At 38.1% G+C, this 72,089-nt stretch overlaps 3 protein-coding genes across 8 annotated transcripts in view; 2 read left to right on the forward strand and 1 right to left on the reverse strand.

Annotated features, from left to right (window-relative positions):
* Positions 1–13,291: 13,291 nt before the first annotated feature.
* LOC130012370 (uncharacterized) lies at positions 13,292–26,571 on the forward strand. The gene is made up of 3 exons (XM_056100177.1): positions 13,292–13,616; positions 13,962–14,045; positions 26,561–26,571. Exons 1-3 carry the CDS (start codon positions 13,292–13,294, stop codon positions 26,569–26,571), a joined length of 420 nt encoding a protein of 139 aa, XP_055956152.1.
* Positions 26,572–30,094: 3,523 nt separating this feature from the next.
* Positions 30,095–40,824, reverse strand: LOC126819119 (GLIPR1-like protein 1). The gene is made up of 6 exons (XM_050546998.2): positions 40,609–40,824; positions 34,214–34,349; positions 33,246–33,461; positions 32,437–32,552; positions 31,386–31,738; positions 30,095–30,810 (listed from the first exon to the last, which is right to left on the reverse strand). The coding sequence occupies exons 1-6, from the start codon at positions 40,632–40,634 to the stop codon at positions 30,686–30,688; spliced, it is 972 nt and encodes a 323-aa protein (XP_050402955.1). The 5' UTR covers positions 40,635–40,824; the 3' UTR covers positions 30,095–30,685.
* A 22,265-nt stretch (positions 40,825–63,089) lies between these two features.
* Positions 63,090–72,089, forward strand: part of LOC126819077 (microtubule-associated serine/threonine-protein kinase 2) — a 143,385-nt gene continuing 134,385 nt past the window's right edge. For all 6 annotated transcript variants that reach the window (XR_008787902.1, XM_056100475.1, XM_056100476.1 and 3 more), the window contains exon 1: positions 63,090–65,065. Coding sequence is in view for 5 of the 6 variants with exons in the window: in XM_056100475.1 (XP_055956450.1) it covers positions 64,005–65,065 (1,061 nt within the window). In the remaining variant the exon portion in view is untranslated. The remainder of the gene's footprint in view (positions 65,066–72,089) is intronic.

Genomic DNA, 72,089 nt, shown 5'->3' on the forward strand with positions numbered 1-72,089 from the left:
AATTTTAGTCTCCAAGAAGTCCATTGCAATGTGTTCTTATCAAATTCGAGATGATTCGACCTCGTGGCTGAGTGTAAAAAAAAAAAAAATTTCACAGCCCGAAAATTTGTCCAAAATCAAAACAATTGCCGATCACATTGACGCTTATCAACCATATACTGAACTGTAAATGTTCAGGCTTTCTATAATACCGTAAAATTACGAATTTCATCCACAAATCAGCGAGAAAATAACGATTTCGTACTTCGTTTTTTAAACCCGAACTTTTCAAGAAATCTTTGTAGAAAAATGACGAACCGAAGGTCGCTTATGTCAATGAGAACACATGAAGTGATGACGTCAGCACAAAAAAACTTCGTAGTTCGTAGTGGTTGCGGAACCTCTCTATTATGAAACTTGAATTAAACAATATCCGAATTGAATCAATCTGATTAAAACACAGATCCTATTCCGTTTCGTTTTTTATAGGATCTGGGGCCTGTTTCACGAAATTTTTCTAATTTGATTGGATAATATTAAATTGATTTTAGTCCTTAGCCAATCAAAGTTGAAGTATCTACTAAAATTTGGATTTTATCTTTAGTTAAGATTTCGTGAAACAGACCCCTGGATGAGTTGTTATATAACCTGGACAGCGTGGGGGATTAGCCAATGAAACGACGACTTATTGGCGTGCGATGCAAGGGGCTGTGGGTAAATCACTAGAAACGTCAACGTTGATTGATTAATCAATGTCTGATTTCATAGGGTCAAATGTCCCTCGCACGACCCCATACGCGACCTCCCAATACATTTGGACAGATCTTCATGTAGTGTAGGACATTGAAAGTATAAAAAACAAAACGAAATATATATATGTATTTTAATCAAATTGAATTTAAAGATCAGACAAGGCTTCTAGGGATGAACTTTGACCGCAAAATGACATTTATACCACATATTGAAAAAATTGTTAAAAGAGGACAGAATGTTTTAAATGTAAAGGCCCGGTCCCACTGCACTTACGGATGCAAAGAGGATTAAAACGGGGAAAACAACGTGCCCTCCGTTTGAAAACGCCATGCATCCGTTGTGTACTCATTGCATACGTGTGTCATACGCTCTATCCATCGAGCATTCGTTCACTTTGATTGCATCCGCGCAAAAAGTTTTGAGCTGCACAAAACTTTTATAACAGATAAACTTTCTGCCGTGTACGATGTAAATGCGCGACATATACGAGCACCAAACGTTCCATGTCCGTTATCGTCCGTTAAACGTCCACTGTATCCTCTCTGCATCCTCTGGGCAACCTCGCAACTCGCATCCGCTCCAGATGAAAACGGAAAGAGGGAGGAAAGATAAGGTAATGGAACGTCTATACATCGTTAGTAGCACGGAAATAGAAAGGATGTAAGCGTATGCATCTCGTATATAAAGTTTTCAAAACGGATAAAGCGTTTGTATCTGGGATGTATCTGGTATATTGAAGGATGCCTGGAGTTTGCCGGAGCTGTCATCCACTTCCATCCGCTAGTTTTCCGATGAACATCCATTTAACATCCCCGCTACATACTTTCCACGTTCGTTCTTTTCCGTTCTGTTTTCGCAAATTTTCGTCAATTTTGTCCATTTCTGCAGCGGATGAAAACGGATGGAGCTACCCCCGAAAGTTTGCTCGTCCGCTGTCTCCTTTTTGCATACGTTTTGTGTCCATCGGCCACTGGGACCGGGCCTTACGGAAATGCCTGACGGACATATTCTTGGGAGCATATAATACCACCCTGCTAATGATATATAGGTCCATGATAAGATCAATATCTGACTATGGCTGTGTTGCTTTTGCGAGTACAAATAAAACAGCTCATGCTAAACTAGACTTACAATACTGTGATAGAGTAAAGTATAACTCTACATGTACATACAATATTAATTGTTAAATATTATGTATTTAAAGTCTATATATATTTTATTATTAGAAGAATGTCCGACTTCGCTCGGGGGTCATAACCCCGAAACCGGAAGTGGTAGACTAACGCCACCTGGCCTATGTTACTCCCCGGTCCGAGCTACCCCTATACCCCAAATTTCAGACCCCGAACAGACAGTCACAAATATTAGTATAGATTACTACACATGTTCATTTCGTATATACATATATTTTATTATTACACATTTCTTATAGACGTTAATCAACCCTTAATCTTGATAGACTAGTTGTAAATTAATCTAATTGTTTTAATTACCAAAATGTCTAGAGATATATAACTTAAGCTCATTCAAACTGTATTCTTATAATTAAATCTATTGTGCTAATTGTTTAATGAGTTAATCCTAGGACGCTCTAAATCAGACCTGGTTACCAACATGTATATTAACTCAAGCGGAGTGCAGCATATATATTCGGTTCATTCTCACCCAGCTCAAAACTTAAATAATCATGTTAGCGTGACTAAGGTGTTAATTGGAATTTCTAAAGAAGGATTAGCTGTAGTCTGTTTCACATTGGGCACTGTTTATTTCATTAGGTTAAACCTTATAGTAAAACAAAATCACTTGATAATGTTTTATTCAACATTTATTATAGTAAAACATGTTTATTTTAACACTTTTAATGTAAATGGAAAAACTTAATATAAAAAATAAATAACTAAATAGCACTATGAAATGAGCATCAACATTAAAAATATATATTTCATATGGGAAAGTAAACATTTCAAACTTTTTACTCTAAATGGACAAGATGAGACACCGCATCTACATAAAGCATGGTGTCTCTTTGACCATTTCGGAACTGATCTTTCAATGCTTGAAGTCTCTCTTCTAGTTCACGGTAGGCTTTCCTCTTTGGCCTGGAAATGCCGTTAGCACTGAGCTGTACAATTCTTATTTCAGTCACTAATTAAACATAGTTCGCATGACACTTATTAAACGGTTAATCAATATCTAATTAGGTGAACACATTTCAGCTACAGACCATAATCCCCCAGCCCTAAACCCTTAATCAATATTTTGAGCTGGATGAGAACACCCCATATATTCACTCTGGAAATAAACATACATGTTGAACAGCTTTAACCTCACTTTCCCCACATTTGATTGTTTTGATAAAGGATCAGGAGGTTACTAGACTGTGGATGTAGGACTATAGCCTGTTCTAATTAATTAGTATCACTGATGTAAACTTCTCACTCTAATTATTGTTACTAGTGAACATATCCCACTATCAGTAGATTATGCAAATTGGTGAAATCAGTTTACTAATAAATTTACATTGTGAGCAGTTTTGATGTTATAATTAATTTGAAATAAAAATAAATAAACTACTGATATTTTTTCACAGCTTATCAGTTGATTTATATAGCTCCTCTGAATCACAAATGGTAATTCCAAAATGGCGAACGCTCTGGTTAACTTTGGATACATTGCTAATACTAATGGTGGTCAGAATCAGAATTTATATATGTATTAATTTGTATATTATTAAAATTCTGGATATGGTATAATATAAGAATCCATATTATATGGGTTTTTTTTGCATGTAATCTTTTTCACTATAGACTATACTTTAAACCTCCTTTGTTGATTAATTAGTCATGGCCTGATGGACACAGACTCTAAACAATAGATGTGGGGAAAGTGAGGTGTCCCCGTTGAACAACCTCATCTGATTTAGAGACAATAATTTATTTTTAGGATAATTGAGAATGAAACAGCCAAGCGAGTAAACAACCACCCCCAACCCTTACGTATTGTAGTAGAATCTTGCGCACAGGATTCTCTCAATATAGAACGCAACAAACGGCCCGTTCTCAATACCAAGAAATAAAGATAGCAGCGAGAGCTTCATTTGACACAAAAAGGGAAAGTCTATTGCAAGAAATAGGTGAAATGTCTTCCGAATTGAGGACTAGCGAACTAAAATTGAGATACTGGGCTACGATATAAATTATCTTGGGGATAGCTGTCCAACATTTAAGTGTTCAAAATCAGCAAGTAAAAATTCAAAGAAATGTTAAATTGCAAGAAATAGGTGAAATGTCTTTCGAATTGAGGACTAGCGAACTACAATTGAGATACTGGGCTACGACATTTGAGTGTTCAAAATCAGCAAGTAAAAATTCAAAGAAATGTTAAATCGGAGACTCAACCGTTCGGTCACAGACAAAAATGTTTTATTAAAAGACCTAAGATTAGATTACTGACAGGGTATTTTCGTATCAAGTCCCATGGGCTTTATTAAATCCAAACTATGATATAAGCCTACGTAATGTTGTTAAGAAAAAGACAATGCACAACACTAAAAATGAGGTATGAATTTATATGACGATGAACAAGTAATTACAATAATGGAACGGGTGGAGGGTCAAGGCAGGCATGAATTCAAATGGAGGCTAAATGTATATTATCAAGGTTTTTACAATATTCTACCACATCGCCCAGACAATAACCCGATTACCAGAAATGGTAGGAATCTTCATTTTTATACGCCCACATTTTCATGTGGACGTATTATGCCGTCGCCCCTGTCCGTCCGTCCGTCCACAATTGTTTGTGGACTCTCTACAGGTCACAATTCTTATCCGATTTTGACGAAACTTGAAATATAGGTTTATCCCCACAAGATCTCGGCTGCTTTCGATATTGGTATCGAAACTTCATGGATTATGGCCCCTGATTGTACGAAAAATCACGTTTTTAGCTTGTGGACCCTATAGAGGTCACAATTTTTATCCGATTTTTTTGAAACTTGAAATGTAAGTTTATAACCCAGAGATCTGGGTTCCTTTCGATATTCGCGCATATCGGACCGTAACTTCCTGAATTATGGACCCTGATTGTACGAAAAATCCCGTTTTAGTTTGTGGACCCCATAGAGGTCATAATTTTTATCCGATTTAAAAAACCGTATTATTATATCACCGTTACACCCTAAGGACGACTGAGTTCGAATTTCGTGAAAATCGGCCAAAATTGACAGACAAAATGGCCGCCGTTCGTTCTCAAATAGCGTAAAAATATGGTATATCAAGGTTGTGGAACCTATGGAGGTCACAATTTGAATCCGATTTTGTTGAAACTTGAAATGTAAGTTTATAACCCAAAGATCGTGGTTCCTTTCGATATTCGCGCATATCGGACCGTAACTTCCTGAATTATGGCCCCTGATTGTATGAAAAATCAGTTTTTAGCGTGTGGACCCTATAGAGGTCATAATTTTTATCCGATTTAAAAAACCATATTATTATATCACCGTTACACCCTAAGGACGGCTGAGTTCGAATTTCGTGAAAATCGGTAAAAAATTGACAGACAAAATGGCCGCCGTTCGTTCTCAAATAGCGTAAAAATATGGTATATCAAAGTTGTGGACCCTATAGAGGTCACAATTTTTATCCGATTTTGTTGAAACTTGAAATGTAAGTTTATAACCCAAAGATCTCGGCTCTTTTTGATATTCGCGCATATCGGACCGTAACTTCCTGAATTATGGCGCTTGATTGTAGGAAAAAATCACTTTCTTCTTAGCTTGTTCTCTATCCATCTCTCGAAAATGTGGGCGTATCCTGCCTGGCAGCCGCTGGTACTTGTCTTTTAAACCCCATTTCATTCATTCATCCTTCTTTTAATTCAACCAAAACGGAACTTTTTTATACGATTTCCAATTAATTTCAGCAACTGCAATCGTGTTCAAAATAAACCACCCATGGACAACTACTTCCTTATTCAGAAAAAAGTTCAAATAAAATATTTTAACAATGCTGCCTTTCTATTGGTCAACCGATGAACAAAACAGTGTACAGCCATATTATACTTTAAACAGCGTATAGTCATATTATTATTATACTTTAAACAGCATATAATCCTATTATACATTAAACAGCGTATAACCCTATTATACTTTAACCAGCGTATAACGATATTATACTTTAAATAGCGTATAACGATAATAATAAAATAAAATAAAACCAAGTACGAACAATCCAAACCATAAGACAGAATTCGAAGTCCTAAAAAAACGTTATAGGCAAAATAGTGTATTAAAGCAAAATAGTGTAATCAGCAAATGGACTGCTCCTCGTGTACAAAATACACGACAAACAGTGGTAACAGGTGTCCGGAAGAGTAAGCTTACCCTGCCACAGCGTATAGCCATATCATACAGCGTATAGCCATATTATACTTTAAATAGCTTATAGCCACATTATACTTTAAACAGCGTATAGCCATATCATACTTTAAATAGCGTATAACGATATTATACTTTAAACAGCGTATAGCCATATTATACTTTAAATAGCTTATAGCCACATTATACTTTAAACAGCGTATAGCCATATTATACTTTAAATAGCTTATAGCCACATTATACTTTAAACAGCGTATAGCCATATCATACTTTAAATAGCGTCTAACGATATTATACTTTAAACAGCGTATAGCCATATTATACTTTAAATAGCTTATAGCCACATTATACTTTAAACAGCGTATAGCCATATTATACTTTAAACAGCGTATAACGATATTATACTTTAAATAGCGTATAACGATATTATACTTTAAATAGCGTATAACGATATTATACTTTAAATAGCGTATAACGATATTATACTTTAAATAGCGTATAACGATATTATACTTTAAATAGCGTATAGCCATATTATACTTTAAATAGCTTATAGCCACATTATACTTTAAACAGCGTATAGCCACATTATACTTTAAACAGCGTACAGCCATATACTTTAAATAGCGTATAACGATATTATACTTTAAAATAAACGACAATGGGTCGAAAGCAAATATTAATGTAATATTAAGTGATTTATATATTAATACTTTAATTATAATTTCTACTCCATTATGTTCGGTGAAATATCTGAACGATCCAAATTGAACGACATTCCTTTACGCTTGCTTATCCATTACAGGTTTGTTTTTTTTGTTGGGGGGTTTTCGCTGGGGGGGGGGGGGTAATTATCTTGTCGTTTGTGAATCAGCAATCTTTGATCACTTCCGCAATGTTAAATTGGATATTAGAATCTCATATTTTCACGGTAAGATAACAACATCATTATTTGTTAAATTAATCCAATATTGAATTCTAATTTCCAATATGATCGATAACATTGAGTAAGAGGTTTGTCTCCTTTCGTGAATAATGACCCTGTTGCTGATCTGTACTGTTTTTAAATGAAACAAAAAACTGAACAAAAGTTGTTAATAACTCTATAACCCAACATACAAGTCGGTGCTGGCGTCAAGATAACTGTATTTTGTCTTCATGTGTTCAATCATGAGTTAGTTTTTAGTTTATTTGTCTTCTTTATCATCGAAGTTCACCCAATATTACATCATTAATCATTATAAAACACATCAATCCAGGCAATAAAAAAACACGACAAAACACATTCAATTGAATAATTTACATTGTTTGTGCTCCACAGGGGTGTGAACGATCAGTCTGAGTGTTCGGTACCTTTAAGTGTATCTTCTTTTAGTTCTAAAAGAGAGGGAGAGAGAAATGGGGTTTAACTTCCACTCGACACAAACCAGGTCATTCGGGACTAACATATGTTTTAATTTTATTTCAATAATTCACTTGTGCGTAGGCGTCTTTAGCAGTGGGAGGAAACCGGAGAAAACCCACGAGGTTGGACAGGCGACCCCACTTCTTGTCACGTACAACCGGGGAATCGAAACCACATGCCTGGTCTTAGTTTCTTAACCATCGTAGACAGGCTTTAACGAGGAATAATAAAACAATAACATCTATATAGTTAGGTTTATCAATACAGTTTTGTCGTTTCTTATCTTTAAGGGTGTCTGGGTGTTGGTTTAGTTATAAAAGGACAAGGATCTGTAAAGAGACAAAATAAAACATAAAGAAAATAAATAAAGGTAATAAAATCAAATGATATATCACATTTGTAAGGTTTGTCATCTTGAAGGTTGTCTCCTGTTAGTTCTAAATCGACGTAGGGAAGAAATGGGTCTACAAAAAGAATAACAAGAAACAAAACATGTAAATTAAACTTGTAAAATTTAATGTTGCCCGCTTGTTGCTCTCAAACGTCGTAGGTAGGAACTGGAGCTGTAAAGAGAAGTAATAAAAATAAAGTAAGGTTTATCATCAATATAAATAAATGTCAATACATCCACCATATGACGTGTTTATAGAATTCTTAATTGATCATATTAGATAAAATTATGGTATGCAGAGAAACCCGTTAATAGCCTTAAAGGGTGGGGGAGTACCAAGAGAAAGAGGGGGTTGGCAAAAAATACAACCATGGCCGTAAGTGAGTGACGTAGGTAAAAAGTCTGGTAGCGTCAGAAAGAGGGACGGTGACGATAGAAAAGGGATGAAGCATGGTAATTTTGATTTATCTTTTCGTCTAGAAAGGAAGAAATGGGCATATTCTGGTGAATATTCATTGTTTTGGGATCCTAGAATTTGGGAGTCAACAGCTATGAATTAGGGAAAGCACCCAGAAAAATGACATGACAGCATATACAAAACGAAATCGAGCGGTCAACACCTTTCAAGATTTTAATCGGATGATTTTTCCTTTTTGTGGTTATAAAGATTAAAGCGGAAATTGCAAATTTTCAAGTTATATTTTTAAAATGTATTAAAATAAAGCCTTAAATAGATGGTATCCATAAGCAGTCCTACCTTCTTAAAGAATGATCCTATTAATCCTATAATTCGCTATTGCCAGCTGAGAAATTGGCAAAAATATCATTTTTAACTTCAAATTCCAACGTTGGAAAATGGCTGCCCCATGTTGTCAATAGCAAAACAGGGGAGGTAATTGTGTTATTTCCTGTGTCATACAATTTTTAAGGGTGGGAAATAATGCCAATGATCGTATAATAGTGATTTGATAACCTATTGAGCAAAAGACATAGAAATAATTATGTTTTGACTTTCTTAGAAAATTTGAAATTCTCGCTTTAAGATAATAGAAACAAATGCAATTTAAAGATAAATTCCAACGGAAGTATTTATATGGTAGCTATGTTTAATAAAATTATGGAAAATTTGGTATATATGGAAATAAGAGATTCCCTATCTTCGAGTAAAATATTTGAGCGTCTGCCTGAAAAACACTGCTTGGTTTTGTAGATCAAAGGGCTAGCGTTTGTGGAACAATGGAATACTTAAATATACTGCAAATTTAAACAGCGGAAAAGGAAGTTGGCAGAGGATAATCTCCGATTGTACACGGGCTTTGATATTTTGGGGGAATGGACAGCGAGTAACGACAAATTCTCGCCTCAATGAAGTCAACTGACATATTAGATTTTTATAGTTTATTGTAGTTTTTTTTTAGATTTATATGCTTGGAGAGATGATTTGAAGCAAACATCACATACATAAATTAGTTTGAATATTTTCGTCCGAATATATCACCAAACAACACACTGTGTATATAGGAAGAGATCTTTATATTTCATGGTAAAATTATAAAATAAAGAACATAATGCATGAAATCTATGATACTAATGTAATTTGAATTTGTATAGTAAAATCATAAAATAAGTAACATAGATACTTATGTAATTTAAATTCTATCGTAAAATCTATGTGCAATCAGATATATGATACTTATGATGTTAAAGTAAAAATATAATGAAACTGAGTTTAACGTCCTGCTGTTCTGCTCCGAACTGGGCTAATGAAGACGGGCATACGCCATTCAGTGTGCTATGAGGAAAATTTTGCCCTGACAGGTGTACTACGGAATACTCTTATATCGAATTCCAACTGCCAAGAGATTTTTTACGTGCCCGCCAATATGTACACGGGACCTCGGGTTTTCCACCCACCCGAACGACCAGACAGCTGTCCTTGTCAGCCCTCGTTCCTGCATCACTGACAAGGGGAAATCAAGCCAGAAAATCTGAATGAACTTTCTCGGCCAATGCAATGATCGAACACCCGACCTCCAGGCTAGCGAGCCAGCGTCTTACCCACTTTGCCACCGTGACCCCCTGATACCAAAGTAATTTAATTTACATAGCACTAGCAGGATACCCGAACAGACCGGTTTCATAACTCCCTGATACCAAAGTAATTTAATTTATATAGCACTAGCAGGATACCCGAACAGACCGGGTCATAACTCCGAAACCGGAAGTGGTAGACTAACGCCACCTGGCCTATGTTACTCCCCGGTCCGAGCTACCCCTATACCCCAAATTTCAGACTCGGGGCAGACCTAGTGTATCCGCCAACCCCGAACAGACAGACTTCGCTCGGGGGTCAGAACTCCGAAACCGGAAGTGGTAGACTAACGCCACCTAGCCTATGTTACTCCCCGGTCCGAGCTACCCCTATACCCCAAATTTCAGACTCGGGGCAGACCTAGTATAGCCGCCAACCCCGAACAGACCGGCTTCGCTCGGGGGTCATAACTCCGAAACCGAAATTGGTAGACTAACGCCACCTGGCTATGTTACTCCCCGGTCCGGGCTACCCCTTTACCCCAAATTTCAGACTAGGGGCAGATGTAGCCGCCAACCCCGAACTGACAGACTTCGCTCGGGAGTCATAACTCCGAAACCGGAAGTGGTAGACTAACGCCACCTGGCCTATGTTACTCCCCGGTCCAAGCTACCCCTATACCCCAAATTTCAGACTTGGGGCAGACCTAGTGTAGCCGCCAACCCCGAACAGACCGGCTTCGCTCGGGGGTCATAACTCCGAAACCGGAAGTGGTAGACTAACGCCACCTGGCCTATGTTACTCCCCGGTCCGAGCTACCCCTATACCCCAAATTTCAGACTCGGGGCAGACCTAGTGTAGCCGCCAACCCCGAACAGACAGACAGACAGACAAACGACAGTCACAAACATATATATAGATTGTAAAATTCTAAAATAACTAACAATATCAACAGCAACAATATTGATTTGTAAAAAACTATATCTTAGGAATATTTTTACTGAAGTAGGACTTTGGCCCAACACCAAAAAATGAAATGAAATGAAATGGGGTTTAACGTCCTACTGTCCTACTCCGAATTGGGCTAATGAAGAATGCATTACGGATATAACTAAACTATATATTTTACATAACCAATATACTTTCAACAGGAGCAATGATATTAAAGATAGTATTAAAATAGATGCACTATTATACATTTATTCTATACCTAAATTCCATAAAAAAAAAATGATTTTCCGGCGTGGTTTCCCCCTTTTCAGAGATGCAGGATGGAGGGCCTGGCAAGGACAGCTGTCTACTCGTTCGAATCGGACGAACAGCCGAGGTCCCGTGTACACACTGGCCTGCACGTAAAAGATCCCTTGGCAGTTGGAACTCGATGTAAGAGTAGGCCGTAGCGCCGCTGCCCGGGCGGGGTTTAACGTCCTACTATTCTGCTCCGAACTGGGCTAATGAAGACGGGCATACGCCATACAGTGTGATATGAGGGAAATTTTGCCCGAACAGCGGCACTACGGCCTGCTCTTATATCCAATTCCGACTGTCAAGGGATCTTTTACGTGCACGCCAATGTGTACACGAGACCTCGGTTTTTCGTCCCATCCGAACGACTAGACAGCTTTCCTTGTCAGGCCCTCCATCCTGCATCGCTGACAAGGGGGAACCACGTCGGTAAATCTGGATGAACTTTTTCGGCCAATGCAGGGATCGAACACCCAACTATTTCTCTCTAGAATAAAATCTCTTTAAGTGCACTGCCAAAGGAGGAACACAATTACGTATTTTAAAAGAATTTTCGAAACTTCTATTTATTCAACATACTAAGTCTGACATTTCTTATAAGTATATAACTGATTACATATTGGGTAATGATTTAATTGAATAATTATATTAAATTTTCGGCCGTTTCCCAATTCTATCTGGATTATCGCCCTTATTTTATGCCTTTATATAAATACATTTTTATATATTTTCTTTCACATACCTAGTTTGCATTTCTTATAGGTGTATTACTTATTATATTTTGTCCAATTACTTAGCTGAATAATGCCGATTAGTTCCTAAATTGATAGTTTATTAATCTTTTGGCGTTGTCTTATCTGGATTATCGCCCTTTTTATTGTTGGTTTTATTCATAGAGATGTATATACTGACTAGAGTGTATGGTGATCGCGTGCCGACTTTTGAGCTTGGCGGCCATTTTACAACCGGGAAAATTAGCCTACGTTGCCATATACCCACGACCTCCAATCATCCGAGTTGAATCCAACACCGAGGACACAGCCATCACCTTAAGCCCGGTTAAGAAGGATACCGAATTCAAAGACTTGGAAGAATTTTTTCATCAACTAAACAGCACGGAAGAATCCACAACATCAAACACAGAGACACCACCAACACCGACAGTGTCAGATCACGATGTGATATCCAACGAATATCACCAGTTGAACTTGAACCAAATTTTAGAAGAATTTAATATATCTTTCTGAAGAATAAGAACTGTTCCTGCATAATTTAAAATTAAGAACTCTAATTTTTTTTTAAAAAAAAAGAATTTTTTAACTTTTTAATTATTAATTTCAATTTTTAAATCAATTTGTATATGATAAATTTGTTAATCATCTGTATAAATCATATCATCCCATCATGTTACCGCGAATCGAGCGGTATATATAGAGCGGGGTCGGGTATCCTCGGACTGTCGGGTCCACTCGGACGTTATCTTCTGTCAACCTAAATCAATTCTGATTGGACGAAAAGCGTCCAACATGCGCGACCTGTCTTTCTCGTGACCTTCACCGTCGGAGAAAATTCGTCTGCTGTTGCTGAGCTAGTATTTTATTGGTCAACAAACATAAATTACTCCGCCCACTGACAGGTGAGTTGCTGCAAGCGCATGCGCTAAGCTCCTAGATCATAAATATAAGTCATCTACGGACTACTTTACTGTTATATTCTTGTTTTCTCATAAATTATGTTTACATTATGTTCCGTCCTTTGCTATGAAAACGAGGCTAAGCTAGGGTGCATTCGATTAGAATACAATCCTTCCTTCCGAGTTTACACTCCGCAACTCCGAGTCAATCGGGTCTGTCCGGTCAATTTTTTTTTCGTCGTATTTTTTTTTTTTATCTAATTTTTGGTAGATCTATATCTTCATATTTTTGTTTGTCTATTTCGTATCCTTTATTAATATTGTAAATTAATAAAAAAAAATATCAATAGCTAGTCTTTTTAAAAAAAATTTTCAGTATGAGCCATCAGATTAGACTCAAAGATCCTAAAAAATTAAAATTAAGGTATGCATATCCGGAGATGACAATGGCTATGCAGATGGTCAACAATAAAACCATGTCGGTGCGGAAGGCCGCTATTGCATATGGGATTCCTAAAAGCACCCTGCATGACAAATTAAAGGAAAAAACTCCTTTAATTCCCATCCCAAGAACCATTTTGTCCCCTGACGAAGAAAATATTTCGGCTGAATGGGTCATCATCAATATGTCCAAAATTGGGTATGGTAGGACAAAGTATGAACTTTTAGCTAAGGTTAAAAGTATATTAGACAAAGATACAAGAATAACCCCGTTTAAAAATAATATGCCTGGCAAGGACTGGTATTATGGATTTATAAGACGCCATCCAAATATATCTGTCCGTACAACAATGCAGCTTGGTAAGGAGCGCGCTTTATTGACTCCAGAAAAGGTCACTATGTGGTTTCATGACTTCAATGAATTTATGTCTATAGAAATAAAAGACAGCACTATATATGCCGACCCGAGCAGGTGGTACAACGCGGACGAATCCGGCTTCCCTCTTTGCTCAAAAACATGTAAAGTTCTTGCAGAACGAGGCCAAAAAAATATCTATAATTTCACCTCGTCAGACAAAACACAAATAACAGTTTTGGCAGCCATGAGTGCTGCGGGACACTACACGTACACAAAGCCTCAGATTGTTTTTCCCGGGCAGCGATTTTCGTATAATCCTCTTGAGGGATTTGAAGAGGCATCATTTGGCAGGACGGAGAACGGGTGGATGGACAGCGAACTCTTTTCTACTTGGCTTCGGGATATGTTCATATCAGAAGTGGTAGAGAGAGGTGTCCGTCGACCCGTTGTCCTCTTTGTCGATGGGCATTCTACCCATCTTACATTAGATGCCTGCGATCTTTGCAGGGAGAATGGTATAGTTCTATACTGCTTACTGGAACACGCCTCGCATCTAATGCAACCTTGTGATTTACGTCTCTTTGGCACCCTGAAAGAAATGTGGAAACAGTCCGTGCGCCAATTTCAATCCGATCACATTGGCCAGGTCGTAACAAAACAGCTTTTTGCACAAACTTTCAAGGGGGCCTGGGTCAGGGCTACTACAATTGAGAACGCTGTAAAGGGGTTTAGGGATGCGGGCCTTTTTCCTATGGATCCGTCAATGGTTTTGAAAACTTCAAAAATGGACCCCAGTAAGATATTTATAAGGCAAAATACTCAGCAACCTATTCCACCATCCTCCTCTACTGGGCACTCATCAACACCAATATCAATGCGTCCATCATCATCATTGGCAGCTTCATTTGGTCCTGCATATACAGCATCATCAACATTATCAGCTCGTATACCTAATGTAAGACCGTTCACTTTTCCTAAAAACGCATCATCATCATCATCAACTACTAGTACTACTCATATTTCTAATGTCAGCCCGTCTACGTTTCCTAAAAACGCATCATCATCATCATCAACTACTAGTACTACTCATATTTCTAATGTCAGACCGCCCACTTTTCCGAAAAACGCATCATCATCATCATCATCATCATCAACTACTACTCATATTTCTAATGTCAGACCGTCCACTTTTCCGAAAACACATCATCATCATCTACTACCCATTTTTCTAATGTCGGACCATCAACATCCCCCCTTCACGCATCATCGTCATCTAGAACTCTTGTTTCTAATGTCGGGCCGTCAACTTCCTCCATTTCATTACTATCTCCGAATAACGCACCATCATCGCCACCCGGTGCATCCATAGCACCTCTTGGTCCCTTGTCATCACTTCCATTGCAGCCATCATCCTCATTCACCGTAACTGCCGACATTACACCCCTACCATCTTCAAGAAATGTAGAACAATGGACCGCGATTCCTATTGCTCCAGTTGCATCATTCGTTTCTTCAGCGTTTGAACAGAATTTACAATTACCACAAGTCGCGCTTAAAGTTAATGGCCCAAAGAGGACCCCCCTTCCAAAAGCCATAACCGGTGACAAGTTTAGGAATTTGTTATTGCAGAAAAAACAGGACAAAGAAGATGAAATTGCCTCCAAGATAGCGAGAGAGAGAGAGGAGAAAAGAATAGAAAAGGGGAAGCTTAAAGAACAAAGGAAACTAGAAAGAGAGAGAAACAAGAACGAGAGAGAAGAGAAAAAACGCTTACAGAAGCTTGAAAAAGAAACAAAAAAACGTAAATTAAACGACGACACGGATTCAAGCGAAAGTTTCTCCGTTGACGATGATTCAGGTGATGATATAGCCGAGGTCAACCCAAATATGTGTTTCAGGTGTGATCTACCATACAAAGAGGAAGACGCTAGTTTGTGGATAGGGTGCAACAAATGTCCACGGTGGTTTCATCGTAGATGTGTACACATCATAGATTTGATGGGCTTCGACGAGGAGGAGATCGAGAATTTATACTTCGAGTGCGATTACTGTTGTTAATTTACTAACTTTCTGGCAGCATGGTTAAAATATTTGTATTGGTAGTGAGTTGTATTAATATAATGAATTAAATTCTAGATGAAATTGATTTGTTAGGCAGATTCTAATTGTTTTAAATTGTGCTACTTGGTTAAAAAAAATTCATTAAAATCTACTTTATTCAATTGTACAGTTAAATTTGTTCAATAAAATCTACTTTTTTGTACAGTATACAACTAATTAAAAATCTCTGAATTAACTTACAGTGTAAATAAAACATTTAGAGTGCGACAACTTATTTTTTTAAAAAAAGTAAAAATGTCCGGATAGACCCGAAATGTTGTCCGAATACACCCGACATGTCCGACAATACCCGAATGCGCGTGTGTAGTTCAACTTCATTCGGCACACGCGAGCCTCCACTTAGCTGGATTTTTTGCTTCCGGTTCGTATAATCGCATTCGTAACATCTCATATAAGTATTTTTTTTCAGTTTCCACTCAGAAATAACGAGGTTATGAACAGGTGGGCTTAACTGTCCGAAAGTACCCGACCCCGCTCTACAATTTTATTCAAAACTTTAGATTTTATTATCAAAATTCTCTTATTTACATGTAAACCCTCTTGAATAATCTTGATCACTCCCAGATGATCATGATTAATCCAATTTACTCATATACCATCCTAAATAATCACGTTACGTCACAATCAATTAGTATAAATACCGCACGCTTCGCTTCATTCAGCTTGGAGATAGGGGCGCCTTCTCAACCTCGTGGGTTCACTCCGGATTCCTCCCACAGCAAAGACCCCTGCGCGTGCGCTAAGATCATTAAAATGAACTTGTCTGCGATATCACCTTCGGTGGAAGCGGACGTTAAACGCTAACAACAACAACTTCATTCAACTCATTTACTGAGGAAGGACACCTTAGTCCGAAACGTCTAAATAAATACAACCTTAACTTCTACTAGGAGTTCATCTTTTCTACTGGTTTGAGGGGCTACTATTCTACTTAATAAAATAAACATGATTTCGTCAGTTCTACGCTAATATACACCCTACCAATACCATATCCACGGTTGTCATTATGATGATTATGAACCAGTTAACCAAAACGATTTTGTTTTAGGACAGTAAGTTAAGACCATTCAATCATTTTTTTGGTTGACATTGTTTAGGTGTGACAAAAAATAAAAGTACCACGAAATGATTTCTATTTAATTTCAATGAATGGAGGTTGCCGAGAGGAAACATCGGTTGCTAAATAAGTATGATATGACAATTTCTTTCTTTACCATAGCGCTCTTTTATCATAAGGGAATGTAAAACAGTATGATCATTCATATGACAATATAATGTATTTTACTGTAGAAAAAAAATTGCAGCAGTGTTTCTTTGCCATATTTTTGACCTATTACTTCTTTTTGGGTTCGGGATTGGCAATTTTCCAAGGTGATAACCATTTTCCAAGATGGCCACCATTTTTCTGTAAATTTGACCCTTTTTTGCCAGATTTTTGACCCATCATTAATTTTTGCACCCGGATCGGCAATTTTTAAGGATTGCTACCATTTTCCAAGATGGCGACAATTTTTCGGTAAATCTGAACTTTTGACCAAATTTTTGACCTATCATTAATACTTTGGCCCGGAACAGCAATTTTCCAAGATGGCTACCATAATTACGGTCAGAGTTATGGCCCTTGATCACTTTCAAAGTTCGTGTTAATATCCGATTGATTTTAAATTTATACGCATTTTCAACGATTTCCGATAATTACCGCCAGAGTTATTGATAACACTTGATCACTTTAAAAAAATCTAGTGGATGCTGTAGAGACCAAAGTTATCATCTGATTGATTTTATATTTATACACCGTGTTTACGCCTATATATAATCGTTTCGATTGACATTAGATTGATACACAGAGTTTAAGGTTTTGGGACGAACAAGTATATTGATTTCCATTGATTTTTGATAACTTGAACAGCTAAATCCATGATATTAAATGTTTTGTATACTAAACATTAGCATGGGCCAAACAATTGTAATGATTTTCTGATAATTACTTAATGAGTTGTTACTCTTAATCCAATTTTAGTGTATTATAAATGTTTCATATAAAATGTTTCAAAGTAAAAATATGCGACAACTCTTGTTGACTGACTGGACGATTTAGCTTCTGTGAGTGTCTGTTTCGTTGCCTGGCAACCTGTCTTTACCATTACTATAGATAATTACATACTAAATAATAGGAGTAAGGCATGGGCTTTTGTTCCATTACTATTAATAATTACAAACTAAGTAGAAGTAAGGCATGGGCTTTTGTACCATTACCATTGTCATCTCCAGCTTATGTTAATTGTCATAAATCAGATCCCCGTGCAATAAATCAATCACCAAGAAATACATTGAAATCTGATGATCTGTCGCATTATCTATTCCTTCTTGTCTCCAATAAGACACATTTTTTTAGTCTTTGTTCTTATATCGTTTTCTGACCATTCCACTGTACGGTTCCAGATCAAAAGACCACATGTGGCAGATCATCTTCCCTGCCGCATTTCCATCCAGGAGTTCAGAAGCAATATCTGCCTGTGTATAGTCAAGGTCAGGATAAATTATTTTCAATGCCTCAAAACCTTCACTCTTCAGTAATCGTTCCATTTGTTTTCTTTCTGTATCATCCTTAATTTGTCGTTTCTTTTTCTGTCGACTGATCAATTCTTGCTGCAGGTCTTTCTGAGTTCTCCTTTTTTGGTCTCGTTATTTTCGACCAAGTGCCACAGCCTTTCTTAGAACCATCTCCCTTCTGTCTTCAGTAAGGCTATCTACACACGTAACAATCTTGTTTTTGCAAGCTCGCATCCGCGATGATAAAAAACATAATGTGGCATTCGGAGCCCTTGTTTTAACAGCACTAAACATGCCCATTATCTCCTCCGAGTCTGTATTGTGTAGACGGATTGATGTTGTTTCTGGCCTCAGTTTCTCTGTCATTTCAATACTAAAGTACCTACTGTACAGACGCTCCAGAACTGTAACAAGCTGGTATCATCTCTTCAGACTTGTTATTGGTAATGATCTTAGTGGCTCGGTTGTTGGGCAAAATTCAGAGGGTCACCAAACAGATAGGTTTTGGTAGACGGTAACCGCTGCGGATCCTTAAGCGTACAAAGGATATTTTCAATTAGATTCTTGACCACCTTGATTCAGCTGTGTTTGCTGCAGTGTAAAACTTTTTCATCCACGGTCCTGTAAGATGTTTGCCAATAAGTCCTAAAGCCTGCAGTTCAGCAAGACAGGCGTCATTTACAAAACCACCTACAACACCTAGACGGAGACCACCTAGAGAAGTTCCTGTCTTAAAGAGCTCTGTGAATACAAAGGTTTAAATAAATTAAAAATTAAAAAAAAAGAAACAAGGAAAAAAATTAAAATGGCCTCGGGAAGTGAATCTTCTGTAACTTAAAATTCATTGCAGGTAGAAATATTATAAAGCCAACTTAGTACAAACAGGCCTAGTAAACACAAACGCATGTGCTCGTAGAGTTTATAAACAAAGCTGTAGACAAATCATATGGGGGGTTGGATGGCCGAATGGTTAGCACGCGGGCGCTGTATCATGCGGTATGTCATTGAGTCAACTGGCGGGGTTTCGATTCTCCGGTTGAACGTGACAAGGAGTAGGGTCGCCTGTCCAGCCTCGTGGGTTTTCTCCCACTGCTAAAGACCCCTACGCGCAAGCGAATTATTGAAATAAAATTAAACCATATGTTAGTCCCGAAATGACCTAGTTTGCGTCGAGCGGACGTTAAACCCCATTTCTCTCTCTCTCACACAAATCATATGGCGCCAAATGAGTCACGTGACCAAGACGCAGACGTCATTATCGGCCGTCCATCAATTTCTCGCAACCATAAAACGATCATTCGCAAGCCTAAACTTGAGTGAAAAATCCCAGAGAAATAACTAAAAAGTAGATCTATCGACTGATTATAGTTTTATTAAAGTACTTACTTCAGTTTTCGTTTTAAAAAAATCGTTGATTTTCGTATGGTTTTAGCAATTTTTTGCTGGTCTGAAGCTCAAAAAATTATTCCTACGGCCATTTTTAATAAATTCGCGAGGGATTGTGGGTGGAATCGTGTACTACGTAATCAAATAACGTTCTCTTCCAAAATGTAAACAAACAAACAGTCGGAAGTGAATTTTGTAGGAGTACAATTTTCCAACGTTGCGCAATAGAGGGTGACGTCAGCAAGGCGGAAGCGAGAAATCTCGACTGCGGGAAGTGGGGTATTTTCACATACCTACATTCTTGAATTAGAACTGCTTTTCTAATGGGCTTGTCCGCCCTCTGTCAGTCTATTTCCCTTAGTTTACCTAGCGTTCATCAGGACACTTCCGTCATTCTTTATCGGTTGAAACATGGCGGCCGGTCTACAGTGACGACCCATGACGTTAACGTTAGGTCAATGGGGGTCATATATATATACCTCCCACTCAGCAAACCTCGGCAGATTCCGGTACCTTACATCAAGCCTCGGCTGTATGACAGTAAGTGATATGTACCTACGCCTATACATTTGCGATGCGGCACCGGTTTACTTATACGGGAAACTTGCCCGCGTTTAGAAAGAAGTTCTCAAAATTGCGTCGTTCGAAGAGTGTGTGAATTTTCAGTGCAAATGTGCCCTTGTCTAAAGAAAATCGGATAAACTTGAAAGAAAAACAGCCTCAAAGTTTGAAAATTTTGTAAGATAAAACATTCTTCAAATACGTCGTCATCAATGTCGTCATGGACAACGCCATTGTAATCCGGGAACTTGAAAGTAGTTCTAATGGCGGACTTTGTCATACAGCCGAGATTGGATGCAGGGTACTTGAATCTGTTGAGGTTTGCCGAGTGATATACCTCCATGGTTTTATTACATTTAACTCTTGACGTCATTTGGCAAACTACCACCTTTTACTTCACGTCATTCAGCAGACGATTCGCTGTCATTGAGACAGGTCGCGCTTTCTCCGTTTGCTTTTTTGTATTTAGTATTATTTTTCCTCTGTCTTGTGGTAAATAGGACTTTGTAGTCAATACACCTCAATTCTTTCGAACGCTTATAACGTTTCTCACTATAACATAGACCATTTAGTTGTAGGTTACCTGACTTTTTATACGCCCACATTTTCATGTGGACGTATATTGTCGTCGCCCCTGTCCGTCCACAATTGTTTGTGAACAGTCTACAGGTCACAATCCGATTTCAATGAAACTTGAAATATAGGTTTATCACCCTAAGATCTCGGTTTCTTTCGATATTGGCATCTATCCGACCGTAACTTCATGGATTATGGCCCCTGATTGCACGAAAAATCACGTTTTTGGCTTATGAACACTGTAGAGGTCACAATTGTTATCCGATTTTGTTGAAACTTGAAATGTAAGTTTATAACCCAAAGATCTCGGTTCCTTTCGATATTCGCGCATATCGGACAGTAATTTCCTGAATTATAGCCCCTGATTGTACGAAAAATCACGTTTTTAGCTTGTGGACCCTATAGAGGTCATAATTTTTATCTGATTTAAAAAAACGTATTATTATATCACCGTTACACCCTAAGGTCGACTGAGTTCGAATTTCGTGAAAATTGGCCCAAAACTGACAGACAAAATGGCCGCCCCTCGTTCTCAAATAGGGTAAAAATATGGTATATCAAGGTTGTGGACCCTATAGAGGTCACAATTTTTATCCGATTTTGTTGAAACTTGAAATGTAAGTTTATAACTCAAAGATCTTGGTTCCTTTCGATATTTGCGCATATCGAATTGTAATTTCCTGAATTATGGCCCTTGATTGTAGGAAAAATCACTTTCGTTTAGCTTGTTTTCTATCCATCTCTCGAAAATGTGGGCGTATACTGCCTGGCAGCCGCTGGTTTATATATACATTTCACCGATATGGTTACTTGTAAAGGTAATTTCTCCCTTCAATATGCTTACATTCATACTTCATGTAGTAGTATTACACAATGTTTTGGGATATATTCCTCCTTATTGCTAGTTTTCATTTTTGAGTGAAGTCTGTAACACAACATGACGGGGACTGTACAGCGCAGTGGACGCGTACGGTTATCCCCCGGATACATTCACTTGATCTAATGTGTACGTTTGTGATTTCTGCGTATTGTGTATTGTCCTTGGATTTGTCTTGTGTACTTGTTGGTGGCACAGTCCCCCTGCACTTGGCATCAGATCTTTGATTCTCGTATATTTAAATTAATAGTCATTTCACCATGAATCCAAACCACCCATCTTTCAGTTCTTTTACCATTTCTTCCAGATCTTTAATCACCTAAAAAAAAATCAATTTTTATAAATATGTAACATATCGTCCGTGGGGAGTCAAAAGATTGTATCTGGGTTTTGCGAAATTGTTGGGGGGGGGGGGGGTGCCTTCGAGTCAAGAAAAGAGTTTGTAAGTGTTTCTCTATCCATTATATTTAACAAGCTGCCATGTAACTGTTCTTGAACGTCTTTGCTTTCAATCCTTAATCTTTTCTTAATGGTTCTTCATTCCTTTTCTAATCTACTATTTTTTACCCTGATATCTTTTAAAGGCTCAATACCACTCTTGTTGTAACAGAATAATATGTCCTAATCTTTATTCTGGTCAACAAATTGTACTATTTTACAATATTCCAATTAATTGATGATACAAATTTCATCTTAACACACCTAATTTAAAAAATTGGAAAAATTCAACTAAATGATCTGAAAAGCCTAACGTAAACCTTTTCAAATGTGAGTTGGATTTAAAAATATTTTCGAACCCTCTGGACAAGTAAAATAGGATGAAATGGATAATTTACACAACAGGTAGGACACTTAAACATCTAATACTTAGAATAAGGCTGATATTTATTTACTGGAGCTGTCAAGCCAGCGAGAGTGTTATTGTCCCTTTAAGGCTTTTGATAATTTTTCTTTCGAAGTTTTTGCTAAAGGTGTCTTCTTGTTTAAATTGACTGTTCTTTTTCTGGCAATGTCTAATCAGATACATTTACTAGGTCTTTTAAAATACACCCATGCACGGTTTTAGCATGGACATCTTCTTCATTATTCTGTTTAGATCTTCTGGTTTTCTGAAGATAGATTGTTCGTTTTAAGATTCATACCTTCTATCCATAGCTGATACTCCATATCATCATTTATTTTCGAACAATGTTGTTACATTACCGTGAAAAGTTGGGCTTCTGATATCCAATAGTTAAGGACTCACGCTGGGTAAGACGCTGGCTTGCTAGCCTGGAGGTCGCGTGTTCGATCACTGCTTTGGCCGAGAAAGTTCATCTGGATTTTCCGACGTGGTTCCCCCTGCCACAACTGCGCTTTCTGCTGACGTTCTTACCATTGCTGTCTAGTCCTATTTCAGGATTTTATATGGAGGGTAAATGACGATATGGGTGGCAGTGACCCAATATCCAATCCCGGTTGAAAATATGGTTCATCTCCAGCCGAAAGCCCTCGGTTGGTGGACGTTGCATAAGGCCCGTTGGTTTCCTTTACAACCTCGGGTCTCTTCCGAGTTTGACACAAATGGGTTAGATGATGCAGATGGTCCCATGACCTTATTCGCTTCAGATCTTTAAGATGTAGTTGGTTAGACGATTCCAAGAACCACGAATGAGTCTAAATGTTTCCATAAACAATAGTATAAATGTTAAGGAATCTGAAGCATAAGTGGGCCAGGAGCGGTTATCTCCCTTAGCACAGAAATTTGTTGCATTTCCTCAAAGCTTAGATACGTTCCATGATTTGAACAGCCTATGGATTTTATTACAAGTTGTCTAAATAGTATACTGGACTTTTTCCAACAAGTTACTATATTAAATCAAGGCTAACCCATCCATGGGGCATATCACGGCATTTGAGATGGCAAGAGTGAATGCTCATAGAACCATACGTCAAGCAAACAAGTCTTCGTGGCATGGCCGGGACTCAAAGAATATTGTACGTAGTTGGATGCTTAGCTGTAGAATGGGAGATAACTCTGTTTATGTCAGACTAGTAATTCTCTCCCATTTGACTTCACTTGTCAGTAAAAAAAATTGACAGTAAACAAGTCTTCGTGGCACGGCCAGGCCTCAAAGAATATTATACATATCTATGGAGCATATTGCGGCATTTCAGATGGAACGAGTTACGACTCTTAGAAGTCAAGCAAACAGTCTTCGTGGCACGACCAGGTCTCAAAGAATATTATACGTATCTATGGAGCATATTGCGGCATTTCAGATGGCACGAGTGAAGCAAAGCTGTCTTTAGGTCACTGTTAGGTCTCAAGGATCAATTTTAACTTAATTTCGAGCCGCGTGGTGACGATTGTTACAGTGATCATTTTACAGTTGCCGAGCTTTGTGAATCGCTTAAGCGAGCTCGTGATGATATAGGATTTGAAACGATACACCTTTTCCTACACTTTAAATTTTATTGGATCTTTGGTTGATGGGAATCCCACCCCTAAATGTATTCCTAAGTTTTTGTTTGGGTTGATCGTTTTGTATCATAGAGAAATATCTGACAAGGTCTTGCTCCACGACAAGCATGGGGTTCACCATGGTAATCTTGAGCTAAACAAACTGGCAGTAGCATACAGTTTTTCGACAAGGAACTGGACACATACCGCTACTCCTCTTGATGTTATTGGGGGACCAGCGCTCTTTGAAAAAAAGTCTTAGGCTTCAAAAATACATGTAAGAATTATATTATACTCGGATGGCTGGTTCCTTGGACATGACCTGATGTCACAATATGGCTGTGATGACATCATACCCGATTCCTGGTGTGTAATGCGCGAGTACTGGCTAAAATAATTCAACGTATTGAGGTCAATTGAGGAAATATCTGCCAAGCGGGTCAAGAAAAGAAAAATGTAATAATCTGTTAAATGTTTTAAATATTTTGATTTATTGGACAATTTGGTAATTAGTCAATCTAATTAAAATATAGATCTATATTTCGTTTCGTTTTTTATACTTTCGATGGCCTACACTACATGTAGATCTAACAAGCTATAGTGGGAGTTAACGTTCTATAACATTTGACCCGATTAACCGATTAGCGACCGCCATGTATTTTTTATCTACTTTTGCTTTGTTTTGATTTCTATTGCCGCTAATGTCTACCCACAGTTCGGCGCAAAAAAGGTCAAACGCTCGATTTGACAGACCATTTGATTGGCTGACCCCTCATTTCAAGCAGAACACTAGTTAAAGTAGCTAAGTCTCTTAACTCAATATCATCCAAAGTCTTACACGTTGAAAATACGAATTATTTGTCAATTCAAATCAACATTGATGTTGTGATCTTACCAGGAAAAGGTAGGCTTCTGATATCCAATATTTAAGACAAATTAAACATTTTACCATTAGTACACGAATCGTGTACTATAGTGCGTTTTACCGTCATTTGCAACAAGTGACCAGAAAGAACGAGGCTAGATATATTCAACTGGAGAGCCCGTTCAATAGACTGGAATAACCAGACGCTAGAAATGTCTATAGGGTTGAGACACATGCCTTATTTCGCTGGACATAACTGATTTGAAATAAAGAGTCAAAACGGAAACAATTGAATGTAAATCAGTTTATATACAATCAGATTACATTATTATATGCTTTGCGACCCATTTGGGTCAATTTCTAGGTCCAAGTGTAGTAAAGAAGAGTAAAATCGAAATTTTGAACTATAAATACGAAACGAAATTGGATCTGTGTTTTAATCAGATTGGTAATTAGTTCGTGATTCGTGGACTTTAAACCCCAGGGTGACACGTTCTCGTAAAGGGCATTCGTATTTGCTGTCGAAAACCGATAAGTATGTACAATCAAGGTTCGTTCATTTTTAGAGAGATTAATGTGTAGCCTACATAAATCAAAAGGCCTTCTATCAGTCCATTACTTCACTCGTTTCTATACCCACATTATAATATTTGGAGCTTTAATTGTAGAATGGGAGATAACTCTGTTTATGTCTGTATATGGGATTAGACTAGTAATTCTCTTCCATTTGACTTTAATGTTAAGTAGCAGTAGCCCAAAATGGGATAGGGAAATATTATAGCTGATATGACATTAGCCCACGGGAGATGGATAAATTCCATAAAGTTTCGGACAAAATTCCGGAACTTCCAGAAGGTATGATATCACACAAAGGATGGGAAATTCCAGAAGGTATTACAGCATCCAGCAGGCAATGGGGGAAATTCCAGAGGGGTGTTCTCATCCAGCTCAAAATATTGATTAAGGGGATTAAGGGTTTAGGGTTGGGGGATTATGATCTGTAGCTGAAATGTGTTCACCTAATAAGATACGGATTAACCGTTTAATAAGTGTCATGTGAAGTGATTTTTTACAAAGTAATGAATCAATTTGGTTCAATTAAATCACGTAGAGGGCTGGCACAGCAAATTAAATAAGCTTGTTGGCCATCCGCATCCGAATATCTATAAACTTGTTACTGTGATGAAAAGAGAGCAGACGCTGACTGAAATAAGAATTGTACAGCTCAGTGCTAACGGCATTTCCAGGCCAAAGAAGAAAGCCTACCGTGAACTAGAAGAGAGATTTCAAGCATTGAAAGATCAGTTCCGAAATGGTCAAAGAGACATCATGCTTTATGTAGATGCGGTATCTCATCTTGTCGATTTAGAGTAAAAAGTATGAAATATTTACTTGCCCATATGAAATATATATTTTTAATGTTGATGCTCATTTCATAGTGCTATTTAGTTATTTATTTTTTATATTAAGTTTTTCCATTTACATTAAAAGTGTTAAAATAAACATGTTTTACTATAATAAATGTTGAATAAAATATTATCAAGTGATTTTGTTTTACTATTAGGTTTAACCTAATGAAATAAACAGTGCCCAATGTGAAACAGACTACAGCTAATCCTTCTTTAGAAATTCCAGTTAACACCTTAGTCACGCTAACATGATTATTTAAGTTTTGAGCTGGGTGAAAATGAACCATTCCAGATGACATACTAGCAGACAAAAAATCCTGGCAACGAGCCTACAATTATGCAATTATACTGTATTCAATTATACCGTGTAGATGGTATCAGCAGAAAACTGAATATTATAATCTCTGCTGACATTTCAACTTTCACGATTTGACTTTTATAATAATAATTTTAAAATGTATATATCCAAAGTTTGTACATCAATCAATTGGATTAAATTATACCGAACAAAAAGATCTTTTGAACTTTAACATAAAGATAAATGCTCAATTACCTTCAACAGATAAGCAGACAGTTCAAGTTGAGTTGAACTAGTTTAATCAAATAAAATCAGACAAAATTGATTCACAAGATATCGTGCATTTATAATACTAATTATTTATCGTCTGCAAGATGCACGTTGTTTAAACTTTAATATAATGATAAATGCTCAATTACTTTCAACAGATAAGCAGACAGTTCAAGTTGAGTTGAACTAATTTAATCAAATAAAATCAGAAAAAAATGATTCACATTGTTCCGTGCATTTATAATACTAATTATTTATCGTCTGCAAGATGCACACTGTTTAAACTTTAATATAATGATAAATGCTCAATTACTTTCAACAGATAAGCAGACAGTTCAAGTTGAGTTGAACTAGTTTAATCAAATAAAATCAGACAAAACTGATTCACATTGTTTCGTGTATTTATAATACTAATTCGTGATCGTCTGCAAGATGCGCAATGTTAGGATTTGGATAACGAGAGAGAGGAATGGGGCTTAACGTCTACTCGACACAAACCCTGTCATTACGGGACTCATATGGTTCAATTTCATTTCAATAATTTGCTTTCACGTAGGGTTCTTTAACAGTTGGAGGGCCCGGAGTAACCCACGCGGTTCGACAGGTGACCCTATTCCTTGTTACGTATAGTCTGGGAATCTAAACAACGCCAGAGGACTCAATGGCAGACCTTATGATACAACGCTCACGCGCTAACCATTCGGTCCCCACCCCCGATTTAGATAAAAGAGTTGGTCGTTCTTGCTATTTTAGTTGCAAGCAATGGTACTTGACACCCGAGACTCGATTATTCATTTTATTATTAAATATTTAAATCTCGCTGGGGTTTTAATAAATTTAAATCTCTTTCATCCGACTGTCTAGCCAGAGAGTCGGCTATCGAAATGTCATGCGAATAAATGTCTCAATAACGATCTATATAACATTTAAACATGCATTATGCAAGAGCAAAATCTGCTGATTACAAGTCTTTCTTTAGGCCTGAAATGTTACCTAAATTATCAATTAGACATTAATTAACTTATCCAGACCATAATAAACTCTCGATATCAAAGCTAGCCTTCGATGTAGGCTGGATTAGATTCCTTTATGCCGCTAAGGGCCAAAGATAATTAAATCAGAAAAAATGGATAATCGAGACTATGCTGTTTATATTAATGATTTTAGTATTGATAACCGAGACTATGCAAAAATTTCACCGGCTTCTTTCTCGGCTCATAGTGGATCAATTTGACTGAAATTTTCAGCAAATTACCTTTACACTATCTAGTTTTTAACTATTATAGCGAGAACTGCCATCTCGTTATCTTATCTCCCATAATGTATCTTTAAAGTAGCGAAGTCTCTAACTCAATATCATCCAAATTCTTCGACATTGAAAACACGATTTATTTGTCAATTTAAATCAACATTGATGTTGTGATTTTACCTGGAAAAGATGAGCTTCTGATATCCAATATTAAGACAAAATAAACAATTTACCAATGGTACACGCATCCTGAACCATAATGCGTTTCAGGCCCATTTTTATCAAGGGACTCGAAGAACGAGGCTAGGCATATCTAACAAGTCATGTCAAACAGTGACGGCATATTCATACCTGGAGAGTATGCGCAATAAATACTATGTAGACTAGAAAAACCAGACGCTAGAGATTGTCATTCGATTGAGAAATCTGGTGTATTTCGCCGAACATAAGTGATTTGAAATTAGAGTAAAAATGGAAACGATTGAATGTAAAGCAGTTTATATACATTCACATTACATTATTATATGCGTTGCAACCCATTTGTCTCGATTTCTAGGTCCCAAATATTAGCGATTTAGCCCCTTTAAAGCCAAAATAGAGACCTGCGACAGGCAAATCTAGCACGTACATAATGTATCTTTAATCTGAAAAATTATTCACTTTTGACTTGACAAAAGTATGGAAATTGGCATAAAGGTCTAAGAATTGAATTGTGTGTTTTCGGTAACTACACTTGACAATATGGCAATGAAAGTCTGGTGAATGAAGTAGGTGCTAAAACACAGATTTGGACACGAAGATCAATATTCTATCCATCTTCAATAGAAGTCTTGATCTTGCTTTAACTACGTACATCTTATCAAGGCCTTCACGTAATACCCTACATATTTCAGCACTAATTTCGATTGGGTACAAGCCAACTTGTGAGCCTATCAGATTCCTCGATCATCGCGAATACCATGTCTAGGGCTTTCCAGCTAAAATGTCTACCTGTGATAATCGAGTTGCAAATTTCATGATTCGTTCAATGTCAAGGTCTCCGTGGAGGTCGCTATGTCGCAACCTCTGATTGGACGCTACTGTTCACGTGTCTGCAGATAACGTAACTATAAATTTGGGAATTGTAAAGTAATCTAGCAACGTCCAGATGTTGTGAAACTCGCAGTCGTTGCTTCAGGTACATGTATTCTATCACATTGTAAAGCTAAAATAGCCGAAATCCCATATTTTAACGGATGGCCTTTGACAATTAACTTTATGAATTTATTTCAGTGTATATTTAAATCTTTGTAATTTCAATTCTTATGTTTTTATAGGCTATGTATTAAATCAATCTGATTATAATACAGATCTATATTTCGTTTCGTTTTTTATACTTTCGATGGCCTACACTACATGAAGATCTGACTAGTTGTAGAGGTTGGTCGCGTCAGGGTTCATACGAATGGCTTTTGACCCTATGACGTCAGACATTGAATAATCAATCAGCGTTGAAGTTTCTAGTGGTTTACCCACAGTTCCGTGCACAGCACGCCAAGAACTCGCCATGACAGATCGTTTCATTGGCTAAACCCTCACATTAACCAGAACTCGAGTTATATAATAACTCTTCCAGATACTAGTGTAGTTAAGACAAGTAAAACGAAATTTTGGACTATAAAAAACGAAATGAAATATGATCTGTGTTTTAATTAGATTGTCTGAGTAGCATTCTCAAATCTGTTTTACAGGTGTAAAGGGGGATAACTGCGGCGTGACGTGGCATAAATATTATTTCAATTGTCCGCAAATTATCGAATACTCGTTGCAGTAATTATACCGATGTGTTGCTATTTGACGATATTAGGTTGTTATTTGGTAGTATTTGATAAGTATTTAGTAGTATTTGGTTATTATTTGCTTATTTTGGGGTGATATAGGGAGGCACATGGAACAGCCAGGCATAGTTAATGGCATTTGAAGTACATTTCCCGCGATATAACTTACTATTTTTGGAATAAAATCAAGTAATATGCTCAATACGAAATATTGAGTTCTATATAATAATTAGTAACGATTCATAGTGAGTTCCATATAATGTTTAGTAACATGTTCAATGATAAACATGTTCAATGTAAAATATTGAGTTGTATATGGTATTTAGTAACGTGTTCAATGATAAACACGTTCAATGTAAAATATTGAGTTTTATATGGTGTTTAGTAACATCTTCAATGATAAACATGTTCAATGTAAAATATTGAGTTTAATATGGTATTTAGTAACATGTTTAATGATAAAAAAATGAGTTCTATATAATATTTAATAACATGTTCAATGATAAAAAATGAGTTCTAAATAATATCTAATAGCACCTTCAATGATAAATATTAAGTACTATGTAATATTTAATAGCACGTTCAATGACAAATATTAAGTTCTATATAGCACGTTCAATGATAAATATTAAGTACTATGTAACATCTAATAGCAAGTTTTACATGTTTTAATGCAGTACACCTCTCTCATTAACTTGTTGTGCTTGCAGTAGTTGAGTTTAGCCCAGTAATTACAACTTGAAGCAAATTTTTTATCATCGTCACAAGGCACTGAAATAATAAAATACAATATACAATCGGTCATTCATGACTTAATACTTTTACTGCTCTGTATAATTTGAATGAATGAACGAATGAAGTGGAATTTAGGACATTTGCCCGGACAGCAAGGTTTTTTTTTACTTGTACGCCAACGTTTACACAGGTCCACGGATACAACTCTATTGATCTTACGACTCCAGGACCAGATACAGCCCTACTGAACTTATGGCCTCGGGACCAGATACAGCCCTACTGAACTTACGGCCCCAGGATCAGATACAACCCTACTGAACTTACGGCTCCAGACAACTGTCCTGAACTTACGACCCCGGGTCCAGACAATACTACACAACTCTCCCGAACTAACACTTCATGAGCATAATCGTTAAGTGGCATTTAGTGATTGGGGAACACGATAACAGAACACAATTTTTATGGGAAACAATCACTGGTTTTATTCTAAAACCACGACGTTTCGACAAGTATCCTCTTGTCGTTATCAAGTCGTGCTTTTAGAATAAAACCAGTGATTGTTTCCCATAAAAATTGTGTTCTGTTACTTCATGAGCAGAAAATAAACAAACCTGAAGTTGCTTGTAAATTCTGTGGCTGTGCCCATGGGTTACACTGGTTGCATGTTTTGGGACAGGATATTCTGACTGCTTGGTTGGTAGAACAGCTATGCTTCCAACTGCTACAGCTGTCTAAACGATCCGCACACGCAGCAGTTGAAGACGGGCTTTTACTCGGAGCAGGAGGAGTTGTTGTTGGGGGCTTCTCCGTGATTATTCTTGGCTTTGGCTTTGGCTTTGGTGTTGGTGTCTTTGTAGGAATGTCATACACGGATTTACACAATAAACGATCACATCTGAATCCAGCTGGACATTTAGTACAAGATGGACCTGTCTCAAAGGGATAAAATCCCATTATGTTACCTCTGAAATAAAATCATGAATTATTGACAAGATGTTTATTATGTGGCAGCAAATGAAATGCTGTGTTGGCGCCAGTTCATAGAAATGAAATGTGATTTAACATCCAACTGTTATGCTCCAACTGGGCTAATGCAGACGAGCATACGTCATATAATGTGCTATGGGGAAAATTGTGGCCGGATAGCAGCGCTACGGACAACTCTTAATATCGAATTACAACTGAAAAGAATGCTTTTACATGCACGCCAATGTGTACACGGTACATCGGTTTTCGTCCCATCCGAACGACTATACGTTGTCACTGACAAGGGGGAACTACGCCAGAACCTCCCGAGGCACTTTCTCGGACAACACCTTGAGCGAACTCTAGACCTCCGGGCTATTACTCACTGAGCAACAACACCTCCATAGAGGCTAAGAGAGGAATCATTCAAAGTTCGTGGAGACATTATAAGGTAGACAGCATGTAGCAGTTTTAGAAGTTCAAGGCTCGTGGAACTTGATAAGCTTTCAAGTGTGCGTAACGTTAAAAAACACAACGTGAAGTCAAGAATGCGGAGAAACCCTACAAGGCTAGGCAGGTGACAATGCTCCTTGACACGTCCAAGCGAGAAATCGACATCAGCGACAGACCTTAGGATCTAAATCGCACGCATCGGCTTTAAAACGCAACATACAAGCAGACAGACTTACTCCTTACTTTTGGTAATAGTAGCAAGCCATGAAAAATGTGTCCTTCACCAATCGGCCTTTATCATAGAGTAATTCACATCGTTTAGCAGCACAGCCAACCGTTGTTGTGTTACCCCAGACCATCTGAAAGCACACAATTAAAGATACATTATGGGAGATTAGATAAAGAACTGGCAGTTCTCACTTGATTAGTTAAAAACTAGATAATGTAAAGGGAATTTCCTAAATATTTCAGCCAAATTGATCCACTAATAATATTTTAGCGATTGAATTTTGAGCCTAGCCTCGATCATCATTACTAAAGTCTGTACGATAAAATACATAGTCTCGATTATCCATTTTTTTTATTTAATCATGATTGAGCGTTGAGTAGCAGATCGGATTATAATCCAGTAAATATCGCAGGTTAGCGATGCCATCTAGAGTTGATTATGGTCTGGATAAGTTAATTAATGTCTAAAGTAAGGAATTTAAAACAAAATCATGCTTGCAAATGTCTTAACTGTCAGTCGCCTAAATTGCCGTGAATGCTGTCCTTGATCTGAGTAGTTTCTTATGAGACCGAGTGGAACCGATGAGCTCATAACACGTTTCCGCCTTGTACGGGACTAACGGGTGCCGGAAGCGGCACACCCAGCCGGCTTAAGCTCAGCACGCCACACAATAAAACATACCTTACTCATTACGAGAAAATCCAACTCCTTGTCAAGTACAACCGGGGAATCGAAACCACGCCAGTTGACTCAATGACATACCTTATGATACAGCGCGCACGCTAACCACTCGGCCTAGACCCATAAATTTTGTAGAACATACCTGTGTATAGTGGCAAGCAGATCCACAATCGCCATTAGTCCAGCGCCATGTTGACCTTTCCTCGTGCCAATCATCCAAACCTGCTAATATCAAATCCCTTGTGTTCTGTTTGTAGTTGCTATAGAATATATTTTCGCCTCTTTCGCCATTTTGATGTTCAAATCTACATCTGTCGACCCAATGAGCGGCTTCGTTAGCTAATCTGTCACTCCAAACCTTTTAAAAGAGAGAGAGAGAGAGGGAGAAATGGGGTTTTACGTCCACTCGACATAAACTAGGTCATTTCGGGTCTAACATATGGTTTAATTTTATTTCAACAAGTCGCTTGCGCGTAGGGGTCTTTAGCAGTGGGAGGAAACCGGAGGACCCGGAGAAAACGAACGAGGTTGGACAGGCGACCCTACTCCTTGCCACGTGCAACCGGGGATTCGAAACCACGCCAGTTGACTCAATGACAGGCCTTATGATTACAGCACGCACGTGCTAACCATTCGGCCATCAAACCCCCCAACCTTTTAAAAAATACAGCATTCAAATTATAACTTAAAATATTCATGAGACAAAAAATAATAGCTGAATTATTTAACCGGGCGTACTATTTGAACTAGGAACAAAGAAGACGCCATAACAGCCATCTTGGAATTGTGACGTCATATCCAAAAATCTAAGTCAGTCAATAGAAGCACAATGGGATTCGTTCAAAAAGCTACGACTTAGTTGTTGCTGTTACTAAGGGGCGAGCCCTGGAGCACCCACCTCTATCCTGTATTGATAAAAATAATGGGTTTATATGCCCGCAAGGGATCGTTTTTCTTATGCAGATACAGTGATCAATAAAGTATTATTGACAAGCAACAGGGAGCTATGACCATCCGGCGAATTTTTTTTAGTGACGAGACCCGGGTTTTGGTGCCCCCACCGGATCTTCTTCCTGGTGCAAATACAGCAATCAACATGGACTTACTCACCAATCTGTTCATATTGGCAGCATATTCTGTTGTTCTGAAGTCGTTGTGTTGGTAAACGATGACGTCCTTATACATGTTAAGATCAATTATATTACCATTACATATCACAATAATACAACACAAACTTAACACAAATCTGAAATATACATCATAATGTTACCGTTACATCACAAACTTAACACAAATCTGAAATATACATCATAATGTTACCGTTACAACACAAACTTAACACAAATCTGAAATATACATCATAATGTTACCGTTACATCACAAACTTAACACAAATCTGAAATATACATCATAATGTTACCATTACAACACAAACTTAACACAAATCTGAAATATACATCATAATGTTACCATTACAACACAAACTTAACACAAATCATTACCATTACATATCACAATAATACAACACAAACTTAACACAAATCTGAAATATACATCATAATGTTACCGTTACATCACAAACTTAACACAAATCTGAAATATACATCATAATGTTACCGTTACATCACAAACTTAACACAAATCTGAAATTTAGGTGATTATGTTACCGTTACAACACAAACTTAACACAGATCTGAAATATAGATCATTGTGTTACCGTTACAACACAAACTTAACACAGATCTGAAATATAGATCATTGTGTTACCGTTACAACACAAACTTAACATCAATCTGAAATAAAGATCATTATGTCACCGTTACATATCACAAACTTAACACAAATATGAAATATACGTCAATATATTACCATAACATATCACAAAATGGTGTACCAATGGTAAAAATTTTATTTTGTCTTAAATATTGGATATCAGAAGCCCATTTTTCCCAGTAGGATCACAATATCAATGATGTTGATTTAAATTGACAAACAAGTCGTGTTTTCAATGTCGAAGACTTTGGAGGATATTGAGTTAGAGACTTAGCTACTTTAATGTTGTTGTTCTTAGTGTTTAACGTCCGCTTCCACCGAAGGTGATATCGCAGGGGTCTTTCCTGTGGGAGGAAACCCGAGTACCCGGAGTAAACCCACCAGGTTGAGAAGGCTCCCTACTATCTCAAAGCCACATATACACTCACAACAGGGAACGAAACGACAACCGCAAGCCAGAGGTGACCGGCCAGCTAGAGGTCGAGGTCCCCCCTCCCCTCCCCAGCTACTTTAATGTCAACAACTTGCCTTTATTTTGTAACACAGGAGATACACGTGTAAACATATTATTACCCCAAATTGTATTATTAATATTAATAATGAATTATAATAATAATTTATTGAACTTGTAGAGCGCCAAAATCCAGCTCGTAGACCTGCATCTGTGGCGTTTGTACAAAAAAAAATATATGATTATAAGTACTCAATGCAAAACAATATATGATAAAAAAAATTACAATTAAAATATATCAACAATTTATCATAAAAAAAAATTATAATTAAAATATATCAACAATAAATCATAGAAAAAAAAAATTAAAATTAAAATATTAGGGTGTAACTGTTTTATTAGAATTTTTTCTTAACGATCGGAAAAACAATATAATTATTAATTTTTTAAACAATGGCAATTCTAGAAGCTAAAGTACTTAATATTATGCAATTGACATGATTTCCCATGTCATATATATGCATTGTAACTTTAATGAGGCCAAAGATTAGATGAATATAACACCCTACATCCGCTCGTTTACATGAGTCGGTTGTTATTCTGACCACAGTGTTTGTAATCGCATTATACGATTTAAAGGGGAGAGAGAGAGAGAGAGAGAGAGAGAGTGTCTTCTTTTAGTTCTCAAAGAGGGAGAGAGGGAGGGGGGCGGGGTTTAACGTCCACTTGACACAAACTAGGTCATTTGGGTACTAACATATGGTTCAATTTTATTTCAATAATTCAAATAATTCAGCAGTGGGAGGAAACCGGAGGACCCGGAGAAAACCCACGAGGTTGGACTGGTGACCCTATTCCTTGTCACGTACAACCGGGGAATCGAAACCACGCCAGTTGACTCAATGACAGACCGTGTAATACAACACGTACGCGCTAACCATTCAGCCATTCAAACCCCACGATATGTAACATATCGTCCGTGGGGAGTCAAAAGGTTGTATCTGGATTTTGCAAAATTGTCCAGTAGAGCCAAAAATCGCATGGAGGTTACAAACATCACGTCAAAATGTTGTAGGTCCCGTTTGTTTTAAAGACTTGTAAGCTTGTGTGGACTGGGTTTGTAAAAGAGAGAGAGAGAGAGAAATGGGGTTTAACGTCCACTCGACACAAACTAGGTCATTTCGGGACTAACACATGGTTCAATTTTATTTCAATAATTCGCTTGCGCGTAGGGGTCTTTAGCAGTGGGAGGAAACCGGAGGACCCGGAGAAAACCCACGAGGTTGGACAGGCGACCCTACTCCTTGTCACGTACAACCGGGGATTCGAAACCACGCCAGTCGACTCAATGACAGACTTTATGATACAGCGCGCGCACGCTAACCATTCAGCCATCCACCCCCCACCCCCCGTTCATATTGGACTGTTCGAGTATTTCATTACACATAATTGATTAGAAATTACAATAATATTTTTAAAAATTGAATATAAATCACTTTATATACATTTAGGCCTATTTTCGTCTATTTTAAGGTCCCGAAGAATAGACTCACACGCCCTTTAAATAGGCCACAGTTCAATGTAACAATGTATTTTGTAATTTGATAAACACAAAAGCATGATATAGAACACAATTACTACTGCAATTTAAAGCGATCTTTCGCTGTGGATCCTCACAAAGTTATCAAGCAAATGTATTTTGCCTTTCAAAATAGGGGGGTTGGATGGCTGAATGGTTATCACATGCGCGCTGTACCATTGAGTCAACTGGCGTGGTTTCGAATCCCCGGTTGTACGTGGCAACCTCGTGGGTTTTCTCCGGGTCCTCTGGTTTCCTCCCTCTGCTAAAGACCCCTACGCGCAAGCGAATTATTGAAATAAAATTAAACCATATGTTAGTCCCGAAATGACCTAGTTTATGTCGAGTGGACGTTAAACCCTCTTTCTCTCTCTCTCTCTCTCTCTCTCTCAAAATATGACCAGGTGAAACTCATTACCCCATGCAATCTTCTAAGAGAGGGAGGTGTGGGTGGGTGGGTGGGGGGTAGAGAGAGGTGTGGGTGGGGGGTGGGGGGTAGAGAGAGGTGTGGGTGGGTGGGTGGGGGGGTAGAGAGAAAGAGATTTAAAGTTGGTCTACATCCACCGTTTATTTCAATAAATATTTACATATTACAAAAGTAGACTATGTAATTGTGGAATTTAAAAACAAACCGGAGCTTATATAAATTTATCTCCCCACTTGAACCAAACTATGTCATTTCGGGACTATCATAATAGGGTACAATTTTACTTTATTTCAATAATTCGCTTCCGTGTAGGGGTCTTTAGCTACAGGGGGACCAGGAGAACACCAAGCGTGGGCTCGAAACCATGTCACTTGATGCAATGACACACCAACTGATCTACATTCACCCGACCCCCCTAAATTTCTGAAAATAGACAGTTCGCAACAATAAACTGATTTACTACAATTTCCGAGCGGAAGATAAGATAACCCGGCATGGCCAGTACCCCTATGAATAATCTGTTATTGTCTGTATTTGTTTCTGACAAAGACAGCTGTCTAGTCGTTCGGATGGGACGAAAACCCGAGGTCCTGTGTATACATTGGTGTGCACGTAAAATATCCCTTGACAGTTGGAATTCGATATAAGGGTAGGCCATATTACTGCTGCCCGGGCACAATTTCCCTCATAGCACACTGTACGACGTAATATGTCCGTCTTCATTAGCCCAGTCGGAGCAGAACAGTAGGACGTTAAAGATCTTTATATTTTAAAGTTATTTATATTTTATGTCATAGATATTTATATTTTATGTCATAGATATTTATATTTTAAAGATATTTTATAGATATTTTATAAATATATATAAACATGTATTTAGATTGCATATTTATGATGACGTCACATCTGTATTTTAAACATATTTATATTTCATGTTATAGATATTTTACAAATATTCATATGTGATAGATATTTATGCGTAATATTTTATAGATATTTATATTTTATAGATATTTATACATTTATATATATTAATATTTTATGGAAATTTATATTTTATTGATATAGAATATTTATACATTCTATAGAAAATTATATTTTATGCATATTTTTATTTTATACATATTTGGGGGGGGGGGGGGCGAGTGGTTAGCACGTGGGCGTTGCATAATAAGGTCTGTGAAAGAGTCACCGGGCGTGGTTCTGATTCCCCGGTTGTACGTGGCAAGAAGTAGGGTCGCCAGTCCAACCTCCGGTTTTCTCCCACTGCTAAAGACTCACAAGCGCAAGCGAATTGTTGAAATGAAATTGAACTATATGCTAGTCCCGAAATGACCTAGTTTGTGTCGAGTGGAGTTAAACTCTCTAAAATCTTCGACATTCAAAACACGAATTATTTGCCAATTTAAATAAACATTGATGTTGTGATCTTACCGGGAAAAGATGGGCTTCTGATATCCAATATTTAAGACAAAATAAACATTTTACGATTGGTACACGAGTCGTGTACCATAATGCGTTTCAACGCAATTTGTAATAAGCGACTTGGAAGAACGAGGTTAGACATATTCCACAAGTCATGTCAAACGGTGACCCCCATATTCTTCTATGAAGAGCATGTCCAATAAATACTATCGGTGTAGACTGGAATAACTAGACGCTAGAGATTGCCATTCGATTGAGACTTCTGGCGTATTTCGCCGGTCATAACTGTTTTGAAATTAGAGTAAAAAAGGAAACGATTGAATGTAAATAATTTTTTTTACATTCATATTGCATTATTATATGCGTTGCAGCCCATTTGAGACAATTTTTAGATCCCAAATATTAGCGATTTAGCTCCTTTAAATATTTATTTTTGATACTTTGTAAAGCGCATGCTTGTTTGTAATAATAATGACAACATTCCTGTATTATATATACATCCTTGTTATCTCATGTAAACGAATGTTAATAGTTACATAATTTATTCAGAATCACATCCCTTTATTTTTAAACCTGATCACACGCTATATTTTTCAAACATGAAATATAATATTTGTGATACATAGGTAAATTCTGAATTTTTAAATTCTGAAATGGTTAAAACATTTAAGAGATGTGAACATCCTATTCAACTAATAATATTAGTTATCATAAAAACATTGTGCACGGTATTCACTGGATTTCTGAAATTTGAAATGGCATGAGTTTTTAAAATAAGATTGTAAATAATATAACACGTATATTTATCTAGTAATCGCAATTAAATATATATTTATGTGTGTCTGTCAAAGGGGATCATGTGGCTAAGTGGGTAAGACGCTGGCTCGCTAGCCTGGAGGTCGGGTGTTCGATCCCTGCATTGGCCAAGAAAGTGCATCCCGATTTTCCGGCGTGGTTCCCCCTTGTCAGTGATGCAGGACGGAGGGCCTGACAAGGACAGCTGTCTAGTCCTTCGGATGAGACGAAAAACCGAGGTCCAGTCTATACATGCACGTAAAAGATCCCTTGGCAGTTGGAATTCGATATAAGAGTAGGCGATAGTGCCGCTACCCGGGCAACATTTCCCTCATAGCACACTGTATGGCGTATGCCGGTCTTCATTTCCCAGTAGAACAGTAGGACGTTAAACCCCATTTCATTTCATTTCCGTGTTTGTCAAATATATTCACGTTTTTGTGTCAAATATATCCACGTGTTAGTGCCAAATATGTCTACGTGTTGGTGTCAAATATATCCACGTGTTAGTGTCAAATATATCCACGTGATAGTGTCAAATATAACCACGTGTGAGTGTCAAATATAACCACGTGTGAGTGTCAAATCCACGATTTGGTGTCAGTGCGGTTATTAAACGATATATCGTGAATGGGATACAAATAAAAATGGCACATTAGAAATGAAAATGAGTCTGGTTTAAAGTCCTACTCTTCTGCTCCGACTGGGCTAATGAAGATGAGCATTTGCCATACAGTTTGCTATGAGGGTTATTTCGCTAATTCTGTGGCTCTCTATTCCTTGGAACTCTCGTCGTCAAGGGCTCTTTTACGTGCATGTTAACGTGTACACGGGACTTCGGTTTTCATTCCATCCGAACGACTATACGTTGTCCTTATACCCTCTGTCCTGCACCACTGACAAAAGGGAACAACGTCGGAAAATTCCGATGAGCATTCGCGACCAACACCGGGGTCGAACACAGTACCTCCAGTTTAACGAGCCAACGTCTTCTCACTTAATCTTATCAACCAATCAGCTATTTTAAATCATATAAAAATAATCAGAACACCTACCTATCTATCGTGCACCGGTGAAACATCCTTTTGCTTATATTGCAGACTAGTTTGGTGACCTTGTCTAACACAAATAAAAAGATTAACTAGTTCACTGGTCCCCGTGTTCAGTTAACGTGGGCATTAATAACACATATAATATGTCATTTACATATGTAACACAAAAATGCATCTGTTACGTTCACACACAGCAATCTTATCTGAGTGGTTTACTTTACTTTTATTTCTATGCCAATTGTTCTACTTGGATTAATTAATTATTTATTTATTTAAACCATGCTTCCAAAATACAAGGACGTGGTTAAACAGTTTCTGGTTACAAAAAAGGAAATGAGACCGAGAACGTGCAGAAAGGAAGTCAAACATGAGAAGATATTTCTTAATTATGAAAAACGACCGGAAGTAGAACGAGTTTGTGTGAATGACCAATTTAAGAAATGCGTAGTTAAAAAGAAAGTTTGGAATTCGTTAGTTCGTTTATCAGTGTTAACCACACTAATTCAGGTTCGGAGGAGGAGGGGGGGGGTCCAACCCGCACCTTGCTGAGCTACATAGCAAAAATTGTAAAACAACATTTTATGAGAAAAGTGTAACGGTCGGGTTCTTTATCCTTTATCATCAGATGGTGGGATGGGATGGACATTCAAAGCGCGAGATAATGATATAGACATATGTGATAACCACAATTAATGTTTTGCATCAATGAAATTGAACCACAATATGATTCTATTAATTCATTATAAAAATTGACATCAAACGGGGAGTTGGATTTCACTCTTTGAAAAGCTCAATGCATATGTATGCCTACGTAATTTAGAGACGATAATGGCAGCATGAATTGTCAACTGTCAAATTTCCTTAACAGGAGTCCGGCAAACCCCCTCTTGCAAAAATTCCTGGATCCGCCCCTGTAATTATAGTACAGACTTTAATATAAACTATGAATAAAGATATATTCCTTTGATATCCGACACAGTAATTATAAATATGACCACTGAGTGGGACACAGATTCAAACTACCCAAAATGGACGCAGTAGATGACCTGTAGCCTATGACAGAGTTGAGTGCAAGGCAGTGTCAGAGGATTATACACACATCATACATACACCCACGATGGCCAGAATAAAACGCTGTGTTTCTCTCAGATGATACCTAATTTGTTGGTTTCGGTTGCCATTCCTTCATGTTCTTATTGTTTAGCATGCGCTAGGACATCTTCCTGAAGCAACGACCGCGAGTTTTACAACATCTAGTAAAGGCGAGATCAAGCCTTTTATTGAAGATGGCACTAGGACTACAAAGATTTAATATTTATGTGAACTCCTTGGTGGTATATCCCTTGCCAGTTGAAGCAGGGCGGATGACCTGGCAAAAGGACGAAAAACAGAGGTCATGTGTACACATTGTCGTCCACGTATATATCCATTGACAAGTGGACAAAGTTTCATCATAGCCCACTGTGTTGTGTATGCCAGTCTTCATTAGCCCAGTTGGAGCAGAACAGGAGGATGCCAAACCCCATTACATTTCATTCATTTCTTTACACGTCTACAGTGCGGCTCTCCTACGTCTTGTCTGCGATATCATTTCTGTGGAAGCAGACGTTAAAGCACCAGGTAGTAGTAGTCGTTGTAGTAGTAGATTAACCAATGGGAATGACTGAACCCAGACTTCGATTAGAGGAGGGAATCTAAATGCAATAGAAATTGAATTAAAATTAAATATAATTAAAGTACAGGTGTCAAAGAATTACAACTTTAACCAATAGCAATGACGTAATCCCGACTTCAGTTACAAGGGCGTGGATTTGTCATTTGCCATAACTTTTTTTTTGGGGGGGGGGGGCGGGCGGACGAACCCTGGAACCTGGAACAGTTTACTGTACAGTGTTATTTCGATGAAAGCTGTAACTGTGGGTATTGACTACCAACATCAAAGCTGCACAAATATTAATTGTTTATGAAGTTAAGCGAATCGTCCAAAGACGTTCTCGAATCCCCGGTTGTACGAGACAAGGAGTAGGGTCGCCTGTCCAACCTCGTGGGTTTTCTCCGGGTCCTCCGGTTTCCTCCCACTGCTAAAGACCCCTACGCGCAAGCGAATTATGGAAATAAAATTGAACCATATGTTAGTCCCGAAATGACCTAGTTTGTGTCGAGTAGACGTTACCCCCTCTCTCTCTCTCTCTCTCTCTCTCTCTCTCTCCAAAGACGTTCATTCTGCTTTGGGTCCTGATCATGAAGGAGGTCATTATGCACCGCACACACCATTAGGTGGTTCAGTCGTTTTTGCGTCATGGAGTTACGCAGCCAAGTTTTTATACGGAGCAGAGTTGTCATTATTTCTATTGTGCTTTTTTCAGTTTAACTTGATTTTTGTTTACCTACTCAGTTTCTTTTTCATAATTTACCTGTTTCTATTCGTAGATCATGAGGGGGGGGGGGCGGATGGCTGAATGGTTAGCGTGCGCGCGCTGTATCATAAAGTCTGTCATTGAGTCGACTGGCGTGGTTTAGAATCCCCGGTTGTACGTGACAAGGAGTAGGGTCGCCTGTCCAACCTCGTGGGTTTTCTCCGGGTCCTCCGGTTTCCTGCCACTGCTAAAGACCCCTACGTACGCGCAAGCGAATTATTGAAATACAATTAAACCATATGTTAGTCTCGAACTGGCCTAGTTTGTGTCGAGTGGACGTTAAACCCCATTTCTCTCTCTCTCTCTCGTAGATCATGAAATATAGTCACCTCGAGCTGAAGGGAAGGCGTTGTTTTTTGATTGGTTGATTTATTATTTTGATTGACCGCTGCGATCGGTCATTTAAGGAGGAAGATATTGTGAAGATCAGTAACTGTGGCGAGACCCAAGGCAGTGGTTAGATAGCTTCATGTGGATATAATCCTAAAAATCTGTCCTGGTGATCAAAATCATGGAGGGGACAGAGACCTATTCGTCCCCAACCCCCTTCCGATTCTCTCTTTCTCTCTGTCTTATCTCTCTCGCCCACTCTTCCATGATATAACAAGGGAAATAACTCCAATTTAGAACATTTTTTTTTTTAAATTTTATGAGCAGCCAATTTAATTTGATTTCTAGATCTATAACTCATAAAAAGAGTTTGAATTTACATATTTTCATTTTATACAAGATTTCTGTGTGGAATGATTAAGATTCAAAATAAATGAAATGAAATGAGGTTTAACGTCCTACTATTCTGCTCCGACTGTGCTAATGAAGACGGACAAACGCCATACAGTCTGCTTTGAGGGAAATTTTGCCCGGCCAGTGGCACTATGGTCTACTCTTAAATCGAATTCCAACTGCCAAGGGATCTTTTACGTGCACGCTAATGTATACACAGGGCCTCGGTTTTTCGTCCCATCCGAACGACTAGAGGGTTGTCCTTGTCAGACCCTCCGTCTTGCACCACTGACAAGGCGAAAGCACGTTGGAAAATCCCCATGAACTTTCTCAGCCAATGCAGGGATCTAACACGCGACCTCCAGGCTACTGAGCCAGTGTCTTACCCACTTAACCACCGTGGTGCTGGACGGAGGAACCTGGCAATGAACAACGTATAGTCGTTCGAGTGGTACGAAAAACCGAGGTCCGGGCAAAATGTCCCTCATGACATACATGTAGGCCTATGTCCGTCGTCATTAGACCCTTACATTTCATATAAGGCGGAGGAAGAAGATAAGAAAATAGTAGACGTACTCCACTCGGCAAACCTCAGCAGATTCCAGTACCCTACATCATTCTAGCTAGATGTAAAGTAACCGAATCTGCCGAGGTTTGCCGAGTGAGACGTACTCATGATAAAGGGAGATAACTAGTACAAGACAACGGGTGTAGACCACCATTAATTACCCAATGACTTTAACGTCTATTCTGGTCTCTTTGCCTGGCTCCAACTTTTCCCCAAATGTCGTTGGTCTGAACGCTTTTCACTACAGACAGAGCAATAACTGACCAGGTCCAAAGATTGTGTATGATTGACCACGGAAATTTTTAGTTACAAATCCACATCTAAACCAGGAATATTTGCCAAAATCAGACCTAAAAATCAACAAAAATGGCTACACAAAAGTTTAAGAGGGAATACTAATATTGGAATAATGGCATATTTAATGGTGATCTGACTCCAACGTTCTGCAACATAAACTCGATTAAATATACGCTAGCTTATCGATTTTTGCTATAAAATAAACACAAAATATGTTTTATGTCTGAAGAATGGTATAATGGTAGTCTGACTCCAACGTTCAGCAACACAAGCTTGACATATTATACGCTAGTCGATCGATTTTTAGAGAAAAATAAACTGAAATATGTGGAAATGTTAGGTTTGTGTTCATCGTATTGAATAGTAAATGGATGTGTATTAGACTGATTGTATTTATTATATCAGATTTATCTCGAATAATTTGATCACACATTCAGTATTATTATATATCGATATTCCTACAACTACACGACATGTATTTGAAGCAGCATGGCAAATCGATTCTCAGCTTGTATAAAATACGTTCAAGGGAACCAAATAAACTAGTTCTTTTTCACCGCGTGGTTTCGATTTCCCGTTTGTGCGTGAGTAGAGTCGCCTGTCCAAATGAAATAAAATGGAACCATATGTTAGTCCCGAAATGACCTAGTTTGTGTCGAGTGGACGTTAAGGCCCACCAAACTCTCTCTCTCTCTCTCTCTCTCTCTCTCGGGGATGGCCGATTCTAATATATTAGACATCAATTTGGAGATGTGACTGTCAACCTCATTATTCAAGTCGGTAAATGTGAGGATAAGTATATAGTACATGCAAGCAACAGTATGACCTTCTTAATGAGATGTAGTAACAGTGACCTAATACCTAAAGGCTTAATTGTTAACCTTCCTTGCATACCATTGGATAGTACACACTCATTTTTGTATATATATATATATATTCATATTTTGCTCATATTATTTTATCTATTTGTGTATATGCTTGATAACGACTTGTGAAATGTTGTTGAAACGTCGCACTGAAATAAACCATAGTTATTGTTATTCCATAAAACTGTGTTATTTGATTATATGTTCCAATTACTAAATGCCATTCAAAGAATAAATCAGAAACGTTATAATAATATACTCTGGCGTGGTTTTCCCATTGTCGACTGCCTAGTTGTTCGGATAAAACGAAAAACTGAGGTCCCGTGTACACATTGACGTGCACGTAAAAGAACGCTTGACAGTTGGAATTCGATATAAGAGTAGACCGTAGCGCCGCTGCCCGGGCAAACTTTCCCTCATAGCACACTGTATGGCGTATGCCTGTCTTCATTAGCCCAGTAAAGGAGCAGAACAGTAGGACGTTAAACCCCATTTCATTTCATTTCATGTTATTATAATATACTATTGTATTCTTGTATTTTTAGATCATATATAGATTTCTACAAAGATATTTGAAGTGGTGGATCGTTTTGGTTTAGTTCTATTTACTATCTCCATTTTGTTTTTATAATATGTAAAGAGAATGATTGATTCATTCTGAAAATTCGGGTGACAAAGAAACTTTTCGTGCAAATAGCCAACAGAGATGAGAGAAGTGTCGTGACAGATGTTCTAGAAAGAGTACGCATATGCGGCCTCGTGTATGACACACGTCAGTACTTATAACCGTATAGAGATGGCAGATAGTGTTCTAGAGAGGCTAAGCGTGAGGAGCGATATTATTTGTACTAGAGTTAGCATACCCTACCTCGTGTACGACGCACATCAGTACTATTAACATTATAGGGGTTGGGGAGGGTAGAGAGTGTTCTAGAGAGGCTAGGCGTGAGGGGCGATATTATTTGTACTAGAAAGAGTTAGCATACCCTACCTCGTGTACGACGCACATCAGTACTATTAACATTATAGGGGTGATATCGGGTGTTCCAGCGTGGCTAAGCGTGAGGAGCGATATCATTTGTTGTAAAAAGAGTTATAACGGGTGATTGTTTACGTAGTATATTTTTAGTCCTAATTTATGGAGTTATTTTATTATACACGTCTGAGACATGACATATATATACGTATTACTCACATATAAAGGTATTTTCTGTCGTAATATGTCACAAACATGTCAACCGTTGATGAATCTCTTATACTCTCTCTCTCTCTCTCTCTCTCTCCCATGTTTTTGTGTTTATTAAATTACAAAATACTTTGCTATAAACTATGTTACAAGTGATCCGAATGACTAGACAGAGCTGTCCTTGTTAGGTCCTCCGTCCTGCATCACTGACAAGGGGGGGAACCACGTCGGAAAATCTGGATGAACTTTCTCGGCCAATGAAGGGATCGAACACGCGACCTACAGGCTAGCGAGCCAGCGGTTTACCCCATTAGCCACCGCCCCCCCCCCCCCGCCCCCATCTCCCCGCTGTCCGAGGAAAACTTCCCCACACAGCACTGCACACGTAAAAATTACAAAAAAAGCAAGACCCTAACCTATCTTTCATTTTTACCGAATATATGTTTCTAGAATGAGCTGGCTAACAGTCATTATCACCATCTCAACAAACCAGTCTTCTTTATTTCTTTAAAATAACATGAAGTAATTTTATCCAGTAGGGGGGGGGGGGGCTGAATGGTTAGCACGTGCTCGCTGTACCATAAAGTCTGTCATTGAGTCAACTGGCGTGGTTTCGAATCCCCGGTTGTACGTGGCAAGGAGTAGGTTCGCCTGTCCAACCTCGTGGATTTTCTCCGGGTCCTCCGGTTTCCTCCCAATGCTAAAGACACCTACGCGCAAGCGAATTATTGAAATAAAATTAAACCATGTGTTAGTCCCGAAATGACCTAGTTTGTGTCGAGTGGACGTTAAACCCCATTTCACTCTCTCTCTCTTTATCCAGTCGGTACCTGGACAATCTTCCTTCTGACAAGGACCCGGAGAAAACCCACGAGAATGGACAGGCGACTCTACTCTTTGCCACGTACAAACGGGGATTCGAAACCAATGACAGACTTTATGCTACAGCGCGCACGTGCTAACCATTCAGCCACCCAACCAAACACCCCCACTCCCACCCCCTTCTGACTAGAAACAAACCTTGATCAGCTTCCTTTTGACTTGAAACATTCCTAGACCAGTTTCCTCTTGACTAAATGAGTTTGCAATACGATCAAATGTACTTTGGGTTTTGGGGTTTGTTCTTTTTAAATTACACCTCTGCCCTGAAATAATCCTAGATTAGCTTCATTTGACCTTATTGGGTCTGATTACGCAATCTATACTAATATGTCGTTAGTTTGAATGTCAGTCTGACCGTTTGGGTTTCGTGGCTACACTAGGGCTGTCCTTAGGCTGAAATATGGTGTATAGGGGTAGCTCGGACTGGTAAGTAACATAGGCTAAGTGGCGTTAGCCTACCGCTTCCGGTGTCGGATTTACGGGCACAACCCGGGAAGCACCGGGTTAACCGCTAGTATAAAATATTTCATCAAAAATTAAAAACATAATAAAATGACAAGGTATGAAATATTGCCACCTTAATCGTCACCTATAAATCACAAGTCTTCAAGGTAGAACGAAAAAATGTAAAAAAATAAAGACCATATTTGGTATATTAACCCATTTTCCCTCCAGTGCTAAAGATATCCACGGCCAAATGAAATGGGGTTTCGGCGTATTAATTTTCTGCGTCGACTGGGATAATGAAGACGGGCATACGCCATATAGCGTGCTCTGAAGGAAATTTCTCGGCCAACTCTGGCAGGACCAAATCTATTTGTTAAGGCCAGCTTAATTTTTGTCATGGTCGTTAAGATGTATATAAGGTTACGGCAAGTGATTGTTGGCGAAATTGTAGGTTAGGTTTAAGAATATGGCGGAGAGGTTAAATCTCCACATAAGCACTGACCTAGGATGATATAAATTTGGTTCCTGATATTTCCTAGTTTTAATAAAAATACATGCAAATACATAGCTTAATATATATGGTTGACCTTATATTTATTAGTGCGTCACCAGTAGAGGGTCGCGGTGGCTTAGTGGGTAAAACGCTGGCTCGCTAGCTTAGGAGTTGGGTGTTCGATACCTGCATTGGTCGAGAAAGTTCATCCTTATTTTCCGGCGTGATTCCCCCATGTCAGTAATGCAGGACGCAGGGCCTGACAAGGACAGCTGTCTAGTGGTTCGGGTGGTACGAAAAACCGAGGCCCCTCGAACACATTGGCGTGCACGTAAAAGATCCCTCGACAGTTAGAATTCGATGTAAGAGTAGGCCGTACTGCCACTGTCCGGGCAAAATTTCCCTCATAGCACACTGCATGGGACTAAAAACCGAGGTCCCGTGTATACATTGGCGTGCACGTAAAAGATACATTGACAGTTGGAATTCGAAATAAGAATAGGCCGTTCTGCCGCTGTCTGGGTAAAATTTCCCTCATAGCACACTGTATGGCGTATGTTCGTCTTCATTAGCCCAGTTCGGAGCAGAATAGTAGGACGTTAAACCCCATTTCATTTCATTGCCATTATATTTAATTTCGTGTCAGCAGTATGTTTATATCGACACCTTATAGCTAGAGGCCATCGTGATTCTATTGTTGGTGATTTCAAACCTTTATGATTGTCGGAAAAAATATGATGAATTACGTCAAATCTACGCGTTTGGAATTCCAATAACATTGCGAAACCTGGGCTAATTTCGTTATATAGTTCAGCAGGTTTTTCTCGCATTAATCAAATTTAAATCCAATCTAGTCTTAATTTTTTAAAGGAGTTGAACTTCAAACAAATTCAGTATTAAAACACCCGATTTAGAATTCAATATTGGTCCATTTCCATCAATCAGAGGCGTCGTGACCCACAGTTTTCTAAGAGAGAGAGAGAGAGAGAGAGAGAGAGAGATGGGGTTAAAAGTCCATCCGACACAAACTAGGTCATTTCGGGGCTAACATAGGCTTTAATTTTATTTCAATAATTCGCTTGCGCGTAGGGGTCTTTAGGAGTGGGAGGAAACCGGAGGACCCGGAGAAAACCATCGAGGTTTGAAAGGCGACCCGACTCCTTGAAACGTACAACCGAGGAATCGAAACCACGATAGTTGACTCAATGGGTTTTCTAAAGACCGCTACATGTAGGTTTTGTCGAGGGGACGTTAAACCCCATTTCTCCCTCGTTTTCTAGGGAAACATGGTCAATAGAGCGATGGATACAGCGATATCAATAAGGTATTTTGCGATATATAGTTATGATGGTTTTACTCTTGAAAAGACAATTTTTGCTACTTTTTGTTTTGACATGCGTATTTATGTTTATGAAACAACAAATTATATGTCGACATCTATTTAAAGATCCAACCTCGTGGGGTTTCTCCGGGTTGCTCTCACTGCTAAAGACCCCTAAGCGCAAGCGAATTATTGAAATAAAATTAAAACATATGTTAGTCCCGAAATGACCTAGTTTGTGTCGAGAGGACGTTAAACCCCATCTCTCTCTCTCTCTCTCTCTCTCTCTCTCTTTGAAGAAATATAATGAGCAGCAACCCCTATAACCAGTGAAGATTAGACGAACTCCTTGGTAGTAATAAACAAATTTATTGGTGTCCTTCTTCTCCATTATATTTCGTCACCTTCTTGGTATCGCTGAGATCCCAGTTTAGATGTCCTCCTAAGGCCGACTTTACGAGAGTTGTCGTCGTTTTCCGCTGCCTGTTTCATCTATTTGAAGACTTATCTTGAACCACCTTCGGCTAGAAATAAAAATGACCGTGATGATGTCAGACATCCGTGCATTACAGCTGTCATTTCGAAATATTACTATTTTATGATCTAAACTTAAAGGATATTATTTTGGTTCACGAGTATTTTTAGTAACTTGCGTGTGTTATTTATTATCGTACTGCCAAAGGCCCATTTTCATGCGTAGTCCGAAATTTGACAATAAATCAGATCAACTCCATCATAGTGGACAACTCTACTGCCAGGAGGTCAATTACCAAATGATTCGAAATTCGATATCAATGATACATTACGAGAGATTTGATAAAGAGCTGGCAGTCGTGTTCGACACAAATATTCGAATATTCGCTCGTATTCGCTGAATTTACTTGGATTCTTCATGAAGAAACAGTTTTCTGCTTATATGGAAAAGCGACTAGACGATAATGACTTCCGTGAAATGATGGAAACTGCTAGACCCACGAATGAAAGAGATGCCTTTCGTTTCGGAGGCAGCGCGGAAGAATTCCTATACATTGATGATGGGAAAACTTGATGACAGTATGAACCTAGCTCACTTCAGCAGAATGGGTCCATACGAACGTTAGGGTCCGTGTCTACTTGCTGCGATGTCGTGGAAAGCCGAGGTCTTGTTTACAAATTTGTAGTTTACGTAAAAGATCCACTGGGAATTGCTAAATATAATCTTGTGCATTGTTCACATGTCAACCGACATTTCACGTATTTCATAACGGATTAGAGATTATAATAAATTGAATATAAACCACTTTAAATATATTCATATTAAAAATTGAAAATATTCTAATACTATTCGAATACAAATTTCAAGACCCGTCGAATATTCGAATAGTATTCTTGTTCGAATATTCGAACATCGGATCGTGACAGACTCAAACAAGTACCGTTGTTACGATAACAAACAATCTTTGTCACATGTTCTCAAAACTTTAAAGGGTGATAACTTGGCTCAGAATAAAGTAATTTGAATGACATTTTCAATATATTCATTTTGCATTATCTATTTTGTGAACTATTATAGTAAGGCAAAAACGGTCAGCTCGTTATCTAATCTTAAAAAATGTATCTTTAAGTTTACCACAAAATGCACCAATAAATGATTATTTGAATTGGCACACAAATCGCGTGCAAGAATGCTATAGAGCGCCATTTGTAATTAAGCGACTCGATGAGCGAGGCTAAACATAGCCCACGGGAGAAAACTAGCAGTGTAGACTGGAATAACCAGCGTATTTCGCTGAACATAACTGATTAGAAATTAGAGTAAAAGCAATAACGACTGAATGTAAATCAGTTTATATACATTCATATTACATTATTATATGCGTTGTGGCCTATCTGTATCAATTTTAAGTGCCAAAGAATAGAAATTTGGCTCCTTTAAGGACATGAACAGAAGAATCATATATCATTCAAACAATGAGATGTGAGCACTAAACAAATAACACTATCGGATTTTATTGACAAAATGTCTGTTCGTTCGTGACCTTTGACACTTGGCAACTGTAGAAACTGGTTTGGTCTACTATGTAGAAACCCGGTTCTTCAACTGTATAAGATAGTATAGATATAATATATAGGATAAATATAGATATGATATATACCCAACCTATTGACCTATACACAGAACACATTTATGGATTGGTTCCAAGTTAAGCTTTAATAATCCTGTTATTTATCGCCCAATCTATTTCATATCGGTAATTTAATGAGAGTAGCGGTAAACCAAATATTTACTTCAGATTAGTTTGAATCAAACCGTGAAATGATATTTCTCCTTCACGTGTAAAAGTTAATTAATGACGTACATGTATAAAAGGAACGATCGTAAAATCACGTGTTATTGGGTATGTGTGCAATAGGGTGTTTCACTTTTCACTTTTTTTGGAATTTCTAAGGTTTCTACCCGTCACCGAACTTCACTCGGAGTCAAACTTACACCGTAATATTTTCAGAATTTTCTTGCCAAAAATGGCTGCCGGCGGCCATTTTTTCTAAAATTGCGACTATTTTCTGGATTTTCGGACGTTTTGAGCTTGACAGATCACTTAGAAAGGTCAGATATGGCTTGTAATGTATCTATTTTATCCTTTTCAGGTATGTAGAGTCCATTCCCACTATCTTAAATAAGATTGTCAGAATCCAAGATGGTGGAAATCCAGGATTTGGAATTTTTAAGGTTTCTACCCGTCACCGAAGTCCACTCGGGGTCAAACTTACACCGTATATTTTCAGAATTTTCTTGCCAAAAATGGCTGCCGGCGGCCATTTTTTCCAAAATTGCGACTATTTTCTGGATTTTTGGACATTTTGAGCTTGACAGATCACTTAGAAAGGTCAGGTATGGCTTGTAATGTATCTATTTTATGCTTTTCAGGTATGTAGAGTTCATTCCCACTATCTTAAATGAGATTGTCCGAATCCAAGATGGTGGAAATCCAAGATGCCGCCCCAAATGATCTATTTTCGTGACATGGAAAAGCATTTTTCAAAGACTATGTCATTCTGAACATCATTTTGGCCCTGATAATAAATTTTGCACTCATAAAATTCATTACCAGGGCCAAAATGTCAGATCTACCTTTGGTTGAAAATGGCGGAAGGTAATGACTGAAGGTGAAGTTCCGATGGAGTATATTCACCATACTATTAATCTGGCAGGTTTTTTTTTATGATTGATTTTAGTAGCCTAAGGTGTCCTCTTTCAGAATGTGACGGGTGAACCTTGGTAACCCTTGAGTGTTTTGAGAAATAGATGATTTGGGGCGCCATCCTGGATTTCCACCATCTTGGATTCTGACAATCTTATTTAAGATAGTGGGAATGGACTCTACATACCTGAAAAGGATAAAATAGATACATTACAAGCCATACCTGACCTTTCTAAGTGATCTGTCAAGCTCAAAACGTCCGAAAATCCAGAAAATAGTCGCAATTTTAGAAAAAATGGCCGCCGACAGCCATTTTTGGCAAGAAAATTCTGAAAATATTACGGTGTAAGTTTGACTCCGAGTGAAGTTCGGTGACGGGTAGAAACCTTAGAAATTCCAAAAAAAGTGAAAAGTGAAACACCCTATTGCACACATACCCAATAACACGTGATTTTACGATCGTTCCTTTTATTCATGTACGTCTTTAATTAACTTTTACACGTGAAGGAGAAATATCATTTCACGGTTTGATTCAAACTAATCTGAAGTAAATATTTGAGTTTGACATCATTTGTTGTGTCTGTGTGAGAGAGAGAGAGAGAGAGAAGCCCCCGGACTCGAACATATTTGCAAGATACATGTTCTCTTATAGAGAGAGAGAAATTGGGTTAAACGTCCACTCGACACAAACTAGGTCATTTCGGGACTAACATATGGTTTAATTTTATTTCAATAATTCGCTTGCGCGTAGGGGTCTTTTAGCAGTGGGAGGAAACCGGATGTTCTCTTATAGCGTCATTTTGGCGTACATCTGGGATAACTGGAGGTCACTTTGCTAAACTGTGATTTAGCTATGACATACCAGATACATGTATTTCGTTTTAGTTTTACTGATGTGAGGTGCACGGAACTGTGGGTAACCCAGTAGAAACATCAACGCTGATTGGTTAATCAAAAAACTGACGTCATAGGGTCAAAAGCCGCTTGTATCACTGTATGACGCGACCTTCTTCCACTACAACCGGTCAGATCTTCATGTAGTAGAGGCCATCGAAAGAATAAAAGAAAAACGATACGAAATATAGATTGCTTTAAAGATAATACCCCACTAAAGTATTTATAGGGTAGTTATTGACAATAAAAATAGAGCATATTTACTCTAAATAGAAATTATAGAGAGGCTGAATCTTAATAGAACAATACGGATTTCCCGAGGGAAACAAATCTTCGAGGATCACTGATTGGCGAGGAAGCTTCTTCGATTAAACGGCGGAAAAAGAAGCTGGCAGAGAATAATTCAAGAATTTACTTAGATTTATACACGGGAAATGTTTTTTTATATACTCTTAGTTCTGTTGATACAAGAAGATAAGAGTAGAATTTATTGATCTGAGTCCAATGTTACAATGAATGTGTTTCTGGTTGAAAGGATAAATTCACAAATCTTGTCATTTAACTATGAAGAGACTTCAACGAAAATACCAATCTGATTAAAACACAGGTCCTATTTCGTTTCGTTTTTTATAGTTCAAAATATCGTTTTACTTGTCTTTACTACACTAGGATCTGGAAGAGTTGTTATATAACCTGCGTTCTGGATGGCGTGAGGGATTAGCCAATGAAACCATCTGTTACGGCGACTTCTTGGCGTGCGATGCAATGAACTGTGGGTAAACCACTATAGAAACGTCAATGCTGATTGATTAATCAATGTCTGACGGCAAAGGATCAAAAGCCGCTCGTACGACCCCGGACGCGACCTTCCAGCAAAACCGGTTATATCTTCATGTAGTGCAGGCCATCGAGAGTATAAAAAAACGAAACGAAATATAGATCTGTATTTTAATCAGATTGCGAAAATTCAAAAGCAAAAACATGGTCTTAAGGGTTGCTTCCAGGATATATGAACTGATAAAATGTTATAAACTATGACTATAGCACATCACATACGTCTGGAGAGAGAGAGAGAGAATGGGGTTTAACGTCCACTGGACACAAACTAGGTCATTTTGGGACTAACATATGGTTCAATTTTTATTCCTATACTTTGGTTGTGCATAGGGGTCTTTATGACTCAATGACAGACGCGTTAACCATTGAGAGTATACTCTTTGAAACGCAGCCCATAAGTATGTTTATAGTTTATTGTCCTATCCAGTTACTAAATGCCTCTAAAACAATACAAGATAAAATTGAATAATTCTATAGATCAGGCGAATAAAGGCGAACATTAGCCAAAAAGCGTAATATGGAGAAAATTTTGACCCGACAGCGGTGATGTCACTCAGGGGCCCCTTGTCAGTGATGCAGGACGGAGGGCCTGACAAGGACAGGTGTCTAGTCGTTCGGATGGCACGAAAAACCGAGGTCCCGTGTACACATTGGCGTGCACGTAAAAGATCCCTTGGCAGTTGGGATTCGATATAAGAGTAGACCGTAGCACTGCTGCCCGGGCAAAATTTCTTTCAAAGTACACAGTATGACATATGCCCATCTTCATTATCCCACTTGGAGGATTTTAAAACCAATTTCAATTCACAGAACGGTTTTTTTTTGGTTTTTTTTATCTATTTATGTATATACACACCTGAAGCAAATATAGCACGTGTAATAAATAATTAAGATGTTTACAAGTAAGTACATATATTAAATCAACATGTTACAGGTGATGATTGAAGATAGATTAACGTAAATTGAATACTATCACGTGTCGATATGAAATTAATGGGCACAGTCATTTAATCAATAAGAGAGGGACAGGTTGACATATGACTGACCTATATACACTAGCTAATAAATAGTCTGTGTTTTGTTGATATACATTTAAACAAGATGAGATTACTTCTGAGACGACGACCACTCGTGTTTTGTTTATAATACTTCTGAGAGAGAGAGAGAGAGAGAGAGCGAGGGCGGGTTGGGAGGGGGTAGGGCAGGGGGCTCAACATATGGTTCAACATTATTTCCATAATTCGCTTGGGCTCTGGCTCGTTAACATGGTTGGCCGATAAAGTTCCTCGGGATTTTCCGGTGTGGTTTCCACCCGCCCCTTCGTGCAGGACGTAGGACCTGGCAAGTAACAGCGTGTGGTCGTTCGGATGGGACGAAAAATCGAGTTGGAATTCGAAATCAGAGTTAGGGTTAGGTCAACCATGCTTCAAAAGTATTTAGAAGTAATAGTAATTCAAACAAACAATATTTAGGAGGTATTCTTTATTCGTAAACACCGTAGTTACGAAGTAAAATTAATTAATTCACCAAAAACAGTATTTATAAGGTAATCTCCATTCGTAATCATATTTAAGGGGCAATCTTTATTCGTAAACACCGTAGTTATACATTTTAATGTAACATCTTATTTTAGTTGTAGGCTTATATTGACCTTTAAGATGGGAATTAAGAGGAAGTTATGAGGCGTCGATCGTTGTGACAATCACAGAGATCTGTACTTAGAAATTATAAGGTGAAAAATTATTACAAAAACCACTTCCTGTAACACTCAATCACGATTGAATTGGTCGCCTGGAACTGTATAACGCGGAATGGATTGCCTGCAACTATATAACGCGGAAGAATGCTGCCGTTCAAATTACACTGTGGGTGACATTAAGTGAATTTGTTATGCTAAGGGGTATTTATTAAATGTCAGAGTAATGTGTTTCTGATATAGTTTAAAGGGGCTACACCTTTAACTCAATATCTCTATAAATAAAATCAAAGATGTCTGTGTGTATGTGTGTTCGCCCATCACGCTTCGTCGCCTCGATTCATTCCCACATATTTGGTATCAAATTAAGCATGACCCCGTGAATGTGTTAGGCCATCGAATTGTTGGGCCCCGGGCGAATCAAGCTTCGTCACCGCGCTCCACTCCCACTGGTATCAAATTAATCATCATGACCCCCTTACGTGGATGTTTTAGGCCATCGAATTTGGCCCCGGGCGAATTTGGGCCTAGCCGAATTGGGCCCCGGGAGAGTTTAGAACCCGGAAGAATTTGGGCCCCGCGCAACTTTGGGCCAAGTCGAATTGGGCCCCGGAAGAATTTAGAACCCGGAAGAATTTGGACCCCGTGCGAATTTGGGCCCTGGGCGTAGCCTGGTATACTGCTAATTATCCATAATATTCGGAATTAAAAACACAAATTAGAATTGAATATTGTTCCATTTCGATCATTTTATCCCATGAGATCCTAATATTCAATATTTAAGACTGAATTAAACATTTTAAAATAGGTATACGACGTGGTGTACTCTATGGACATACTGGCTTCAACGCCATTTTATCATCAAACTAGATCAAAGCATTCACCTAATGAACGCCTACACCACGTTTGAAATTCTACCTCAATTAGAAGTCTCGACCAATCAAATTGCTTATCGCTCTGCTTACCCTGAACAGAAAGTGCTCATTAGCGAACTTAGTCAAGGTACACCAAGTGTGCTCATTCTCACTTAATTGGAACTAAAGTTATCGTGTCCCAAAGCACCAACTAATCAAATTGCTTATCTCCGTTTTTTATAGTTCAAAATTTCGTTTTATTTGTCTGTACTACACTAGGATCTGGAAGAGTTGTTATATACCTGCGTTCTGGATGGCGTGAGGGATTAGCCAATGAAACCATCTGTTACGGCGACTTCTTGGCGTGCGATGCACTGAACTGTGGGTAAACCACTAGAAACGTCAACGATGATTGATTAGTCGACGTCTGACGTCATAGGATCAAAAGCCGTTCGTACGACCCCTGACGCGACCTTTTACTACAATCGGTCAGATCTTCCTGTAGTTTAGGCCATCGAAAGTATAAAAAAAACGAAACGAAATATAGTTCTGTATTTTAATCAGATTGGGCTGATACACAAACGACAAAATAATAATTTTTAAAAAACGTGTAGAATGTACTAAGCGAGCGCAAACGACTGTCGTTCAATTTGGACTGTTTGCGTATTTCACCAATCTGATTACAATACAAATCTATATTTCGTTTTGTTTTTTTATACTTTCGATGGCCTACACTACATGAAGATCTGATCGGTTGTTGCGATAGGTCACATCAGAGATCATACCAGCGGCAAGTGAGCCTATGACGTCAGACATTTGATTAACCAATCAGCATCAGTGGTACTATGGATTATCCACAGTTCCGTGCAAAACACGCCTAAAGCACGCCGTAACGTACCGTTTCATTGGCTAATACCTCACACTATTCAGAACACGTCAATGATAACAAGTCTTCCAGATCCTAGTGTAGTAAAGACAAGTAAAACGAAATTTTGAACTAAAAAAACGAAACGAAATAGAATCTGTGTTTTAATCAGATTGGTATTTCACTGTACATAATTGATCGTCTCTTGCGGCATGTTGTCGACTCATTTATAAAATTTATATCAACCACACTATAAAAAAACCTCACAGACATTCACAATTAAATCAACTGAACTCTAGTTGGCTGTAGTGTATCATTATCAAAGCTTATTAAGACATATTGTATTGATAAAGTTCTCACATCCCTGAAGCAAGACATTTCACATGACGTAGTATTTGATTATCATGGAAATATTATAGACTATTTCTATATTTCTATGATCATAATGACGTCAGTGTATATTTCAGTGAAGTCACTGATGAACAGATCTTGAACCCAGAGTCATACAACCCTTAGTTTGTCACACTGTAGGTTACAACCGGGTTATATGGTAGTGCCTGTTTACAGGGTCGGAGTAAGCATGCATGGAGCTCCTGGCTGAATAATGTAACTGGGGTCCTTGCCTCAATCGCGGGGTTGGATGGTCGAATTGAGTCAACTGGCGTGGTTTCGATTCCCCGGTTGTACGTGACAAGGAGTAGGGTCGCCTGCCCAACCTCATGGGTTTACTTCGGATCCTCCCACTGCTAAAGTCCCCAACGCGCAAGCGAATTATTGAAATAAAATTGAACCATATGTTAGTCCCAAAATGACCTAGTTTGTGTCGAGTGGACGTTAAACCCCATTTCTCTCTCTCTCTCTCTCCCCTTGCCTCAACAGTGAAATCGGGGTATATTCCGGCGCATGCCCTCCCTCCCCCCAGTCCTGTTAAACTCTACAGTAACATTATGTCATTGTTTGCTAGTCTATAGAATGTTTGATAAACGTTGTGATTCAGAAATTAGTGAGAGAAGTCTGTTTATGTAACACATTTCAATGTATTGCTCGTGGTGCTTGATGTATTATTATTGTTCGTGATACTTGGTATATCTAATTTAAACATACATTATGCAAGAGCTAAATCTGCCGATTGCAGGTCTTTATTTAGGCTTCAGATGTTATAGAAATTATTAATTAGACCTTTATTTACACGACAAGCTCAAAATCAACAGTTTGGATTTAAACAGTCGTACATTTAAAATGAAATCAATAAATGGCGGACTAAGCTAACGTTTACCGTTAGTCGCTGATGTCACTATCGTAAACTGGTGATGAAAGGCCCGCCAAGCGAGACTACGATAGCCATTGAGTATGTTACTTGATAATCGAGAATATGTGGATAGAGTTATCATCTGTCAATCAAACGACCGCCAATTCTCATATACGGTGCCAATACCGTTCATAACAAAGTAATTTGACTGAAATTTTCAACATTTTTTTTTTTTTTTTATCACCTTTTTTTTAAATTATTATAGCAGGAATTAATGGCCAACTCTTTATAAAACTCTTGACTAATGTATCTTTAATAGCCCCTGTTCACATGGACCCTATTTTATCTCCTTTCAACAGTACCCAATAATTATTAAAGATGCGTTATGTAAGAGCTATCCGGTTTCCTTCCTCTGCCAAAGACCCTTACGCGCAAGCGAATTATTGGAATAAAAACTGAACCATATGTTAGTCCCGAAATTACCTAGTTTGTTTCGAGTGGGCGTTAAACCCCATTTCGCTCTCTGTAAGAGCTAAACCTATACCTATGGACACGCCCAGGTAATCAACGCTCTAGACCATCGATTGACTGAGATATTAAGTGGATTAGAACACCCACTACGTCATTTGATAGTTTAACGTTAAAACGGAAAATCGAGACTGATTATTGTCGCATCAACGGCACTTGACAATCGACAGTATTTACCCTCTATTCCAAACATTCATAATTTCGCTCAGAATGTAGCGATGCAGTGGATACAAGATCTATTTTCAGAAATGGCGGAAGGAAAGTCATTTTCAACACATCACAAGATAAATAAAGTAAATCAACTTAAATGTTTGGCCTAGACCAAATAAATCATTGATTTATCTGTAACCGCTCCATAGAACTCACAAATCAGCCGTGAGACCCTCAGACGGTTTCATTAATTCCCGTGATGGTACAATTATGGCTGTCTGTATATACTGAAAGTGTTGATATGAACGCCAAGAACACCATTTGAGTATTCTGCCAGGGAATTTCATTATTTACTTGAAATTCCAATATAGACTGGACGATATTGTTAGGTTACCATGACATCGGCGAGATAATATCTCATCAGACTATATATAAATGGCGATTGGAAAACATATAAATAGTGTTTAAAACTAAGACGGTGTTTATTTCATCCACGTTATTCAATCGATCATCACCAGCTCCAATATTGCAACAAAAAAAACTAACAGATTACCACCAATATCCCTAGAGATCCGACCTCCTTCTTCTAGACCAGAATCCATGAAACTAAACGAGGCATTGGTTCCTGGTTCTTTTTTAAATTAACAATCAACTCTGTTTACGAGTTTTTTTTTTATTCTTCTCTGTACATAAAAAAACCCCACACAACACAATTTATATGGAATACAATCACGACGTTTCGACAAGTACTTGATAACAATAAGAGAATACGTGTCGAAACGTCGTGCTATATGTCCGGATGAATTTTCTCGGCCAATGCAGGGATCGAACACCCGACCTCCAGGCTAGCGAGCCAGCGTCTTAACCATCTAGCCACCGTGGCAACCAGTGATTGTATTCTATTTAAATTGTGTTGTGTTTTTTTTAATGTGCTCAATCACTAAATGCCAATCAAGGATTATATTCTCTGTGCATAGTTACATTATTTTCACATATTGAAACTAAAAGTCTTTCTCTAGCTTTTTTCTATTGCAGTCTTGTGATTCAACCCTTAAAATGCCTGTACATCCCAAGGCCGCGTATTACATTTTGCATTTCTTGAAACGAAAATGTCACCTATGAAGATCGACCCACCTCAATTTCGACCCCAAAAATATGGGTCTTAAATTTGACCGAAAAATATTGGGTACAGACATGACGGACCCAAAAGTGTAAAGTTGGGTTCCCACTATCACAATTCGTGCTGCGATTGAAATCGTGGTTTTAATCGTGGAGTGATCGTGGTGATCCTGCCAGGTCTTATCATATATTGAGGTTAGTCGTAGCAATCTTGTTGATCGTACCGGGACGTATCCGAACGTATCTGCATGCATGCACGTACCAGCTCGTGGACTCAAATAATAAGTGCAGGGGGACCGCACTACAGGTAAAACAAAATTCTACAAGATAAACCTGCGGACAAGACAGAAAATAGACATTGCGCCAAATAAACAAAATTTCAAATCAAGTGAATGGATCCGGGGGGCAGTCGTAAGCGTCCACTGCGCTGTACAGTCCCGGGCCTGTAGTGACACTGACTTCACTCAAATTTGAAAACAATCAGGAATACAAAAAAGACGTAACAGAAATAATGCGACCAATCATATCCTAACGCATCGCACGACAGTGGGAACAGCTAGCATTAGACCAGTATCCAAGAAACTAAACCAGGCATTGATTCTTGTTGTTTTTTAAATTCACAATCAAATCCATTTACGAGCGTTGAGAGGAGGTTTTTTTGGTCCATAAATTATGTGCAATCAATACGTTGTGTAGGTTAAAGTGGCTAAGTCTCTAACTCAATATCATCCAAAGTCTTCGACATTGAAAACAAAAATTATTTGTCAATTTAAATCAACATTGATGTTGTGATCTTACCGGGAAAAGATGGGCTTCTGATATCCAATATTTAAAACAAAATAAACATTTTACCATTGGTACACGAATCGTATACCATAATGCATTTCAGCGCCATTTGTAACAAGGGACTCGAAGAACGAGATGGGTTTAACGGCCACTCGACACAAACTAGGTCATTTTGGGACTAACATATGGTTTAATTTTATTTCAATAATTCGATTGCGCGTATATAGGGGTCTTTAGCAGTGGGAGGAATCCGGAGGACCCAGAGAAAACCCACGAGGTTGGACAGACGACTCTACTCCTTGTCACGTACAACCGGGGATTCGAAACCACGCCAGTTGACTCAATGACAGGCCTTATGATACAGCGCGCACGTGCTAACCATTCGGCCATCCAACCCCCCACTTACAGAAGAATGTCACAAACTGTTTAAATGTAACATGTAACAAATAGCACTTTTTGATCCACTTTAATTGTTTTTTTCCTCGGAAAAATCATAAATATTTTTTTTTCTTACTGAGCTCCGCAAAAATCTACATTGCACTCCTCCCCTTTTCAAGAGAGTGAGAGAGAGAGAGACTGAGAGAGGGGTTTAACATCCACTCGACACAAACTAGGACATTTCGGGACTAACATATGGTTTAATTTTATTTCAATAATTCGCTTACGCGTAGGGGTCTTTAGCAGTGGGACGAAACCGGAGAACCCGGAGAAAACCCACGCGGTCGGGCAGGCGACCCTACTCCTTGTCACGTACAACCAGGGAATCGAAACCACGCCACTTGACTCAATGACAGACCTTATGCTATACAGCGCGCACGCGCTAAACATTCGCCCCCCCCCCCCCCCCAAAAAAAAAATAATAGCCAAGCGCCCTTTAAACTTCAGTCAGTGGGCTATATTAAAAATTCGAAAATGTTATTCTTCAATATTTCATTTAAATCCATGTATATTCAATAAAATAAAATGTTGGGAGAAAATAAATAAATTGGCATCGCCTCACTAAAAGGTTGAGATTGCTTTGACTAGCCACATAACGTAGGTCCATGCTTTGACCGTATACAATAATTCGTGACCCGGAAGTTTTTAATAGCTCTTATGTTGTTCCCACAATTCCACGAAAACTGGCTCAGTTGTGTTGAATGGGGTCAGAAACTCGATCTCCAAACTGAATGAAGAGCACCAAATGGACTAAACCACAAAGCCTTAGTGCCAAAAGAGTCCACTCTTAGGTGGAAATGAGGGAAGCTAGATATCAAACCGCTGTAGCAGGAAATGGCAATAAATAGCCGAGACGCAAATTTCTTCAACAAGAAGGGCAATCTACTTGTCGCGTGGAATTGTCGGATAAAAATGGCCGTCATAACAAAACACTTTTTCCGCCACATGGAGTTGTAACTTTTCGGGTTTGATTGTTGTTAAGATTACGGATTTGAGTCATGTAGGTTGGTTTAATGGTGGTGTTTCCTGAAATTTGTAATAGTTATGTACGTCAGAGGATGTGGAATAGTTTTATAAGGAGTGGATTGATTTCGGCGTGTGATATTTCAGGAAAATAAACTTGTTTTGATTTTCGACAAACAAAGTTCTTTTTTTTTTACTTGCTTGCGACTCAGTATGCCAAAACTTTTCATGTGTAATTGTAATATTTTTGTGACCATCTTTATTATTATGAACTTTCATTGATTTGATTACCATGGAAAAACTGTGTACAAGATTTCCGTAATTTAAAAAATGATTATGTTAGTTAATAGAGGGTGTATAAGTGTTTTGTGTGGAATGCCGTAACGGTAAAGCCTGTTCTCTGTTTTTGTATTGATCTGCTGACTATCAATATTATGTAAATATTACATGTGTTGTCTGGAATAATCGGTCAACCTTGGCCCCCAGAGATATCGGTAGATGTGCGATATTTCAAATATAAATTATGAATTCAAGCATAATAAATATGAAATTTAAAATAATAGTGAAATCTTCTTGTGTCTCAGAAATGTAAATAATATTTCATAGTTTGTTGTCAGTAATCTTAATAGGAACAAAAGATGGCAACTCCAAGGAAATCGCTTAGTGAAAAGTTTCAACAGGCTACAAGGAAGAAAAGTTCGAGTAAACGTCTCCGTACGCCGGACACCCCTCCAGATATTAAGCAAGCTACAGAACCTAGTGAAGCTGAAGAGAAACAGGTGACTGGCAAATCTAAGACTACGTCTAAAATCGATCAGTCTAGTCAACCAGTTAGTGTATCGGAAATCAAAATCGAATTAAAGAAAGAGATTGATGCTTCGAATTTTCCCATGACAATAAAATCTCCATCTGAAATTGAAGGACCGTGTTGTTCTTCATTTAAAACTGAACCCAAAAAGACCTTGGCACCCACAAAATCCGAAACCAAATTATTGGAAAAGCTTGTTTCGCCACGGCGAATTGTAAAAGCTCACACGCCGTCTAGAAAATTAGCTGTTTGTGGAAGTGAATTTCGACCAACGGATGCCGCACAAATGTCAGTAACACGATTTACGAAGAGCAAAAGTGATGATCGTCCAATCAAGTTTAACCTTAGTTCTGAGACGCTAAGCGAAATGGATGAGACTAATTTATCCCCTTCCCCACCCAATGAGGGGGAGCACAGATACTCATCGTCAACGCCTAAGGGTAAACAAGATAAAAATTCCTCATCAGAACAAACTCCTGTCAGCCATAGAAGCAGTTTGATGCGAGAAAATGCGTTTGATGACGTCGAAGATATGTCCTTATCTTCGTCTGAGTTTTCTCCATGCAGCACGTCAACAAGTTTACGATTAGAAGACTTGAGTGATGATGGAAGTATGAGTGACTCTAAATTACGCGAGAGTATAGAATTCAGCGATGATATGACAGAACTCCATTTTCCTGAACCACATTTGCCAGTAAACAAACAATTACGTATCGTAACATCGGTTGATAGAGCTCTTTACCCTCGGAGGAAAAGTTCTCTTAGTCGATCGTTAGGGAGATCATCGTCTGATAATTTAGATCATCAATTGTTTTTGGAGTTTATGAAGAAATCTCAGTTGTCATCGTTTGTACAGTATTTCCCATCGTCACTAACGATGAAGGATTTCAGGTACAGTGTATTTATAAGTACATTTTACCTGTAAATATTTCACGGTAGCATGATTTACCTAAATCCACGATTATTTCAGTTTTCAATGATTCAACTCAAGCAGGGTTAAATGGACAATAAACCCTCTCTAATTATTTCAATTTTCAACGTACATGTATTACAATTTATCAATTTTTGATACATGTAGTTTACTGTTCTTTATGCCACTGTCATTCGATTTAAAATAAAACAAAGCTTTTTTGTGTCAAAATGACTCTTAAAATACAATTTCCAAGATTTTGGTGGATTGAGGTAAATCGTGCTACCCATCTTTAATAAAAAAAAACTTGTCTTTAAAGATGGTGGGTCCTTATTTTCAAAATTGAAAGTAAAATACCTGTATTGTATAACAAAAATGAAAATGGTTGGGGTGCCCAAGTTTAGATTTGTCGTTGATTCTATAAAGTAGTAAGCCAACCCCGGGAACCCCGCCAATTAGTAACCATGGAAACCCTAGTATAAATAAAAGAACCCCACCATGTGAGTCCAATCAGTTTGAAGATTTCAATACCAACGAAACTAGTCGCTGACGTCGGGGATAACTAGGTCTTCATAGCCACTCTTTATCTCTTACATGTACATATTATATTAATTATAAATGCATGTAGTTCATTAATACAGCCTTTATAATTGGCTGGGACTGGGCGCTAATATTTGTATCAGGATTTACTTCTGACCAATCAAAAGGCTTCATTAAAATATTTTCTGGATTATTTTACGTTAAAGGGAAAAGGGACTTCTTTGGATAAAGAATCCAATATACGTGTATCTACATGTATACTTACATATATATATACATGTATTTGTGACTGTCGTTTGTCTGTTCAGGGTTGGCGGCTACACTAAGGGCTGTCCAGAGGCTTAAATTTGGTGTATAGGGGTAGCTTGGACTGGGGAATAACATAGACTAGGTGGCGCTGGCCTTATGGTTTTGGAGTTACAGGCAGCACCAGGTTATCCTCTAGTGTAATAATAATTGAATATATTTGTTAAGTACACACTCCAGCTAGTGTACATTTAGTTGCTGAGTGGCACTGGTTTCACTACGAATTCAATAGGACATATCACACAGGATAAAATGTACAAAAATACATGTACATTATTAGGATTTTCTGCATTTTGTTTTACTTGTACTTGTATATGGAAGTTTGTTCCATACTGTTGGGGCAGTACATATATTATGAGACGGTTTTTTATCCAAACTGAGTAGCGACTCAACGCATTTACTTCCACAACAACCGGTCAGATCTTCATGTAGTACTAGTAAAGACCATCGAAAGTATAAAAAAAACGAAACGAAATATAGATCTGTATTTTAATCAGATTGGTTTTTTTTTCATCATCTATTTTTGAACTACATGTGTATCATGTAGCTCTTTATCTAAATCTTACATAAATCATCTTTAAAAACTAAAATAGCAAGAACTGCCAGCTCTTTTATCTAACTCTTATGCAATGCATCTTTTAAAACAAGAATAACACATCAATCATATTAATATATTTAGATACCACATTGATTGATGAAATCAATATACATGTCCTAGGGATTAAATAAGTTAATGTACCGTACTCTGCTGAATGTATTATTCTTTTTTTTAATTTAAAAAAATCAATTTTCCAAGATACTGTACATAAAAAATACCCAACAGACCTACTAATGTGTAATTAAGTATGATTTAAAATGGCGATGCTTGATTCACAGTCCAGAACATCCCGAATTAATAGAATTGCAATCGAGTGACGTGGAATTCAGTCCTGTCACAGTTCTGTCAGTCCAGACTATGGAGGTGGTGTGAGTAGAAATAGTGACGTAATTAAACAGAACGAATATGTTTTGGTTGGTTGAGATATTTACTTATTCAGTCAACGCATGTCACTAATTTTGGGATTAAAAGAATTCAATTCCCTGAACGTTCAATCAAGTACATGTACCCCCAAAATGTGCACATGATAGAACCCTTGACATATGGAATTCAAAATAAGAATGGGTCGTAGTGCCGCTGTTCGAAGTGTCAGGGCAAATTAAATTATAGCACCCCACTGTTACTACTACATTGTATGTACATAATTATGGTGTATGTCTGTCGCTAGTAAGGGGGGTTGGATGGCTGAATGGTTAGCGTGCGCGCGCGCTGTATCATAAAGTCTGTGATTGAGTCGACTGGCGTGGTTTCGAATCCCCGGTTGTACGTGACAAGGAGTAGAGTCGCCTGTCCAACCTCGTGGATTTTCTCCGGGTCCTCCGGTTTCCTCCCACTGCTAAAGACCCCTACGTGCAAGCGAATTATTGAAATAAAATTAAACCATATCTTCGTCCCGAAATGATCTAGTTTGTGTCGAGTGGACGTTAAACCCCATTTCTCTCTCTCTCTCTGTCGCTAGTAGCCCAGTCAGTGCAGAAAAGTGGGATGTTAAACCCCACCGTTTGACAGTTTGTAATCATGAATTATCGTATCTATGTATGTAACATCGGCCTTGAGAACAGACTACATGTACATGTACATTGGGTGAGTCACTAGAAAAATTTTTATGTGAATAGATTAATACAATCCTCAATTGTATGGATAACAAACATGAATTTATTCAGAGTGACATTTCAACAATTATTCCTCCCCTCTAAATGATTGGGGGGTGGGAGGTGAAGGTGGATGTTCGAATGGTTAGCATCTTAAGTTTTGTCATTGAGTCAACTGGCGTGGTTTCGAATCCCCAGTTGTACGTGACAAGGAGTAGGGTCGCCTGTCCAACCTCGTGGTTTTTCTCCAGGCCCTCCGGTTTCCTCATGCTGCGAAAGACCTATATGCGCAAGCAAATTGTTAAAATAAAATTAAACGATATGTTAGTCCCAAGATGACATACATGTAGTTATAGTTTGTGTGGAGTGGACGTTTAACCCTACAGCTGTATCTCTCTCTCTCTCTAAATGATGGTATGATTATTGTGTTTAGAATTATCTTGTTTAAAGTGGTAATGAGACTGTATTTACATTATACATTTATGCAATTTAGAGTAATCTGTAGTCATAATCTGATTTTAATCATACCACATGTAATTATTGAATGAATGCATGTTAATTTAGAAATTCATAACAACAGTCCTTGCATATGGCATTTATGCAATTTAGAGTAATCTGTAGTCATAATCTGATTTTAATCGTACTACATGGTAATTATTGAATATGCAAGTTAATTTAGAAACTCTTAACAACAGTCCTTGCATAACATGTACATGTGTATGGCATGTTTTAACTGCATGTAAAGGTTGGAGGTGGTTTGTTTCTATAAAAGAATAACACTAATTGCTTCTTGAAGTTGTTTGTGCTCTACATATGTTTTGTTGAGAATATTTGTGGAGGTTGGTTGATTGTTATTGTATTGGCTTGAGTGGGCCTTCATTATACAGTACAGGTCAGGGTCCAGTTCAAGGTCATGGTTAATTCCATGGCTACCATTTATTAGCTGATAAACAAATCAAGATGTCAACAGAAATAAATCATTTTCATTGATAATAATACAAGTTTATGGATTTACTACTTTTTAGTTCAGTACAGTTAGACGTACATCAGGGCAGGATTAAGCTGGCGGAAAATATCACTGGGGAGCTTGCATCAACAGTGAAAAAACAGCTTATTCTGGTCATTGTTCGTCACACTCACACAAATGAGCATATTTTGGTCACACTTAAATAAATGCAATTTTTATGTCAGTATGGTAGAAAGATTAATTTATTTGGCACAAACATATACTAAATAATATAAAAATATAATTAAAAGTTTTATATTAAGATTTTATTAGAAGTAGTTTGGGGCCCCTTTATCATTGGGTCCTCCTGCGGTAGCCCTGTCTGCAATCCCTTTAGTCCGACCCTGATATACATGGACATTCAACGTTTATATGATTTAGTCTTAACTGTTTTGGGGCCGTGGATGGACGATTGGTTAGCGTGTGCACCTTGTATCTTAAGGTCGACTCATTGAGTCGATACCCCGGTTGTACATGACAAGAAGTAGGGTCACCTGTCCAACCTTGTGGGTTTTCTCTGGGTCCTCCAGTTTCCTCCCACTGCTAAAGACCCTAACGCGCAAGCGAATTATTGAAATAAAATTGAACCATATGTTAGTCCTAAAATGACCTAGTTTGTGTCACATGGACATTAAACACCATCTCTCTCTCTCTCTTAACTGTTTTAATTGTATGATTTGTTTTACTCACCAAATGGTTGGATTCATTATTGATCATTACTTGATAGGTAATGAAACCAACAATGGAGCCACGGTGGCTAAGTGGGTAAGACACTGGTTCGCTAGCCTGGAGGTCGCATGTTTGATCCCTTCATTGGTCGAGAAAGTTCATCAGGATTTTCCGACGGGGTTTCCCCTTGACAAGAACAGCCACCTAGTCGTTTTAACATTGGCGTGCACATAAAAGATCCCTTGGCAGTTAGAATTCGATATAAGATTAGGCCATAGGGCTGCTGCCCGGGGAAAATTTCCTTCATAGCACACTAATGGCGTATGCCCATCTTTAATAGCCCATTTCGGAGTAGAACAGTAGGACGTTAAACCCCATTCATTTCATTTCATTTCAATAAACCAACAAGTAGCAAATACATGAAGTTGTTACTATGTACATGTAAATTATGAATGTTTCACCTTTTTACTTCAGACTTGTAAATGTCATTCAAGGATATTAACATTTTATTCTTTTATTAAATGTTTTATTCAGCTATACAATGACTACTACATGTATACATGTATAGTGCTCGTAAAAATAAATACATTTGTATAATATGAATGTTTATATACATACATGTATAGAGTGCATGTATGAATGAATGAATTATGGTGTAACTTCCTACTTCTCTGCTGCAACTGGACGAATAAAAACAGGTGTACAATGTAACATGCCATGCAGTATGCTGTGAGAGGGTTATTTTAGTTTACGAGCATGCCAACTTGACCTCGGTTTTTTGTTTTATCCAAACGAAAAAGCACCGTTCCTTGCCAGGACCCTCTTCCTGCACCTCTTCCTGACCCTCTTCCTGCACCCCTTTCTGCACCACTTGACCTCAGGTTTTTGTTCTGTCCGAATGAAACTTTAGGCACTGTTCCTTGCCAGGACAATCTTCCTGCACCCCTTCCTGCACCACTGAAAGCACACAGGATTAAAATCCTGGGATACTTTCTATGCCAACACCAAAATCTCAGACCTGGTTAAGGATCCAGCACCTTTCACTGTTACCCAGGAATCATTTAATCTTGTGTATCTAGCACTAATTTCTTTCACATTTGTTTAATATCAAATCTTTGTTTAAAAATTCGTAAAAACTGTTTAAAACAGTGATTGAGAAATTAAACACTTGTAAACTGGGCACTCATTATCAAAATCGAATGGTCAGCTTTAAACTGGACACAAGTACAAATTAAACAATTTATGGTGATTTTGAACAGTTTTTACGAATTTTTAAACAAAGATTGGATATTAAACGAATGTGAAAGAAATTAGTGCTAGATACACAAGATTAAATGATACCTACATGTAGGTTACAGTGTTACTCACCGAGCAACCGAGTGGACGTTAAACCCTATTTCTCTCTCTCTCACCGAGGCTCCCTAATATTGCTGCAGTCACGATAAGATTCGGGTGCTACATGTACATGTATGATGCAATTCGTATCACGATTCATAACCAGGTCAATCAAGAAAACAACAGGATACATTTAGATAAATAATTGATATTTTTGGTCCTGCTGATGTCGAAATAATTGATGTGGATCAAAATAAGGACCCAAACAATTTAAGAGTGTTTGTGTACGTATTGTGTAATGGTCGAGAGCGAGACATTAAGAATTAATATATTGCAACAACAATGGAGTAGGCCCGAGTGTTTTTACAATATATTACGCATGTCTTAAGCTCGAGACCATTAAACGACTTAAAATACAGACACTCCGCACATGCTTTTACAGTGAAATATGTCACACGAGTCCAATATTTCACTAGTATAAATAATGTACAATTGGCAACTTGCCCGTACGATTATTTTAAATAATGGTACACCAGCATCAAAGGGTGATGTCACATCTGTATTTTAACTATGGATAATGTGTGACGTGGATAATTAAGAGTGACCGGTTACTTACTGAAAGCGACAAAAAAAAAAAAAAATTAAAATTCAATTCGTGAATCGTGTGAAGGTGAATCACGATACATCAATTCAACAATATTTCAGTCCAGCGTTTAACTCCCTAATATGATATATAAACTGTCCTTCATGTTTATAAAATTGTGCGGGAGCCATAAAAAGCTCCTGATACCTTGAATATATGCAGTTTAAAAGTAAACAAAAACTGAAAGTAGTTTATTAATCTCAATATTTAGGAGAGCGATTTAGCTAATTTGCAGGAGTCTTTAATGACTCCTTCGAAGGAAAGCCGTCAAGAGGAGCAGGATCAAAAGCTTCCCATAAAAGAAATGAAATGAAATGGGGTTTAACATCCTACTGTTCTGCTTCTATACAGGGCTAATGAAGACGGGCATGTTTACGCCATACAGTGTGCTATGATGGAAATTTTGCCCGGGAAGCGACACTATCGCCTACTCTTATAACGAATTCCAACTGCCAGGGGATCTTTTACGTGCATTCCAATATAAACACGGGCCCTTGATTTTTCGTCTCATCTGAAAGACTAGACAGCTGTCCTTGTCAGGCCCTCCGTCCTGCATCACTGACAAGGGGAAACCCCGCCGGAGAATCTGGATGAACTTTCTCGGCCAATGCAGGGATCGAACACTCGACCTCCAGGCTAGTGAGCCAGCGTCTTACCCCCTTAAACGTGAAGGACTGTATAAAATTATGCTACTATACAATGTAAATACAAAAGTGCATGTATGAGCATGAACAATGTGTCTACAATCTCAGTTAGTATTTTAGTTGATAGCAATATACAGCTTTAGTGGGAGTGGTGACCTTGAATTAAATGGTCT

Source organism: Patella vulgata, chromosome 4, assembly GCF_932274485.2.
Source record: "Patella vulgata chromosome 4, xgPatVulg1.2, whole genome shotgun sequence".
Lineage (NCBI taxonomy): Eukaryota > Metazoa > Mollusca > Gastropoda > Patellidae > Patella > Patella vulgata.

Bases quoted from the DNA above. Each gene is read 5' to 3' on its own strand.
- LOC130012370 (XM_056100177.1), top strand. From the start codon at position 13,292: ATGTCGGTGCGGAAGGCCGCTATTGCATATGGGATTCCTAAAAGCACC. The intron at 13,617-13,961 runs GTAAGGAGCGCG...AGGCATCATTTG, and splicing joins CCGTACAACAATGCAGCTTG to GCAGGACGGAGAACGGGTGG.
- LOC126819119 (XM_050546998.2), bottom strand. From the start codon at position 40,634: ATGTTTCACCGGTGCACGATAGATAG. The intron at 34,350-40,608 runs GTAGGTGTTCTG...TGTATATTTCAG, and splicing joins CACCGGTGCACGATAGATAG to ATTTGTGTTAAGTTTGTGTT. The intron at 33,462-34,213 runs GTGAGTAAGTCC...CTCTTTTAAAAG, and splicing joins CTGCCAATATGAACAGATTG to GTTTGGAGTGACAGATTAGC.